This window comes from Hibiscus syriacus, unplaced genomic scaffold (assembly GCF_006381635.1).
Source record: "Hibiscus syriacus cultivar Baekdansim isolate YM2019G1 unplaced genomic scaffold, ASM638163v2 tig00111193_pilon, whole genome shotgun sequence".
NCBI lineage: Eukaryota > Viridiplantae > Streptophyta > Magnoliopsida > Malvales > Malvaceae > Hibiscus > Hibiscus syriacus.
In genome coordinates this window covers 208,340-279,846 of record NW_024063012.1, presented here as the reverse complement: position 1 = coordinate 279,846, position 71,507 = coordinate 208,340, and the positions used below count along the sequence as shown (strand labels likewise).

At 33.2% G+C, this 71,507-nt stretch overlaps 4 protein-coding genes, 1 long non-coding RNA gene and 2 pseudogenes across 5 annotated transcripts; 3 read left to right on the top strand and 4 right to left on the bottom strand.

The window, feature by feature from the left end:
- Positions 1-17,593: 17,593 nt before the first annotated feature.
- On the bottom strand, positions 17,594-19,065 carry LOC120155524 (annotated as a pseudogene).
- Positions 19,066-19,073: 8 nt separating this feature from the next.
- LOC120155522 (60S ribosomal protein L3-1) lies at positions 19,074-20,809 on the bottom strand (the record flags this gene model as incomplete). The annotated part of the gene is made up of 5 exons (XM_039167059.1): positions 20,702-20,809; positions 20,309-20,403; positions 20,064-20,174; positions 19,580-19,884; positions 19,074-19,439 (listed from the first exon to the last, which is right to left on the bottom strand). Coding segments are annotated over exons 2-5 (867 nt in total), but the record flags the coding sequence as incomplete, so codon positions are not given.
- A 5,389-nt stretch (positions 20,810-26,198) lies between these two features.
- On the top strand, positions 26,199-28,138 carry LOC120155516 (calmodulin-7). Its single transcript, XM_039167056.1, has 2 exons — positions 26,199-26,348; positions 27,527-28,138. The coding sequence occupies exons 1-2, from the start codon at positions 26,273-26,275 to the stop codon at positions 27,898-27,900; spliced, it is 450 nt and encodes a 149-aa protein (XP_039022987.1). The 5' UTR covers positions 26,199-26,272; the 3' UTR covers positions 27,901-28,138.
- Positions 26,240-45,902, bottom strand: LOC120155517. Its single transcript, XR_005518976.1, has 3 exons — positions 45,889-45,902; positions 37,440-37,444; positions 26,240-26,380 (listed from the first exon to the last, which is right to left on the bottom strand). It is a non-coding gene; the product is annotated as an uncharacterized LOC120155517 (long non-coding RNA).
- On the top strand, positions 32,762-38,572 carry LOC120155515 (ERAD-associated E3 ubiquitin-protein ligase HRD1B-like). Its single transcript, XM_039167055.1, has 8 exons — positions 32,762-32,925; positions 33,630-34,172; positions 34,601-34,777; positions 35,652-35,801; positions 35,894-36,102; positions 36,760-36,910; positions 37,524-37,800; positions 38,239-38,572. Exons 2-8 carry the CDS (start codon positions 33,640-33,642, stop codon positions 38,362-38,364), a joined length of 1,623 nt encoding a protein of 540 aa, XP_039022986.1. The 5' UTR covers positions 32,762-32,925; positions 33,630-33,639; the 3' UTR covers positions 38,365-38,572.
- A 12,902-nt stretch (positions 45,903-58,804) lies between the features above and the next one.
- Positions 58,805-61,511, top strand: LOC120155540 (NADH--cytochrome b5 reductase 1-like). The gene is made up of 9 exons (XM_039167075.1): positions 58,805-58,944; positions 59,403-59,544; positions 59,687-59,777; positions 59,879-59,956; positions 60,599-60,679; positions 60,790-60,879; positions 61,010-61,075; positions 61,173-61,259; positions 61,354-61,511. The coding sequence occupies exons 1-9, from the start codon at positions 58,833-58,835 to the stop codon at positions 61,444-61,446; spliced, it is 840 nt and encodes a 279-aa protein (XP_039023006.1). The 5' UTR covers positions 58,805-58,832; the 3' UTR covers positions 61,447-61,511.
- Positions 61,512-66,273: 4,762 nt separating this feature from the next.
- LOC120155501 lies at positions 66,274-69,146 on the bottom strand (annotated as a pseudogene).
- Between the last annotated feature and the right edge of the window lie 2,361 nt (positions 69,147-71,507).

Here is a 71,507-nt window from a genome sequence, read left to right as displayed (position 1 = left end):
AATATGCATGTGGCCTTAATAATTGGGTGTTACATAACACCCTTACTAATAGAGTTTAGATACGCAGGCATATGGATGCCGAGTAGTCCGTTCGGGCTAATCACTGTATTGTTCGCATTTATGCCCTTTGTTGTACCTCCATCTCCTAAATACTGCTTAGCACATGCTGCCACCTTGTTCCTAGAAAAAAGAATTAATTGATTAGGAAATTCTTACTCTCAAATTCAAAATTTAAATTAATTACTTCATGCCTAATTCTGAAATGAACATTAAGAGAAGTTATAAATCAACATAACTATTTTAGCAAGTTATAAATCAATTTCTAACCGATCTAATCAAACATTTCAAATTGATACTTTAGAATTCCACTAAGTTTCCATGTGCATCAGGAAAACGTTCAGGAACCTTTATACATAGTAATTCTAAATTCAAATTTACTGCGAGTGATTCCATTACCCAAACAATCAGGGGTATTCAGGAATATACTTTGAATTCATAGGATTTCAGCCCAATTGAACCAAATGAGGTATTCAGAATCTTTTCCTTTTGCGTTACTTGCGTTTTCAAACATGACCAAAGTGATTTTAGATGAAAATATTGAATCGAAGATTCAAGTCATTTACAATCTATGACTATTGATCGTATTATCAAACAACTCGAGTTACACAACTCCCAAACTGATACATGTCAACAAGTCAATTCATTATCCTTCCAGTGTATTCACTCTTAAATACCATAATGTAGATCCATAGATCATCCCCATAATCATCGCTGAATAGATCTTCCAACGGTCTTTATTTCATTTCCAAGCTTCCACGATATCATGAAATACTGACTTGCTTGATTTGTAGTTCATTTTCCATAAGGACAGTACATCTTATAAACTCGTCATAATTTTCAAACTTATCCAATTCACTTACTTAATCCTCAGTCATTGAGGTTACTTAGCTTATTTAGCAGTCAAGTCCATTCTAATTATTTTGGGGTTTTCTAGAATAATTCAGACGTTTTTGAATTTCGGATACATATTGTACTTTCGTTCACTTCAATTCGGTCTTCGTGGTTGATTTGTCGACCAAATATCCAATTCTTAGTGTTGAATGCGATCTAGAGTTGAGCTGAGCTGAATACTTCAAAAATTATCATCAAGCCAAATTTGAGTAGACAAACATGCATTCAAGTAATATTTATGCCGTTCAGGTACTGACATACCATTAAGGTTGATCGGCTCACTTAAGCTGTGTTCCATAACTTTTAAAGGTAGTCAAACACCTATGCTTATTTGGATTCCTTAATCAATCCAAGACATTTACTTAATATAGGCCATAATGGTATTTTGGTAATTTTGGTGTTCAATTTTATTCCATTCATTTCAGAGCTCGAGGATATCTAATCATTTCTGAGCTTGGTGATATTCTTGAGTCATTTCCATTACAGTGGTATTTTGGCCATTTTACATATTCAGTGTATTTTAATCATTTCCTTCCGTCCGATCTTACTATTAAATTCAATCTTATCATTTATTCCAATCATTTCGAATAATTCTGATAGCAGAATACCCCCGATAAATTATTCTTCAGGTATTTACTCATTACTCGGATATTTTCGGGTCAAGTGCCTTCTCAGATTTTACAAACGGAATATCATGAATATTTTTGTACAAAGACAACATCTTAACAATTAAATTCGTACTTAATCGAGTTAAGTACAAATACTCAAAGTATTTTCTCATTCAGGGTCAACTCAAACTATTTTACCTCTCAAGGGCATTTTCATAATTTCTTAACCAGATAATTTCGATATTAGTTCTTAACGAAAATAATTATAATTTAAAGATCCTATGGTCAATTGCTTTCCCGAACATTCTCTGATCTTGAATTATTCCTTAACAATCTTTTAGCATCTTGCGCAAACCTTTTTTTTTTCATTAAAAACCAATTTTCCAAATTTTCCAAACAAAACTATTATTTCTTATGGACATCTGTAATTATATCAAATCAATATGTCTTTTCAGAGTTATTAACCAACTTCCAGGGATAATTCTTGTCGTCCTACAACATAAGGGTATTTTCGTAATTTTACCATATCGGAGTATTCTCATAATTTCTCATCCAAGTACCTTTACCATTTAACCTTTGATAAAATCACGACCTTGGTTCCGTTCGCGATTTTCCCGATGGCGAAAGCTCCGAATCCATATATGTGGAACATGGGAACGGTGCAAATATGGGTTTCCTCTGGAGTAATTAATATTTTAACTTGGCCGGCAGCTTCAATCGTCACTGGCTCATCGTCAAAAAGTACGACGGGAATACTCGATCCAGCCAGCTTCGGGACGAGTTGACCGGTGGTTATAACCGCTCCAAGATTTATCATGGAGAGGCATACGATGGATAAGAAGATGTAATTCAGTGTGATGATTAGAACGACGTCGCCTCTCCTTATACCCAAACCCGATAAACACGTGGAAACAAAATTAACCACTCGTTAAACTTCCAAAAAAATGAGATTTGGCGGTCGAAAGTGGCTTCGACGAAGGCGATTTTGCCATGGTGAGGATAAGATGAAAGAAACGTAATGATGTCGAATGAGCGGTTGAATGGAAGTAAAAATGGAGTGTGTTTGCTATAGAAAGTAGAATTTGAAGAACAAAACCCACTTCTGGGATCGATTGATAAGCTGTTAAATTCAACCATAATAATTGCTATGGCCTTAGGTGTCTCAAAATTACATTTGGCCTAACACACCTAACTAATTATCACTTAACTAATTATCACTACCATCCAATATACATGTGGCCTTAATAATTGGGGTGTTACACAACACCCTTACTAATAGAGTTTAGATACGCAGGCATATGGATGCCGAGTAGTCCGTTCGGGCTAATCACTGTATTGTTCGCATTTATGCCCTTTGTTGTACCTCCATCTCCCAAATAATGCTTAGCACAGGCTGCCACCTTGTTCCTAGAAAAAAGAATTAATTGATTGGGAAATTCTTACTCTCAAATTCAAAATTTAAATTAATTACTTCATGCCTAATTCTGAAATGAACATTAAGAGAAGTTATAAATGAACATAACTATTTTAACAAGATACTTTTCTTTCCAACAGTGGACTTCAGCACCTATCCATGTCCGTATTACCATTCATGCACCCTCTAAACACATGAAAAACATAGAAATATCTGACCTAACCTTATCTGACATTCATATCCAAATACAAGTGAAATAGTAGCTAACAACTTTGCAAGCGGCAGAGCAGATAATGGAGCCTCGTCTACCTAACAAGGTATGGTATAGAAAAGATTTTCTGGACCTAGTACTTTGCTTCATTATTCAAGTCATGTCTTATAATTAGAGGACTAAATGCCCCACAATGAAACCCTACCACATGATTACACCTAAAGATGTCTACAAGATCTACGAAAAACTTGGGGAACTTTTACTTTTGGAAATTGGCATTATAAGTTGTATTAGGAACACTAGACTTGTTAGATGGTTGGCTTAAAATAGAGACTTGCTTTCCAGCTACAAAGGGAACACCCTTTTTAGAATTGGCAGGGAGGTCTCCTTTTTAGAATTGGCATTATATTTGTATTTTTGTCTCCTCTATTTTCTTCATGCGGAATTCAAACTTGGAAGATAATTCAAATTATATGTAATTGAAGATAGGAACTAAACTTCTTTAAAATTTTGCGATTAGATACTTAATTTTTTACGTATTAGATATTACTTCTTATTTTTCAGTATTATTAAGTGTTTAAGTTTTTATTTTAATGTTTAACTTGAATCTCTAAAGTATTATTTAACAATAAAGTTAAAAATTATAAATATGTATAATTTAAAAACCCTTAGATATATATATATATATATATATATATTGCATTAAACAGTTAGCTATCATAATATATATAAATATCAAAAATTATATTTATTCAGGTAAACATTAAAAACTAAAGTCACATGATAATTGTAACTTTCCAAAATCATGCTAGTGACTAAAATGTACATTTTGGAAACTTTGTGCTCAATTTTGAAATAAGTCAAAAGTACAGGGATTTAATTGGAAAGTATGTGAGTAGTATTGATTAGTAAATATGGAAAGAAAGAAGGGATAAAATAGTCATTTGACAAGAAAGAATTTTATCTTTCTTTTATTGGCTATAAAAACATGGGAAAAGAAGAGATTTCTCCAGAAACTTTCTTCTTCTTCTTCAGCCGTGGACTTCAAGAGCAATAGGTGAGCTTCTTGGTTAGTTAATTCCTTGCTAAAGTTAAGGTTAGTTTATGATCATTAGATGATAATTAAGCTTAAGGAAAGCTTAATTTGTCTTAAAATCATAAGATGAAGGAGTTAGGAGAGATTAAAGCTTAAGAGTTTTTGAATGAAAACTTAGAATAAAGTTTATAAGTGGAATTTGAAACTAAATTTGACTTGTCAATGGTTGAATTAAGAGGTATGAAGTGTTAGAATTGAATTTTGAACATGTTGGAAATTTAGTATGATTTTTGAATTTCATGTGGTGGATAGGATTTTGAAGTTTAAGATGAGATAAATGGATATTAATGAGTTTAAGCATATATATGTGAGTTAAGAATATGATAGGGGATGATATATGAACTGTTTAAGGGAAATTGGAGTGATTTTCGTGCATAAATTGTAATTATGGCTAGTGTGTATCGGTACACATTCAACATGTACCGATACATCAAGGGTAAATTTCCAGAAATTATTCAGTGTGTATCGATGCACAGGAAGTGTGTATCGATGCACCCCTTAAGATGAAAACATCGAATGTAATTTGTGTACCGATGCATAGGTAGTGCATCGTTGCACACGATAAGGGATGCATCGATACACTGTAGAGTGTACCGATACATTCCAATGGGAAATGGAATAAATCTTTCCTTCAGTATAAGAAATAAAAGATTAGAGTATATCAAGTGGAATACTGATATGTATCAATGTATAACTATGTAGATATCGAGCACAAACAAGTTCCGGGACGACCATCAAGTTAAGATTCAATCGAAAGAAAGGAAATCATGAAAGGGGATTGGAACTTAGTGAGGCCAAGATGAGTGCATATTAGATAGTGTATTATGTTTAATGGAAATGAGACTTGCGACAAGTCTATTTCCTATAGTAGAATACATGATTATATGATACATGTTAAGTGTTCATGATATATGTACACATGACAATATGATATAAGTTAAATTATGTAATAGGATACATAACTATGAGATAAGTGAATGAATGTCTATATAATAGAGATTATGTATGAGATTTATGAGAAGAGGTGGATGTGATTAGGTGAAAAAGAATACAACCATATATTAAGCCATGTTATATATGATAAATGAATGATATGAAAAGTGACATGAACTATGTGAAAAGAAGCTATATGATTACATGTACATGTGAAAGAAGTTATGAGCTTATATGAACATGTGCTATGAATGTGTATATGTGATCCAAGTTATGCGACATAAGCTACGTGATATGTGAAAGTGAACTACGTGTTTATATGTACATGTGAAATGGTAAATAATAATGCTCATGTTATATATCATGAGGGCTACAGGTATAGTTGGCATGCCAATAGTCGAGGGTTCTACGTGGTCTTTCGGGATATAATGGTCCTTCGGATCATTTCATAGTGGTCCTTCGGGACAAATTCATATGCCCCTAGTGGGACCCCATACGAGCTGTGGTGACAGTATAGTTCACAACCTCAATAGACTCGCATATATATAGTTCTCAGAAGTGTACATGGGCCAACAGAAAAGATATAATATGAGAAAAATGCTATGTGATGTTATATGTTTGTTTGGTAATATGATGTATATATATGTGAAAGTATGATAATAAGATGATAAAGTTATGAATGTAATTGATGATAGGTGTGCATATGAGTAATGGTTTCATAAAAGAATATATAAGTTGGTATGAAATGGTTATGTATGTATTTAGGTTTTGATGAATAATTTGTTAGATAATTTAGAATGAATATATGAAACGTGCATATTAAGAATTAGTATGGAAATGATATATATATATATATATGTGTGTGTGTGTGTGTGTGTGTTATGTTTGTATATAATATGTTAGTAGAATTGGTTCATGCATGATTATGAGTTAGAGTTCTATTATATGTTTTATGCCTCACTAAGTCAACAATTTAGCGTGTGATTGTTTCACACGTAGGTTCCGGAAAGCAAGAAGAAAAGCTAAGAGGTGCAAGACATGTCAGATTCTACTTTCAACAGTTTAGATCAGGAATATGTTTAAATTATATGTATTTTGTTGTTTGAACTATAGTTGGCATGTAAAATAAAAGATTTGTATTGGACATGCTCTGATAAGTTGTAAAACAATATGTTTTTATATAATAGAAGTTATTTGGTTCATTTGAAATGTCAAACTGAATTTTTATTAGATTTTGTTAAATAAATGTTTTGAAAAGTCAATGTGACACTTCGGACTCGGATCCGGGTTGGTGGTGTTACAATAATATTAAAATTTAAATCAGAACTAATTAAATTTCCAACCCATATAAACAAATGTGCATCTGCATATAATAATGTTTTATTATAAATATATGTGTAATTAGAGTGAATTACGATTTTAAACTTCTTTATAAAGTAGCTAAACAAATAATAATAAAATTTGAAACATCAAGAAAAAAACTATTTTTCTGCCCTAATTATTTTGTCATTTTTTCACTATGAGTGTACTCTTAAAAAGATAAAACGATATATCATGTCATATAAAAGGTTAAAATAATAAAAATACTCTTTAAAGGTAATTTATCTTATAAAAATATGAATATTACTATTTATTGATTTTTTAATAAGATATTTTAAATAAAATAATATATTAAAATATTTTTGTTGTTATAAATCATTCCAAGTCAAAGTGAGACACAAAATTTCTATGTGAATAATAGTATATTAAAATAAAATTTTGATTTGTTTTCTAAAGAACGAAACATTTGCAACTTTGCAAGTATTGTGTAAATGTAGACATAATCACAAATAATATAATTATAATCAAATTTGGAGTATGCCTTGAATTATGTAACATAAGATCCATAACGACACTCATTTAAATGTTTCAGAACTTGTGTCAAAAATATTTTAGAACTTAATTTTGATATTTTTATAAAAGTAATTATAATTTTTAAATAAATATATTAAAAATTAATGAATTATATTAGAATAATCTTTTCCATCAATAATTTTTAAAATGATTTAGGATTATTAGAAGGTAATATTGGTGATAATATTTATTCATCATTGACAACATACAAACATTTTGTAGACATTAGACACAATTGCTCAAATTCAGGACATTAAAATAGAATAATACTCTAAAAAAATTATTAAGATCATTTAATGAGTTTCGATCAATAAATTTTTAAATGTAATAAATTTAAATTGGTTTGTATGAAAAAACCGTTGTTAATATATAAACTTAAGTATAGAATAAATGAGATAATGAGAGAGAATATCTTCTAGTAAATATAAAGTAATATATGTTTAAAGATAATTCTTAATTTTAGTTATTTAATTCGAATCGAAAGTTATTACATGTATTTAAAAGTTTCAACGATAAAACATCCTGAAATCATGTTTAAAAATTATTATACATATAATTTCATTACGTCAACAATTTTTAAAATATATAATTAAAAAAATTATTAACATCTTTCATTTTTCTTAAATTGTGAATTTTTTATTTATTGGAATAAATTTTTATCACTCTTCTAGATAGGAATTATTTAATTTTTTGTAATTTTATATAATCTCATACATATAATATTGGGTCCATAAGAATATTGATATATTTTTAGATTTACTGACGACAGGGAAATTCTAGACTACGGTACCTTAATATAAGGTTAAAATAAAACGTTATCGGTTTTATTATTATTTAAATAACAAAACGATAAAAAAATATCTAAAATATTATTATTTTTATCTAAAACATCAATTTCTTTAACATCTCTAGTGAAAGTGTCCAATAATAACAAAACCGGTAAAAAAAATAATAAAATCAGTAATGTTTTATCAAATTCGGTAAAGCACCTAATAATAACAAAACCGATAGAAATAATTATATTTTTGGTAAATTTTTTCCGATTTTGTTATTTAAATAATAACAAAATCAATAATATCTTTTTTTAACCGTATATTAAGGCTGCCGCATATGAACAATTTCCCGACTATGAGACTTGTCAAGGTTTAAAGTTTTGCAGGGGACTGAACAAGGAAGTGCCTGTGTAGTGATAACATCTCCCAAATGTCATTCATTTTCTTAATCTTGGTACAAAACAAAGTTGGTAATCAACGAATATCTTAACAACGTAAATCCATGGAGTGTAATGAATTGTCTTATGTACATTGTTTTGGAGCTCCGATCTCATCTTGGATTGGGATACCCATGTTTTCCTACTGAACGAGGCAACTGTCGAACAGTACCCGAAACCATGTTCTGTTCGAAGAGCATATCAATCATATCGGGATAGACGGTGATAATGTCGTGGATGCTCGATCTTTTCCTCTCATTTCCCCCCGAATTCTGCCGCTGAAAATACTTCTGAGCGTGGCTAGCCACCTGACTCGATGCCCGAGTCACCACCACATTTCTTGATATGCTCCGCCAGTCTCCCTTTCCATATCTACTCAACCCAAGTAAAAATAACCTGTTTTCCATTCAAATGGATCACAAGACAATAAATCATGCAGTTTAGGGCATCGAAACTTCAAATTTCACAGTCAATCATTCGAATTCGAATTCTAACATTGTTTAGTAATTTCAAATCAACTAATAAAGTGAAATTTGACCTACTTGTGTTCCTCTTCTGTCCATGGAGTTCCCACATCCGTACTGTATACATTCTAATTGGGGCAGGGAGGGGTATAATTTTAGTAGGTAGTGGGCGGGTGATGGGTTTAAGACCTTACCCGTCCCTCCTCCGCCCGCCCCACATCCGTACGCCTACTAAATACTCATTAAATTTTAGACCATTATAAATTTAGATATAATTTTAGGGTTTGTCATTTATGTGTGTCAAATAACAAAAATATTATGTGTTTGTCATTTATGTTTATAGGCTTTAATTATGTCTTTTATTATGATGTTTTATGTACTTTAAGATCTATGTTAACACTTAACTCAGATAATCTTTAGTTTATTTTATTATATTTTTTAATAGATGTGTTTGTTTTATGTTTGTTGCTTATATATAACTTAAAGTTGTTGTCATGCAGGTATAGCCGGGTACGTCTCTAGTTGGATAGTGGGTGTGGGGATGGATTTGAGAATGTACCCGTGTGGACGAGTGTGAATTTGAAAAATATTACCCAACATGAATGGTGAACTAGTGGTGAATTTAAAAATATTGGGTGGATATAAGAATAAAGGAGAGAGTATCCGCACTTGACCAGCCCCTATGCTGTTCTTGGTATTAAATAAGGTTTTCTTTTGAGGTTTTCAAGTTTGTATCAAAGGCGGTGAATTCTTGAATTTGTTTGGATAAACATGAAAAGAAAGAGAAGAAGATAAATTTGTAGGTTTCTGATGATTTTTAGTTGAGTTTGAGTCTTGAGTTCTTTTTGTCAGTATTTGAATAATTAAAAATGAAACCTACACAAAAAATTAAAGGTACGTATTAAATTATGTATTAAATTTTAAGACCTTAAATTTTATCTTCTAAATATCACTTAAAAAATTAAAAAACATTATTTTAACACCTTTTATTGAATATGTATTAAATTATGATAAAGTTGCTAAAAAAATACACAAAACAGACATTTCAAAGGTACGTAAAGGTTCTTTCTCTGAAACTAACTTTTTTCTAAATTTTTCATAAAATATATTTTAAAAATATAATTTAAAAATATAAAAAAATTAAGGAAAAAAATCTAATTCAATATTAATTTCATGAGTTAAAGAGTCTAATAATGTTAAATTTATATAGACAAAATAAAGTATTTAGACTATAATTACTAACAATAAGGAATAAAAGATAAAAAGAGTTATTCTATTTTTTCTCATGTAATCTTTAATTTTTACTTGTTTCTTATTTTTATTATTGAAATATAAATTAGAGTTTATATTAATTAAAATTTAATATTTTTTATATGTAAAATATTTAAATATTTATTTCTTAATTATGAGTTAAATTTTGTTAAGAATATATTGATGAAAATATTTAAATTAAAATTAATTAAATAATTATAGATTTATAATATTTTTTTTTATAAAACATCATCAAATTTAATTTATTGAAGAGAACTGATATAATTCGGAGTTGTTGATGTTTACATCGATTAATGAGCTAAACTCATTTAATTAATAATATTTATTTATTCTATATTTTACTCAAATTGATTTGGTGCACCATAATCCTTTCTCTATTGTTCTGAAGAACTTTGGTAGTAGACCTCGAGATAATAGAAAATGCTTAATTAGAAGAAAAAAAGTGCTTGAACTTTGTCTCGAAAACGTTTTTGTATTTAAAGAAATTTTCATTAAAAATTTACACTTAACGTTTTATTAGTTACACTTTTAGGTATCTACCGTTATATTTTTAAATTTTTAATAATAAAAATATTATTTTTAATTAAAAATTTTAAAAACTAAATAAACTTAATTTATTTATAAAAAAACCTAAAATTTTATTGAAATTATAAAAAAACTAAAATCTCTTATTTCAACTCCGTTACCAACCGTCGCCGACCATCTCCTGCCACCATCGTCGTCGTCGTCGAATGGTCACTCACCCATTGATCAACGATCACCCTTACCGTCACCCAAATCCCCTAAATCTTTAAAATCCCAAATATCCAAATCCCTAAACCTTTAAAATCTTAATCTCCACGATTGAACATCGAATGAACACCGACGGAGCGACAACGAGGATGAGTTTTGAGCAGAATTGCATGGTGGTGGCGGTATGGCTTATAGACATCAGGATCGACCAAAATCGACGACAAACAATGACAATAGCTTAAAAGACGACGAACCTTTAAACTATACGTTCCTTAGAACATATATTATTTCATAAAGAACCTAGGTAATCTGTCCATAGGTCCCGAAGAACCTAGGTAAACTGTCCATATGTTCATTAGAACATAGGTATACTGTCCATATGTCCCAAAAGACATAGATAATTTTGTACATATGTCCCGAAAGACATAGGTAAACCCTTGACTCTTGGCATGCCAACTATACCATTAGCTCTCATATTACATAACATGGCATTATCATTTATAACATTTCATATCACTTGTTTTTTCTCTTCTGTCACATACCACATGTATGTGTAAGCATATATTTCATATTACATGTAATCACGTAGATCATTTCATATGGCGTATATCATTTCTCATTTGTTCATGTATGTATGTCATTTCTTGTTCACATATGTTCATATATACATCACATAACACGTAGAATAACATCTAAACTTATATGTGTACCCATATACATACTTTCATATAGTCCATATATCACTTCCATATAACTTCTCTCACAATTTTACATAATCACTTATATAACATTAAATATATATTATTTTCATGTATTTACTTTCACATAGCTCATCACATAGGCATGCATTCTCATATTTTATTTTCATATATTCACATAACTTGGATCAAATATACATATAGTCACGTAAATCACTTTTGCATAGCTTATATCTTACTCTTATGTCTTCTCATATACATATATTCACATATACATATCATTTCATTATCCTTATTATTATTCTTATCATCACCTTTCCATTTATTTGCATAAGCCACATAGCATTTACAAGAACATATCCACTCATATAATCAAGCATACATACATTTCATGTCATTCATTTGATTCTCTATATCCTTATCACATAACTTATTTAATTTCTCGTGTTCTTATGTAAGCACATATGTCATGTCTTGTTTACTTATGTTCATATATATATATATATATATCACACAACACATAGAACAGCATATCCAACATATCACATATACATGTAATTATGTAAATCATGTCATATACCATAACATTTTAAGAGTTACTTCTTACCATAGTAACTCCATCACTGGCTCATCGCAAGCCAATGTTCGTTCTATAACATAAGCACAAGTTAAATTGCACTCACCTTAGCCTTGTTTGCTTTGATTCAATCCTAACTCTTCGATTGTTCCGTAACTCGTTTAGGCTCGATATCTACATAATATAAATTTCGAGACGATTTTCAGAAGCCTAAACCTTATAACTTGGTATTAATAACTTAGACAGCAAATCTAATAAACCGAAAATTCACTTTTCCTTTAGGAGTGTACTGATGCACTATGGGTGTATCGATACCCAAAATAACTTCGAAATTTCCATGCATCGATGCCTACCTGTGTTCATCGATACATACTGAATAATTTCTGGAAACTCACCCTTGATGCATCGATACATGTTGAATGTGTACCGATGCACACTAGTCCAGAATTCCCATTTATGCACGTAAATTACTTCTTTATAATTTAATTGTGCCATGTTTCAACCCCTGTCATATCCTTAATTCACATACACATGCTTAAACTCATTTATATCCATTTATCTCATATTTAACCTCAAAATTTCCATTTTTCATATGGAAATCAATAATCATACCAAATATTTAAGATGCTCTAAATCCAATTCTATCACTTCATATCCCTTAATTAAGTTGATGACAAGTCAAATTTAGTTTCAAATTCAACTTATCAACTCTTTTCCAAAAATTCACTTAAAAACTCATTTTCTTTAATCTTTCATAACGTCTTCATCTTTTGATTTTAAGACAAATTAAGCTTTCCTTAAGCTTAGTTATCATCTAATAATCAAAACCCAACCATAAAATCAACAAATAATTAACTAACAAAGAAACTCACATTTGTCTTTGGGGTTCACGGTGAAGAAGAAAGAAAGAATATGAAGAGAAGTTTTGGAGAAAATATCTCCTTCATCTTATCCTTATATCCTTATCAATCTCATTTTTAATTAATTTCTAAGTCAAATGACCGTTTTGCCCTTCACTTCATTTAATAATTGCTAATAACTTTCAGGAAATATCTCCACATAAATCATTGAACTATTCAACTATTTTATTTTAATCACCAAATTCTAAAATTTTACAATTTGGTCACTAACCCGGTATTGAGGATGTTACACTTTTGCTTTGTATTTTGTGGTAAAATCCTCATACAACAATTAATATATAAAATTTCATAATTCACAAGTAAAATAAGCACTAAAAATATTTTCATAAACTTAAAGTAGTATAGTTACAAAATTGATCAAAGCATTTCAATTTAAAATTTTATGATACATGCCAATAAAATTACAAAATGATAAGAAACCTACCATTTAAATTGTTCTGATCTATTATTCTTCTAGTGTATATTGTCCTTTCTTAGCTTTATTCCTCGGATCTCTTTGAACCTACGTGTGAAACAGTCACACGCTAAGTCGTCAACTTAGTGAGGTAATAATGAGTATAACAAAACATTTAAAACATTTGCTTATCCAATCTATATAAAACATTTCATACTGAAATCAAGATACATTTTATGAAAATAACATCTATTGTTACTCATTATTCAATTTATATCACTTTATTATTTTAGCCTAACACATATTACTTAGAACTCAAGGTATCTGAGTACATTGAGGTTGTGCACTAAATGCAGTCACCATTGCTCATATAATTTGCACCGAAGTTCCACGTAGAATATGCACCTAAGTGTCACATATATATGTCCCGAAGGACCGCTTAGAATTTGTCCCGAAGGACCACGTAGAGTTGTCCCAAAGGACCGCATAGAACCCTCGACTCTTGGTATACCAACTATACCTCTAATTCTTATACATATACTTTGGACTTTAACCATATAATTATTTTTCATTTCATTATTCAAAGTGTATTTTATCCATGTAGTGTACATTCACATAAGGTATTTTCACGTAGAACGTTTTCACTTAGCACATTTTCAAATAGAACATTTTCATATAAAACATATTCACATATAACATTTTCACATACCAATAAAATCAAAACATTACTTTGAAAATACACTTTATATAAAGCATCATAAAATAATTCATAAAATAAATAAATTGCTTTCGATCGAAAACCTTCGAGGTTGGCTTATCGCAAGTCGTCCTCATATCTACTATAAAATAAATAACTTGCACTCACATTTGCCTCACGAAAGTCCTAAACGAAATCATTTTTCTTTCGTATCTCGTACTATGTCGATTCTTTCGATATGTTTATGATCCAAATCTACATATCAATATGTCCAAGATAAATATCGAATCTCAAAGAACAACTAACAAATTAGCATTTACCTAATCGAAATGAAACACTAAATTAAACAATTTTCAAAATGAAAAGTATCGGTACTCTTCCTGCAGTATTGATATTTCTCTTCTATGGTACTGATACCCACTTTGGTATTGATACCATTTTGGCATTCTGGAATTCCATCCCTACTTTCAGTATCAATACCTTATCTTTGGTATCGATACCCTACATCAGTATCGATACTACTTTAATCAATATTGATATTGTTCATCCGATTCATTCATTTTTCCTTCAATTTACCCTTATAGTATCGATATTGTTCTTATATTATCGATACCCTTACCAAAATTTCACTTATTTCATTTCGATTTTTTCCCACAATTCACCTAAATCTCATACTTTAAGCTCCAATCAAACCTTTAAACTTACTAACATTGATCATTACTAACTTATATCCATTAATTACCTTTTACCAACCAAATTGGAATTTTCAGCCACATTGGTATCTTTTGCAGTCGAAAAAACTGGAAAACTTCGCTGTCTCTTGGCATTTTCAACCCTAGCCAAGGGATTTTCCTCATCGATATGCCACCATATTTTCATCAAGATCATCCTTCCAACCATTATCATTACCCATCGGATAAATTTTTTTTTGAACCCAAGACCTCGTCAGACTTTTCTGATCCACTGTACCAGAGAGCATCGAAGTCACGGTTCTTCCTTCATCGTTTACATCTCTCAGCCACGGACTCGTCATGACCTGTCTACGGCGTTGCGAAGCTTTTAGTGATTTATCCCATTAAAGAACCAGTTCCTTTTTATCCTGAAAAACTCGTAATGGGCAAAATTTTTCACCATGACCCAATTTGCCACATAAGAAACAAAACAAATGGAGTTTTTCGTATTGGAACAATGCATAAACGAATGTTCCATTAGGTAACAAGATCTTCTTCTTCCGTTTGAGCGGCTTTCAAACATTCAACTTTACCCGTACTCTAATACATCCCTTATAACCCAGCGATATAGTCATAGCATCGTACTCCAGGAATACACCAATAAAGTTGCATAACTATTTTGCTATCGGCTCTGATATGTATCCTGTTGGAAGATCTTTAATAATGATCTAGAAATTAATCCAGTTAAGATCAACCGTCATCAGGTCCTCCTCCGGGTTCAAACGATGCAAAATTAGAAGGTGAACGCTAAAATCCGTAATGCATTCCACTTCCACATCGTGAAATAAACAAAATAAAAACTGTTCTCTCCAAGGTATGTAATAGTGATGCATCCAATTGGGCACTATACATTCGCCAAAGTCACCCTCATGGCTTGAAATTTTATCCTGCTGGCTGAAAGGAATCGCCCCACAAAATAATGCTCAAAAGAAATCTATGAAGATGTTTCGGATGGAATCAGAACTAAATCTCATCCTCTTTTTCCCTAATATACAAACCCCCCAAATTATTCTCTATGTCGCCCATAATTTACTAGCACCCGAGCGCACAACCAACCATCAAAACCAAACTAGTAAAAACTAGAAACCAAGAAAATTCAGAATCTGTCACACAACAGAGAGACGACACTACAGGAAAATAGAGTTTTAGCGGCGTTTTTTTAGTCCTATAGCGGCGTTTTTAAACGCCGCTAAAAGCGCTTGCGGCGATTGGAAAAACGCCGCAAGAAGCGCCGCAAAAAACAGCGCCGCAAAAGTTAGCGGCGTTTGAGAACCAAAAACGTCGCTATAGTTCAAGATCTATAGCGGCGTTTTTGGAACAAACGTCGCAAAAGGTCGATATATACAGCGGCGTTTTTAGAACAAACGCCGCAAAAGGTCAAGATCTCTAGCGGCGTTTATGGAACAAATGCCGCAAAAGGTCGAGATCTATAGCGGCGTTTTTGTAACAAACGTCGCAAAAGGTTAGATATTTAGCGGCGTTTTTGGATACAAATGCCGCAAAAGGTCAAGATCTATAGCGGCGTTTTTGTAACAAACGTCGCAAAAGGTTAGATATTTAGCGGCGTTTTTGGATACAAATGCTGCAAAAGGACAGATCTATAGTGGCGTTTTTGGACACAAACGCCGCAAAAGGTTAGATATTTAGCGGCGTTTTTATATACAAACGCTGCAAAAGTACGGATCTATAGCGGCGTTTTTGGACACAAACGCCGCAAAAGGTCAGATCTATAGCGGCGTTTTTGGACACAAACGCCGCAAAAGGTCAGATCTATAGCGACGTTTTTGGACACAAACGCCGCAAAAAGTCAGATCTATAATTACCATTCTTTAGCTAAGATTAATTGATATTTAATATTCTATATCATTATCTAATAATAATAAACTTAAAATTTAATTACGACACAAATTATATGCAAAAATAAATCAAATTTTATAAAATTAAATTAAAATGTAACATAGTTCAAGATTGTTCACTACAATTTATTCTAGGTTCTTTCTCTTTCAATAGAATAAAAACATTGTTCACTAGAATAAAAAACAATCTTCTAGTGGCAATTTTCCTTTTGGCATGCAACTTCAATTGATTCTCTTCATCAGAAATGTACCTTCAATTCAAACAACAATGAAAACAATGGATTCAGATACAATATATTACAAGAAGATAAACTAGAAGAAAAAGCATGATTCTAAACAATATTACCTCCAAATTTCTTGCCTTCAAACATAAGTTCAAGCTAATGAGAAAAAATGTTAAACATTATCTTCTTTCTAAATAACTATAATACATGGCATATATCCACATATGCAAGCTAGCCAATGCATTCTGGAAGACCCCCATAATCAGATGGCATATGGAAAAAGGAGGAGAAATATAGATTTAACTAACATACATAACACTGTCAACCCTTAATGGGTACAATGCTTCAAACATTCCTAAGCAAAAAATGTTTGTGACACAGGTGTGATGCTTCTGATTTGGCATAGAAATGCTCGTGATAGTTCTATTGCATTTCAAGAATAACACCTAAAATTCAGAACTATGAACAGAGTATGGTTGGCAAGAAGCTGATAGCAAAACAATAGATAATTCAAACAATTAAAAGAAAAAAGACAATAGCTAATAGACCAAAACTTCATAAAGAAAAAAGCTTCTAAAATAATTAATGATTAAAATCACAAAATGCAGGGAATGATTAAAATCACAAAATGCAGGGAAACAAGATACATTAATATAGTACATGAAAGACAAACATGTTGATTATAAACAATATTGATCATAACCATCAGCAATTATTGCAAATACAACAAGAAATAAGATAAAGAGGCCACTTTCCCAGCTGTTAGCAGTAACCTGAAAAAGCCTGATGATTTTGAATGATAAATCTAAAACTCTGAAAAAGCTTTAAAATAGTAGTAGTAACAGTTCAAAACCAATTTATTTTGACTCACCTGCAACACCTTTAAAGTCTGATGATTTTGACTCGCGCTGAACATAGACACAACCAAGACATTTGCTGTAAGAAACAAGCCAAATATCATTCATCACGCCAGTTCAAAACCAATTTATTTCTACTACACAGGAAATATAGAACTGGTAGGAAAGATACAAAACAAAAGAAACATATAACTACCAAGAACTAATTGATGCACACAATACTCTTTCCAAAACTGAAGATTCTTATTCTAATGTAAATGGTTCGCTTGCTAGAAATTGTTACAACATAAGATGTGAAGCTTGTAGATTAGGAGAATGAGTGACATAAAAGAAAACTATTGACATAAGTCCCATAACTATATCAAGCTTTAAAAGGCAAAAAAATCAATTATGGAAACCAAACTGCAGACTGTTTTGCACCAAATCACGGGAGAAATTTACGAGGATAAAATTAACTCTCACCCGATAAGACCAATTAAGGGAAGTTTACTCACTGATCTCTTCAGCAATAAAATCCAAGCATTTCAAAGGAAAAAACCAAACAAGAGATATGTCAGTTAAAACATCAAAAGCTTACATTTTATACCATAATCAACTACTAAAATGAGAAGAGTGGAAAAAACCAGGCCTTTCTTGCTGTTCTGATTGTTTAGTACTCTGTAGAAAAATCATACACAGAAATAGAAATTCAGGAAAATGTTGATCAAGCAATTACTTCTTGTGTTTAACTAAAGTCTGTCAGTTATCATAACTAAATGCATATGAATCATCTTAAAAGATGCCAAATTGGAATACTAAAAATGCTGAAGAAGTAAAATTCTACCTCGGTTTTTGAACTTTCTTGGGTATTTGCTGAATCCTTATGAGTTTCATTAATCCAATAAAATCCTACCGTAAAAAGCAGCAACCTAGAAAGAAACCGACCCGACTGGACTATCACGGCTCGCCTACACCCAGCCAAATGTGCAAAATCTTCCTGCTCATCCTCCAGATTCGGGGTCGAGAATAGCGTAAAAATTCTACAAATCAAGTAATACACGACCAAAATAGTCATTACCAAAACGAGACGTATAGGGAGAAGCGTGACGAGGGCGATGCCCAGCAGGAGTTTCTCTTTCAATGGCAGCTTTCCACATCCCATTGAATCGTACACATCATTGCGCATGAAGGCTGCGAATTTCTTCTCGAGCTCCTGGATACCTTCAGCGGCGGATTCAAGGAGAGGGAGGTCGTCTTTGGAAGAGACATCGTCGTCGTTGGGGTTGGATTCTCATGTATTGGCCGGTTTTGAAGTAATGCCATTGAGTTTGGCATTGGGGCTGCGAAAGAGATGATTTCAACCCTGTAGACCTTCTTGTTCATCTCCGTACGATGGTGGTATCCATTCTGACCTGCCCTGGCAACTGTAAAGGAGACTCTAGCAGGATGCCAGGCACCAATACAAGCAACCTTACGCAGACCTCTGTGGGTCTTGCGGGGAAGACGTGTGACACCCCAACGAGTGACAACGCCTTCGTAACCTTTACCCTTTGTGACACCAATGATATCAATCATTTCATCCTTCTGGAAAACAACATCAATGGGGACTTGCTTCTCAAAGAACTTGTAGGCAAAATCAACCTTGTCGGCAATAGTTCCACCATTGACTTGGATCTCCATTAGGTGTGCCTTCTTCTGCTTCAATCCCTTCATTTTCCTAATCTGCAATGTACTTGGTCAGAAAATTGTCCACCTTGAAACATGTTCAATAAAGAATTGCAATATGAAAACCATGAACAAGAAATGAACAATTGAAAAGTGCAGATATAAGAAAACAATATTAAGTCGGAAATTGTTATAACCTGAGTGTGGGCCAAGACCCTAATAACAGTTGCATATTTCTTCATCTTTTCCAACTGAGCCTGGATGCTCTTCTTCCCATCTTCACTTTCATATTGCTTTGAGTACTTGACAAAAGCCTTCTTCTTGGACTTGCACCAGTGTTTGTAGAACCGACGTTTGACTTCCTCGCTCAGATGCTGAGCCCAGACGGTGTTCAAGGATCGGAGGCCCCGTGGTGTCTTTACATATCCAACAACCCCAACAATCACCATAGGAGGGGTTTCAATGATAGTAACAGCCTCACATGTCTCCTTCTTGTGGAGCTCTATACGGAAATAAAAGATACAAAATCAACTAAAATTCCGATAAAATTGAAAGATGAATAGACCATTATATAAATGTAATTCAATCAAAGAATCCCAATGCACTTCCAGGTAAAAGAAAACTGCATTTCAAGCAAACAATAAAAATAATTGTGGAGTTACTTGATGAAAACAAACTTACTAGATCCAGGTTTTTCGACCTCTCTGACAATGTGAGTCATACCAGCCTTGTACCCCAAAAAGGCAGTGAGCTTGCAAGGTTTGCTGGGGTCATCCTTTGGGAATGCCTTCACTGCACCAGAAGAAAACAACAACATCAGATAAGAACACAATAGGTACATATCAGTTTCAAAACTATAATTTCTACAGCTACATCATCATCATACTATTATTGTCAGATAAACAAAAAAAAATGAAAGCGAATACCTTTTCCTCTCTGGCGAGAAGCTCGCTTCCTTGGAAGGAATCCAAGGGAACCATGCCTTGGGTGCTCAAATTTCCTGTGAGACATTCTTCCTCTCCTTCACCCCAAAATAAAAACATAACCAAAAATAAATATAAATGTATAAACAAACCAATGTTCTTCTTATAGATCTATACTCTATATTAAAAAGAGAGAGGGAGAGAGGGAGAGAGAGAGAGAGAGAGAGACAACAGGAAGTGTTGATTACCTACAACTCAATCAAAGAATTTACAATGTGATACAAATTCAAGAAAAAATGAGAAGATAGTTTATTTATCTTTCATTTCACACATTTTCTATCGATAAGAAACTAAAAAAGAGAATGAAAGAGAGAGAAGAAGTGAGTTGGGAGTCACCTGTGGTTGCTACTCTTGCTTGCTGGATGCGGCAGCTCTCAATCCCAAGTTGCTGAATCAATAAAACCCTAGTTTCTGTTTCTTATAACATAGGTTAATACCCGCTTTGTTGGGCTTTTCTTCAGTAATTAATTAATTTAAAATTATAATTATCTCAAAATTAATAATAATACACTTTTTAATTATTTATACTCTATATAATTTATAATATATGTATATGTATATATTGTTATTGTTATAAAAATAGTTAACTATTTAAAAATATTCAATATATAATATTTTTATATATAAGGAATTATATTACATAAATTTTAAATTCAAAATAATCACTTGATTCAGAAGTATTAACATAAAAAAATTAATTATTACATACGATTTAAAAGTGTTGTTATAAAAAAATTTAAAAAAATAGTTGTTATAATATAAAACATTAATACAAATTTAAACTTGAAATTAGAAATATAGGTACAAATTCAAGTAAAAGTTATTATACTAATATGTAGATATATCAAGATATTCTCAAATACAACTTGTTATTATAAAATTAAAAAACGACATAAATAGGTTACAACCGAAAATCTTATTAAAATCATAATATTTTAACTTGCACACGGTGACATTTTAAATTAAAACAAAATATATTATCTTCTTCTTAACATTTTCGGTTGTAACTGAAAGGATTTTGGCCTCTGGTTCATTTTCTATTAAGGATAAAAAGAATAAGAGTGAGAGAGATGTAAGTGGCAGAAAGTTAGAAGGGTAAACATAACAAGGTTTTAGGGTTTCTTTAAAAAAATTAATGGGATTCAAGTGCGTACGTGTTTTGGGGGGTTTAGCCGCAGAAACGCCACTAAAGTACGGGTCTTTGGCGGCGTTTGCATAAAAACGCCACTAAAGTACGGGTCTTTGGCGGCGTTTGTATAAAAACGCCACTAAAGTACAGGTCTTTGGCGGCGTTTGTATAAAAACGTCGCTAAAGTACGAGTCTTTGGCGGCGTTTGTACAAAAACGCCACTAAAGTACGAGCATTTAGCGGCGTTTGTGCTTAAAACGTCACTATAGTACATTATTTAGCGGCGTTTATATAGAAACGCCACTAAAGTACGAGCATTTAGCGGCGTTTGTGCTTAAAACGCCACTATTGTACATTATTTAGCGGCGTTTATACGAAAACGCCACTAAAGTACAGTAGGTAGCGGCGTTTATATACAAACGCCACTAAAACACAAGTATTTACCGACGTTTGTTCAAAAAACGCCGCTAAAAGTGCCGCTAAAAACCCATTTTGCTGTAGTGCGACTACCAAGAAAGTAGAGGAAACCCTAGCACAAATGATACAAACCTCTGCTCTTTAATACAAAGTCAAAGAAGCTATAATGATTTTCTTTCAAGGGATTTTTTTAATTACTCTAAGGTGATTATATGTGATAGTATTTGTTTTAAAGACTCTCAATCATATGACAATAAATGTTCAAATATCATACAGCCGTTGGTGTTTGGACTAAAAACCTTTAAGGATAACAACTATTCATTTAACCAGTAAAATCATTTGATTTGTGCTTCAATGACTTATTTAAGTAAGTTATAATGATTTTATTTGTTTGTCAAAAAAATATTTTATTTTTAAGCTTATTTTTTAATTATGAAAATAATTTTTCATTAATAAAAGTAATATTATAGGATTTAAATTAAATTGGATTCGAGTTAAAGTTTTAATATCTTAAAACGATATGCTTTAAATAATTAAATTATATTTAATTATTATAATTTTAAAATCTATACTCATATTTTTATGGTTAAATACTTAAATAAGCATGATTTTCAGAACCGGACCGGTTAGCGAACCGGCCATGCTACCGGTTCACTGGTTCAACCGATCGAACTGGTCCGACCGGTCGAAAGAACCGGACGAAGTCATAATTATTTAAAAAATTAAATAAAAAAAACCAAAAATATTTAATAAAAAATAATTTTTTATATCACAAGTCATATTCAAAGCAAGTCATAACATATATAAATTAAAAACCATAAAATCAAGTGAAACAAAATGATTCAAATTAACTACAACATAATATTTAAGGTAAAACATATTAAATAATAAATATAATTATATAACTATAATTAAAAAATAAATTTGGGGCTAAAAAATCATAACAAAATGATATTATTTGGTTTAATTTTTTTTAAAAAAACAATCCCACATAGCTAAGAAACATAGAAGAGCATCCCAAAAGTCAAGTGAAACAAAATGATTCAAATTAACTACAACATAATATTTAAGGTAAAACATATTAAATAATAAATATAATTATATAACTATAATTAAAAAATAAATTTGGGGCTAAAAAAATCATAACAAAATGATATTGTTTGGTTTAATTTTTTTTTTAAAAAAACAATCCCACATAGCTAAGAAACATAGAAGAGCATCCCAAAAGTCTAAAGAGTAAAAATATAAGAACAAAACAATCCCACATTGCTAAGAAACATAGAAGAGCATCACAACTAACTTCTATAAATAATAGATGTAATTTGGCATTCAAAATCATGAAGCCTTTTGGTGAGCATTGAGTGAACTATTCTTTCACTTCAATCAAACTCGAATTTTAGGCTTCAATTGAGCTTCTAAATTTTTTTTTAGTTCAAGCCTTTTTGAGTTCAAGTTCCAATATTATATTTCGAGTTTGAGTTGAACTTGATAATTTTTAACTTGTGAGTTTGAGTGGAGTTGAGCTTACTTTTAAAGTTTTCAAGTTCGAGCCGAGTTCAACAATACTCGAGTTTGACTTGGCTCGTTTAACAAACGACGTTTGGTTTAATTTTTTTTTAAAAAAACAAAATTTTTCGGTTTTCAGCCAGTCCGGTTCGAACGGTTCAGCGGTTCTGATCGATTCACTAGTAGCGGTTCAACCGGTTTAGATTGAACCGGACTAGGCAACGGTTTCCGATTGAACCGGTTGGTCCGATCCGGTTTTTAAAACAATGTAAATAAGGGTCTAATATTTTGTTCATAGGAAGGCATAACCTCCTTTAAAAATGTCAAATAATAAACTCTTCAACGGGAGAGGAAGCGATAAATGTATTCAAAAACTTGCGCTGGCGTTTTTTAAACGAAAAGGGTAAACAACACTGAATACTATTAGACTTTAGGGTTTGCATAGATTTCATCATTGAGTATTCAATTATTACAATAATAACACTGAATTTTGATTTCAACTTTAATTGTACAAATAGTTTTGCTACAATTATTTCGATATCTAAAAATCCTAAAATGATACCATTTTGCTGGAGGAAATTTGAGGATAAATGTCAAACCCATTTTAGAATATTTAAACCAAGAACGTTGGGAAGCAAAGTCTAATATCTTGCCACTATGTTAACTTGTGATCATATTATAATTGTAATAGAAGTAATACATGTTAAAATAAAATAAAATCATTTTTATTTGTTTAATAATATATTTTATATTATTTATGAAATTGTATTATAAATATCATTAAATGAATAAAATTAATCTCAATTGTAATTTAACATATATATTATTTTGTTAGAAGCATATCAAGATCATAAGTTGGCCAATTGTTAGGCGATAGACATTCCTTCTAAAGATCTTTAATTTGAAGCTCTCTAAATGCATTTTGATATTTTCCCTCAATGAAACTATTGAGTAACCTTAGTGATAAAAAAAATCCTATTCTTTCTAAATATTTCGAGTTCGAGGAATTGTATCAGCAAAATATGTGCATTCATTGTCAAACGATTAGAACAATTATAATTATATATTATCTTGTGATAACCTAAAACTAATAAAAAATTATATTTCTCTTCAATTTTATTTTAATAAAATAACATCATTTTAGACATCAAAATAACTACACAAAAAAGGGCGTCATGTTGGTTCAAGTCCATATTAATAACCATCATTCAAGTCATCTTGATGTTATCGAATTAACGATTCAATGATATAATTGAAGTTAAAATCAAGTTTATTGGTATAATTAAAATAATTAAAAGTTTAGTGATAAAATTGAATCAAATTCTAAAGTTTAATAGTATTTAATGTAGTTTATCCAAAAGAAAAATATAATTGGCTAATAATATTTTTTTTAATTTAGAAAAAAGGCTAGCAAAATGCTTGCACCGGATAGGAAATCTGATGCCTTAGGTGGTGTTTATTTTTGCAGAGGTAAAAGGTCTGCAGTCTGCAGACCACATCTGCAGGTATCTACAGCAGAAGAGGTGGACCAAAAGTCTACAGTCTGCAAGAAGAAGACTGTTTGTTTTTTAACGTATGTATACTGCTAAAATAAAATGAAAAATAAATAAATTGATCTTTTAATAAATTTAATAAGTATTTTATAATTTTTTAAACTTTATTGACGAAAATGATCATTTGTATATAACTCAACGATATTTAATATACTTTTTTTGAAAAAATATATTAAATAAATATTATACGAATTTTATTTTTATAAATTATTACATCTACGGACTATTAGATTTTGGTTTTAATATTATATATCATTTTAAAAATTATTATTAAAGCAATCGATAATGAAATCAATTTGATTTTAATTCAATCTGTTTGTTTCGGTTCAAGTAATTGTTAAAAAAATTATATTTTAATTCTCAATTATTATCGATTCACAAATATATCAATACTCGATTTTATAATATCATTTAAATCATCTTAATTTATTTGAGTGGTACAATTCGATTTTAGTAACATCAACAAATATATATAATATATACTCTATATAATATACATCAATTAGTATTTTTCTATTTAGAAAAAAATATAGTATTTGTTTTTTATTTATTTATTCTATATAAAGGGACTTTCGTACTTTATCAGAATTAAATGATAAGAATCAGATTTTTTAATAGTGTGAATATTTTTTATTAAAACATTTATTTTGTCTTTTAATGCTAATAATTGTATGTCCCTGTAATTTTTTAAGTTTTTATATAAAAAAAAGTTTACTAAGTTTATTTGTATAATATTTTTTACTAAGTTTAATATATTTTTTCAAATAAAATATATTAAATATCTTTGAGTTATATATAAATGATCATTTTCGTAAATAAAGTTTAAAAAATTATAAAATACTTATTAAATTTATTAAAAGATTATAAAATTATTATTAAATTTATTTAAATACTATAAAATAATTATTATATTATCGAACTTTTATAATTTATTATAATATTATAGTGACTATTTTGTAATAATTCATTAAATTTAATGACATTTTATAATTTTTAAAAAAATAATAACAAAAATAATTCTTTAAAGATATTAGAAGACGTCTACAGACATAAAGTCACGTCTGTACTACGCAGACGTTAGAAGAACTTTTATCTTTTAAAAAATAAACGATTTACGAAACTTAATATCTACTTATGATTTAAACGACACAACATAAAAATTTTGAATACTTTAAACAGTGAAAACAAACACATCTCCTAGTTGTGCCTATATATAGCTCTGGCATCTTCTTCTATATTTTCAACCCTCTCGTCATTATTCTTTCGATAAGAAAAGAAAAAAAAGCTCAAGAGAATAAGCAAATGGCCGATCAGCTCACTGACGATCAGATCTCTGAATTCAAGGAGGCCTTTAGCCTATTTGACAAGGACGGAGATGGTCCTTCCTCTCATTTTCTCTTTTATTTTCTTCTTAAATTTTTGCTCTAAATATTATTAATGTTTTAATATTTTTCTTCATTCGATTCAGCTCGAATTCGTAGATCTAAGTGTCGTTTCCGATTCTGCTGCTTATTTTTTGCATTATTTATTAATTTTGCGATCGTTTTCTTTTGTAATTTTAGTCATGTGATGGATCTAGGGTTATGATTTATGAATTTTTCAATCGATCTTAATCGTCTATTGTTATTTCATTTCTTGATGTTGATTTGTGGCTCTTGATTTTTATGTTTCTTTTTCATTTTCATTATGTTGACCTTTCTCGGTCTTCTGATTGAATTTATTGCAACTTGTTAGTGGTAGATATTATCGATGCAAACATATCCAGGATGGAACGTCTTTTTATGCGATGTGTTGTTGCGTAATTTATGTTCGAGATTTGCTGATTTGATTTTTTTGTTATTTAATTAAATATTTTATTTCCTTTGTTTAAGTTTTCAATCTGATCAGTGAAGCTTCCTTCACTTTGATTTTAGATGCGTTCCTCTTTGTTTGATCCTGCATTTTTCAACTTTTAATGATATATAGGATCATTATTAGTTTACTTTCTTGTTGCTGGTAAAGCATTGACACGTTGTTTCATCCTTAAAATTAGCTTGTATGTTTGTACCAAATATGCTTGATAGTTATGATTCTAGGATCACAACGTGAATGGGCTCTGGCATGTCATGAGAATTCAAGACCTTCTATGGATGACTCAATCAGTTAATTTTGTGATATGTAACCCCAAACAACAAATTATTCTGCAACTACAGGTTCTGTATTTATTAGCTGATCCATGAGCAAACTTGTTATGTATTGGATTGTTGTAGCACAAGTTAGACAGATCACAGAATACATCTTTTCTTTATTTTTAGCACATAGGAGATATGTTTAATATCCTCCCCAGTTCTTGTATGTTTATCTATGTATCTTGAGAGAACTTTTATGGCATTAGGAAAGCTTGAATTTCATAAACTAACTTTTAAAATTGACTCCTGTGACTTTACTCTCTCTCTTTTAGGTATTACAATAATGCTTTGCTGATTTTTGTTGAATGTATTTAGTCATGTTGATTGTTTGATAACCAATATTATAGTCCGATTTTGTTGTATTTATTTATTTCAATCATTGCTGCAGGTTGCATTACTACCAAGGAGCTGGGGACAGTGATGCGATCACTTGGGCAGAACCCCACTGAGGCGGAACTCCAAGATATGATCAATGAAGTTGACGCAGATGGAAACGGGACCATTGATTTTCCTGAATTCCTTAACCTGATGGCTAGGAAGATGAAAGATACTGACTCAGAGGAGGAGCTTAAAGAGGCATTCAGGGTGTTTGACAAGGATCAGAATGGTTTCATATCTGCTGCCGAGCTTCGTCATGTCATGACCAACCTTGGTGAGAAGCTTACGGACGAGGAAGTTGATGAGATGATCCGTGAAGCAGATGTTGATGGTGACGGACAGATCAACTACGAGGAGTTTGTCAAAGTGATGATGGCCAAGTAAAGGGCCTCTCCAACTATAACCTGGATCGAAAGGGGAAGGGTGGATGGAACAGGGCAGATAAGTTTGCTTAGATTTCTATTTATGAATAGGACATCTATGTTTTTGTTATGCTATTAGCTTTTGTTGGATGGTTCTCTATTTCATGTTTGCATTATTTTGTGGACCAGACCTTACTGTTCTGCTTGTTTGCTCTGTTTTTTGTTCAGTAGTGATGTGTTAGCGTCAATATTTTTATGCTATTTTTATTCGAGATCTTGGTGCCGTGAACCTGGAACAACCTGGAAGATTCAAAATGTATTTTTGCTTTATGGTTGACTGAATTTTGGATGGTTTTAACTGTGAGCATTAGTTTGGCGAAATAATTTTAGTTCTCAAAAGTGTTACCAATTGACCGTACAACGCTGCCTAGTTTGTAGTACAAATTCATATATTAAGGGTGTTCATTCGATTAATTCAATCACCGAAAGAATCAAGTTTTTATTAATCGAACTAAATGATTTTTTCTTTAATCATTAATCGAATTGAATAAAGTTTGAATAATTCAATCAATGACCGAATTAATCAAAATTTTTAATATATTTTTTATTTAGGTTAATTTAAATTTAATATAGAGATTTTTTTTTTTTGGGTTGAAATTTAATTAGATCTTGATAATTTAATGGATCTAGTGCAATTAAAAAATAATTAGATCTTAATTCTTAACATATTTGAGTTTAAAATATATATTTAGTATATATCATATACAATTCGATTAATTCAGTTAATTAACTGATTTCAAATCAAATTAACCGTTAAATATTAAAAAATAATTGTTCCACGATCGAACTGATTTAGTGGCCAGTCATTTTAATCGAACTAATTCAGTTCGACCGATAAATTCGATACAAAAAAAAATAAACATCCCTAATATGTATGTATATTCTATTTTGATTATTATTTTAATAGCTTTGTAATAGTCTTATGTTAGTTTAGCTATATTTTACATTAGTTTATCGAATTTTAATGTTATGCATTAATTATATGATTTTATTTAAATATAATAATTTAAAATTATGACATTGTATTATGAAATTCCTAGCTCCGTAAATGAAACGAGTCATTAAGGATCTAATAAACATAAGTCGAAATTTTTTTATTTGAGAAGCTGAGTTGATGTAACCTCAAGATATTCACACTTGTAAAAGGGAAGACTTTTCAAATGGCGTTCACAATTTTTTTAATAATCTAACAGTGATTTTAAGGTAATATTTGTTCATAATTTTTTTTAAAAATTGATAATGTACATATATTTTACAGACGTAGTAATTCGAATTTAGAATTTTTAGAGATAATAACATTCTCTTTAATAATTAAAGTCAATAAATTTGATGATATTCACAAGTTAGATCATAACCACTCAAACAATAATAATATACTTCTTTCGTCCCACTAAATATGTCTCTTTAAAAATTGACCCATTCAAAATATACTATTAGAAAAATAAACAAACAACATTTATATATTTTTTTACCCTTATATGTCACATTCTTTTACACATATAAAAAAAATTAGTCAATCTATCAATAACTTTTTATGAATGATTTTATTATTTCTATTAATTAAATATATCTCGTAAGATTATGTACATAATTAGTATAGACATGGACGGACGTAAGATTTTATGTTAAAGGGGTGAATTAGAATTTTTAAAATTTTAGGGGTGGACATGAACTTATATAATTTTAAGGGGCGAAGACATTTTTAATAAAAAATATATAAAAAGTAAATATAAAATAATTTTAAATTTTTAAGGAAACAATAAATATATGACATAAATTAAGAGAGAGAGGGAGTATAAGAAACAAGCCATGGGTTGAGTACAAACTTAATGGTATTCAAAACAATAACAATATCATATGATTATTCACAATATACAAATGAACATATTCGTTCTATCAATATTTCATGACAATATGCAACATTTGTCTAAGTTTTACTAATATATATATATATATATATATATATATATATATATATTCACTTTAAAAAGTAGTTTTAAAGCTATCACGGCATCAAACTTGAAAATACAATTATAATAAAAAAGTCTAATTATCATATTATCACAAATGAAAATAAATAGGGTAAAATACACGTTATTTTGATTAAAACATGTTCATGTCATAACGTTGTTAACTATTTAATGGCGGATTAACAAAAAAAATTCAATCTATAAAGTTCAATGAGTAAATTAAAAGAGATTAAAAATACAATAAGTGAAATAGGATAGATAATAAAATTCAGTTACCAAAATGGAATTTACCCAAATAAATAAACACGCTTTTTACTCGTGCATAGAAAAGATGGTTCAAGCTACCCAAATAAATAATTTCCATACATATGATTTAAAATTAATAAAACATTTAGAAGAAATATGCGCTTATATTAGCGTAAAATTAAGGATAAACTATTTTAAATGCCATTCACCTTTAAATTTGGATTCGTTTATATTACTAACGTTTTAATTTTGTTAATTTTAAAATTAACTTTAACTTTTAAATATAATTATACTACTCTCCGTTAATGATCTAACGTTAACATTAATTTTTTTCCACATTTTAATTTTTTTGAGATTAATATTTTATAATTAAAAGAAAATCCATTTATAACAATAAAAAATTAATTTAATTTATACATTTTGATAATTCAACCATTAGAATGTGAGAATATTAATCATACAAAAATTATTAAAATGTGTAAAATAACTCTAATTTTACAATATTTTTAATATATGTTTTTAACATATTAGATTTAGTGGTTAATATTAATTAAAAGAATGGTCGATAAATTTTAATTAGATGAATTTTGTTTTTTTATATTTAATTAACTATCACAAGCAAAATAAAACAGTGATCGACCAATAACAGTCTGGCGAGTAAGAGTATGGATAATTGTGGCAACAATATATAGAGATGGATCACTTCAATGTCCCAAAGCATCATCCAATAGAAGAGGAAAACTTGAAGAACATCCGAAGTGAACGAATAAAAAATGAATCATCATTTAACCACAATCTTGTCTGACATATATATCTAAGAACCAAAATAATATCATATGCAAGCGAACAAATGAACTAGGCATTGAAAAAGCAAGCAAACATGAAATCTCAAAGAATCACATATCAAGAAGAAGACCAGTGGAAGAAACCTGCATCGGGAGTCTAAAAACACTGGTAGCAATGATATCCTTTAAAAAACGAATCACTCAAACGTCCCCGAACACCAACCATAGAGGCAAAAAACCTAGAATAAGACCAATAAAAAAATGCTCTGGAAGTCTAAAAGCACCAATAGCCATGATACATTTTACTAGAAAAAAATCAGGAGAAAAAATATTATAAAAATATCAAAATATAATTAAAAACTAGTAAAATTATATAATAATTAACTGTAAAAGAAAAAGCATTGTTTTAAAAACCGGACATGACCGGTCGGTTCAACCGGTTCAATCGGGAACCGTTGCCTAGTCCGGTTCAATCTAAACCGATTGAACCGCTACTAGTGAATTGACCGAAACCGCTGAACCGTTCAAACCGGACCGGCTGAAAACCGAAAAAAATCGGGCCAATTTTGATTTTTGTTTTTTTAAATTAAACCAAACAACGTCATTTGTTAAACGAGCCAAGTCGAACTCGAGTATTGCTGAGCTCGACTCGAACTTGAAAAATTTAAAAGTAAGCTCAACTCGACTCAAACTCACGAGCTAAAAATTATAAAGTTTAACTCGAACTCAAAATATAATATTGAAAATTAAACTCAAAAATGCTTGAACTCAAAAAAATTTAGAAGCTCGATTGAAGCATAAAATTCGAGCTTGATTGAAGTGAAAGAATAGTTCACTCAATGATCACCAAAAGACTCCATGATTTTAAATGCCAAATTACCTCTATTATTTATAGAAGTTAGTTGGGATGATCTTTTATGTTTCTTAGCCATGTGAGATTGTTTTTTAAAAAAAATTAAACCAAACAATATCATTTTGTTATGATTTTTTTAGCCCCAAATTATTTTTTAATTATAATTATATAATTATATTTATTATTTAATATGTTTTACCTTAAATATTATGTTGTAGTTAATTTAAATCATTTTGTTTCACTTGATTTTATGGTTTTTAACTTATATATGTTATGACTTGCTTTGAATATGAATTTTGATATAAAAAATTATTTTTTATTAAATATTTTTGGTATTTTTATTTAATTTTTTAAATAATTATGACGTCATCCGATTCTTTCGATCGGTCAGACTGACGGTTGAACCAATGAACTGATAGTATGACTGAAAACTTTGAGAAAAAGAAAAAATGACAGGGAGAGCCATGAAAAGCGACAACCAATGCCTGAAAGGTAAAACCTTGTGATAATCGACCAAAAAAAGTAACTCCTACAGAGAAAATAATACGAGTTAAATCATATTTTTAATTTAAGTTAAATATATATAAATGTTAAGATATATTTATTATCATTTTAATAAAAATATTAAAATTAAAAGTATTTTTAAAAATTGTGATTGAATTTAAAAATAGATGAATTTTAAAAATAATTAAAAACTATTTTTCGGTAATAAAAAGAAAAGCTTAGTTTTTTTACCTTAATTATTAAATTAAAAAATTACCACAGTTTATAAATAATTAACAGTAGATAAATAACTGAGGAAGGTGTTGACTCAAGTCTCAACTTTAAATTTTGATACCATATGGACAAGGAACGGCCCAGCACGGTCTACGTGGGTTATCCTGATTGGTTAAGATCACAAGCATTGCGTCAAAGGAATGAGCTAAAAAATGAATGAAAAATACAAAAAGTTACAAAAGATGGGATAAATCCGTTAAACAAACAGAAAAGTCTCAAATTTGGTTGAAGCTCTGATAAAATTGATTACTAATTCATAGTTAAATATCTCCTCCTCGAGAAAGAGGACCGAATCGGGTTTCTCTTCTTTTCTCATTGTTGTTTTCCTTTTCCATCGCCTAGTTTCTCTCGACTCGGTACTGATTCTTCTTCTTTTTCTTATTTTTCTTCGTATGCCTGTTATTAAATAAAAAGTATCGGTTTCGGAAGTTCCTATTTGATTGTTTGGAATGGTTGGAGAGAAAGGAGTTTCGGGGGAAATAATTTGAATTTCCTTTCCTTTGTTTTGTGATTGAAATAGGAATTATTTTTTCAGCATGATGTTATGTCTGAATGAGTGAAGTTCTAATTATTTGGATCAGAGTATATACTTTTTTTTATGATAGTTTTACTCTTTTTTTTTTGTAACAGCTTCACTTGATCTCAGTGCGTGTATACCTTTCATTTTTATTTTTATCACAAATTAGATGTTTTGCTTTCTTTTTATCTCTTATTAAATAGAAATTATTGATTTTGAAAGTTCCTAGATTGGATTTGTTTGATTTCTGAAGGAAGGAATTTTCATGGAAAATAGTTGACTTTTCCCCCTTTCTGTTTTGTACTTTTGTTTTGATTAGAAAATGGATTATTCATTGAGACTGATACTGTGATAGAATTAGTAGAGTTCCACTGGTTAGAGTATATAATTTTTATGGTAATTTTGCTTTTCTTTTTATAATTTCATTTGTTCTCGGTGCTTATGCTTATTTCATAAGAATTAAACTCTATAAAAGAGTAAGAATACTCAATTAGATATAGTTTATTGATTTTCCTTTATTGAATATTGTTGTGTGGTGATCAGGTAGAGCAAAATGATGAGGCTGCGAACATATGCCGGTCTCAGTTTTGTATCGACTCTAGCAGTTATATATCATGCATTCAACAGCAGAGGCCAGTTTTATCCTGCTATGGTTTATTTATCAACCTCTAAGATCAGCTTGGTGTTGCTTCTCAACATGGGCCTTGCAGTTATGTGTGTCTTGTGGCAATTAACCAAACGAGTATTCCTTGGGTCTCTTCGTGAAGCTGAGGTTGAGAGGTTGAACGAGCAGTCATGGAGAGAGGTCATGGAGATCCTTTTCGCAACCACCATCTTTCGGCAGGAATTCTCAGTTTCATTTCTTGCAATGGTTACGGCTTTATTGTTAATCAAGGCTTTGCACTGGTTGGCACAGAAGAGAGTCGAGTACATTGAAACAACTCCTTCCGTTCCGAAGTTAGCTCATGTTCGAATAGTTTCTTTTCTGGGTTTTCTTCTTCTTCTCGATTCTCTGTTTTTATACAGTTCTATCAAATTTCTGATCCAAACTCGACAAGCTTCAGTTTCTATCTTCTTTGGTTTTGAGTAAGTTTTTAATTTAAGAACTTTTCTTCTTTTTAGTGATTATCAGTTAAATTTTTCTAAATTCATTAGTGCTTGTCATGCGTTATGGTTCATCATTCAAAATGATTTTGTGTTTTAGATTATTAAATGGATTGGATGCAATGAGCTCATGGCTTGAAGTCATACTTTAAATATGTCATTTATGTTGGAAGTTAAATGATAAATGAAGTTGACAGTGGAAAAGTCCACTACAAATTGAATTAGTCAGGTTGCTGGAAGAAAAAAGGCTTGTTAAAAATCGAGCTATTCTTGTTTTGCTCCAATTTACATAAATATTTGATCATCTTTACCCTATCCCCTTGTTTCTTTCAAGTGATATGTGTTCATCATCATATTTTCTAGTTGTCTGTTTTTTCCCCCGGATTCATATTTTCTTTTTTGGGTTGTAGGTATATGATATTGGCCACGACAACAGTGACTACCTTTGTAAAATATGTTTTCTATGTAAGTGACATGCTTATGGAAGGACAATGGGAGAAGAAGGCTGTATATACCTTCTACTTGGAGCTCGTCCGAGACTTGCTTCACTTATCTATGTATTTGTGCTTCTTTCTTGTGATTTTCATGTAAGGAAGCTATTTATTTATACTTTCTGTGTGATAACATATACGTTATATTATTCTTGTGCTTAATTTTTGACTGCTGGATTATCTCTAAAATGTTTTGGCTTACTTGGAGTGAAGTCTAAATGCATGTTAAAGCCATTTTATAAGCAGTGCTGCTTTTTTACTTTTTGATAGTATGCAACACTTTGTTTTAGGTGTTATCATGCTTTACATCTGCTTCAGTTATCTTGATCTTATAGTTAGGTTTTGAAGTTGGAAGGTAGCATTAGACATGTGGCTTGTCTATATATAGAGATGAGTTGGGCTGATTTCACAACAAACTAGGCTAAAATCTTGATAGCGAATTACATTTTTTGAGATAGTTTTTACTGATTCTAAACTTGCTTCTGTGCGATGGACAAACAGAGCTATCCTATGACCATCTTCATCCCATTAGATTTTACATGGCTTCCAGAATTGCTTTAGATTTGATATTCGACATTGTATAGGCGAAGTGTTATAGGCTATATCTGGTAGAATATAAGCAATTGGGCTATTTCCATTTGGCATAAATATATCCAGGTATTTGTTCTGCCTTCCATCATGAATTTTCTGATACATGAATGGGGTAGTACCAAAACTTGTTTGGCTTCAATTACATTTGGCTGTCATGACACAAAAAACAGTTTCTGATCCTACCATGTCTAATGTGGTTGTCGTGAGAACCAAGACTGAACTGGTATTGAGAATGGGCATAGAAGGATAAATGTAATAAAAAAGAGGGACAAAACTTAAAAGAGGGATCCTTTTGTCTTCACCAAAGTATCAGATCTCTTTAATTATTTCTCATAGATTAATTCATAGTATGGCTGTTAATATTGATTGATTTCTGCAGGAATTATGGTGTACCTCTGCACTTAATACGGGAGCTTTATGAGACATTCAGAAATTTTAAAATTCGGGTTGGTGATTACTTGCGCTATAGAAAGATCACCTCAAACATGAATGATAGATTCCCAGATGCAACACCTGAAGAACTCACTGCGTGAGTCAGTTTGTTTCATGATTTCTTAAAAATAGAATCTTTCAGTTGCAATGTGATTTTCAATTCATGTGCTTACTGATTTGTATGAACAGAAGTGATGCAACCTGTATTATATGTCGTGAAGAGATGACCTCAGCAAAGAAGTTAATCTGTGGGCATCTTTTCCATGTACACTGCCTTCGATCATGGCTGGAGAGGCAGCAGACCTGTCCTACCTGCAGAGCACTGGTTGTACCGTCCGAAAACGGAACAAGTTCATCTGAAGGACAACATGGAGCTCGGTCAGATGCTCGTCAACAAGGTAATCTCATTGTAAAAGACTAACATCATCTATGATAAGATGAACTCTTTCTTTGAGCATTGTTATGTTCTTGACAAATTTATACTTGTGTATGCCAATGGTTCTGCTATTTGGTTTTGAGGATTAATATCATGCATGAATAAATTGCCCTACTTTCTGAAAGTTTGTTTCTTCTAGGTGTCGATAAAGCTAACTTTGAGGCCTTCAAAAATTTTCATCTCTTATTAGTTTGAAATTCAGTTATTTTAGTTTCTATGACTTATGCTTTGTTGAACTGCATCTAAGCTAGCTTAGGTATGTTCCTCCTGAAATAATGTGTGAAAATGCAGAATGTGCACAGGTGTTACCCATTCACTCTTAGTGTGTTGTATTACTTGAGTAAAATGAAGGCTTTCCCGCCCCAGTCCTATCTTGAATACGTTTCTCTGTTTTATCCCAAACTTTTTCGGGATAACCTGTTCCCTATCCCAGTTACTACATGCCACATATACGATTTATATCACATAAAAGCTTGTAAGGTGATTTTGGCTTGCAAAGAATTTTGGATGTGGAGATTAAGTATTACTTTGGTTGTGGTATTTCTTCTCTAACATTTTTGCAGCTAATGAAACTGACTTCATGGTCTGAAAAGGGGGCTAATTGTTTAAAGTGGAACAGGGTCCAGCACAAGTTCTGCTACACAAAGTACTGGTGTTGACGCGGCCACTGATAATTTGACCCGCCATCAGGCCAGACTTCAGGCTGCTGCTGCTGCTGCGTCAATATATGAAAAATCCTATGTTTATCCCTGTGCAAACACTATGGTTTGGTAAGTAGTTTTATGCTTGTACTTTTTCATATCTGTCAATGGCATTTGCAGTTTCCTTAATTTGCGAGCTTTATAGTCTCTCCTCTTTTTCCATGTGATTTTTTATCATGTGCCAATTACTTTGCGTTAATTATCAATTATTGCAATTTCAAAGAATTTCTTTAAAACCGAGTACCAGAGAAGAGGTGTGTGTGTGATCATTATTGAAGTGGCAACACTTTTCTCCTGTAGTTACATAAATATAAATAAAAGAGGGTAATCATTTGCATTGAGACCTTTTACATGAGTTGAGAAGTGAATTGTCTATTGCCAAGAGAAAGGGAGCACATTAAACACATGCAGCAGATTACAGAACATTTTGAATTTGAGTGCTATGTTTTAGAAGCTTTAAAGTGGTTCATTGGTTTATGGGCCTCTCTAGACCTTCAAGGTCGGTACACCCTCATCTGCTCTGCTTTCTTTTCTTTTTCCATTTGTTTCCAAAATCTGCCATGCTATCTAATTCTTATATTGATGCACATTTGTTTACATTGTCTGGCTTTAAGTGCAACTGCACTGGTTTTCTAATACCAACTGGTGATATGTGTTCCAATTTTGTGCATGGTACATACAGGTCTCCAGGGAACGCTGTACTTCCCTGGGCTTCTTCTCCATTGGCTGATTCCATGAAGTCAGAATCTAGTGGGGAAAGCACATCCATTGGACAACAACAGTTTGCCATTCCTGGTGGACAGGCAAACTTACCCTTTCCGCAGTTCCCGCACTGTGGTTTTTTTCCTATCCAGTTACCTGGTGCCAGTGGAAACTCAGGAGAAGAGTCGGGGAGTAATCAAAATATTTCAGATTCCCAGTTGGTGGCTCAGAAGAAGATTATCCAACAGCAGATTGAGGTATTATTTTTGTAATATACTAGTACTATTCTTGCTTTCTCTATAAAATTGTGTGTGTAACCATTTTAGAAAACATCGTCTTATTTCTTGTGCCCTGCCAACGAATATACACGTATTTTTCTAGCTCGGGACTTCAGTAAACCATGTATGTCCATAAAATTTTGGGATAAAGGTGAGAGACTCGGAGTGCATGGCTTACATGGAATGCAACTCAACATGACATTTTGATATATCCATGTCTAGTTTGTGAATAACCACCGCCTAGTTTTAGTAGGATTGAGAGGTTCCATTTTTTCAATTGTTTCTTTCCGTTGCATTAAGCGTCTTCTTTTCTAGTCAAACTACTTTAACATTAAAACTAAAAATTCTGAATCGACTTGCACTATTCGAATTTATCGCCTTTTGTTGTTCAACATTTTTTTTCTTCTTCCTGAATAGGTGCTGCAACATCAGCTCCAAATACTACAGATGCAAAAGCCAAAAACTGAGGAAAGCTCGGACGTCGGTCTCGTAGCTTCATCAGGCTGTAAAGGAAAGGCCGTTGCATCTTCTTCCGAAGAGTGAAGAGGGTACATAGTTCTTGCACAACTCCAGCTTATTTGAATTAGTGTAGTAGTGATCTTAAAAGCGCCAAGTTACCTCTTTCCTTTTCTAATCTTTCTCTTTATTCATACCTACATAACCTTCCTTTCGACATTGGATAATCATTTTAAGACGACCATTATCATTTATCAAATGATTGTAAAAGAAGGGACTTTTAGATCTGAAAAAATAGATGTTCAGAACCCAAGGAGCCTTCTTAGAGGTAAAGGAAATCTTATGTGACCCGAGTTCTAGCAGCTTTGTCTATATGTCTGTGTGAGATTAGTCAACTTTTGAAATCGGACACAAATACTACCTTATAATCATATCGGAATGATAAAAAATTGATAACGAAGGGAAAATGGTGTAAAAAAGCAGCCGGTTCCACCATTTTAATACTAAGTGGCATTAGCATCTTCTTTGTCTAGGGTTTGATCTCTGCCTTCCTCAATTAAAAATAAAATAAAATTGAATATATTATTCCATTCCCAACAATTTCGAGGGTCTGAGTTCATAAGAACAAATTATTAGTAGAGTTTATTCTCTACCCTTTTTAGTTAACTTGGCAAACAAAGTATAGAGTTTTGCTTTGCAGGCAATTTCTGTAAACTGGCAGCAAAAGGAGGCTTTGATTTGCTGCTCCTTCGATGATTATTGAGTGAGTGTTGAAAACGATTATATTCTTAAAAATCGTAATTTATTGTATAGTTTAATTATTTTTTATTAATAATCTAATTTTAAATCACCTAAAATTTTAATATAAAATTTCAAAAATTCACACGTATCTCCTCCGCTTCTTACCAGGTACATCAATTCCATCTCATTGCCTCTAATATGCTATTCATTGTTTACATAATATTATGAATATGTTGACACAACATTTTTAATTATTATTATATATTAATCATTTACTAAATATTTTATCAAGACTTATATTTAGAGTTTCAAATTTTAAAAGCACGTGCATAAAGAATTTTTGGTTAAAAATAAGTTTAAAATATTTCTAACATTACACCTTTAGGTATTCGGGCATTAACTGTCGTTAAAAATTTATGTTAAGCGACACATATCACGTTTTAATAACTTTGAAAATTTTATTCAAAGTAAAGAATAAAAAATATTAAAAAAAAACTAAAAAAACTTCAAATCTTAAAAACCTAAAACTTTTAAAACCTGAATTTTAATCCCTTTGTCATCGTTGGCCGCAACCAATGTGTCAATTGGCAAAGTGCCCAATGGTGTGTGACCGACCAACCACCTACGACCAAAACTCTCATTCTTTCGCAACCGATCGAACACCTACAAATAGTATAAATGAAATATTTTGTTTTAGGATTTGGAATCCCTAAAAAATTCTTAGATCGATCGTGATGATCGGTCATTTAATTGGATGTGGTGGTCGATCATTCAGTTTGGTCGGTCGTGATAGTCGGCCTTTGACCGTTTGCAGGGGAGAGGAAGTTTTTTTTAATAAAAAGTATAATCATAGACACCTAAAAATATAATGGAGAAAACATTAGACACTTATTTTTAACGAAAAAATCTTTAGACACCAAATTATATTTCGATGTATAGTTTAGCCACTTATTTTTTTATTAAATCTTTCTAAATTTGAAATTCTTAAAGACTTAATATAAAAAAATTCTCTAAACTATACCTCGAAATAAGATTTGGTGCCTAAAGAATTTTCGTTAAAAATAAGTTCCTATCATTTTTAATATTACACTTTTAGGTGTCATGACCGTAACGACTGTTAAATTTGACTATTATCTGATACGTGTCACGCATATAAATTTTAAAATAAATATATTATTTAAAATAAAACCTTTTTTCAAAAAAATCTCAACCGTTTCCACCCATCCCTTTCTCTCTTCCTCTTTCCCCCTTCTACCTCCCACAATCGCTGACCACTCCTATCACCGCCACTGTTATCGACCTCAAGTAAGCCATTATCACTCACCATTGATTTATAAATTATGTATTTTATAATTTGGGAATTAGGGTATATGATTAGGGATTTGGATATTTGAAATTTTAGAAACCTAGGAGATTGGTTGACGGTAAGGGTGATGATTGATCATTGGATGGACGACGACGAGTGGGTGATTGTTCGATGATGACGATGGTGGTCGGAGATAACCGACGGCAGTCAGTAATGGAGTTGAAATGAGAATTTTTAGTTTTTAAGAGTTTTTTTTGTAATTTCAATAAAAATGAGTTTTTTTATTTTGAGATTTTGAATAAATACATTAAGCTTTTTTTTAATAAAAATATCATTTTTATTATTAAAAATCAAAAAATATAATAACAGACACCTATTTTTAGCGAATAATTTTTTAGGTACCAATTGTATTTCTAGGTATAATTTAGACACTTGTTTTTGTATTAAATATTTTTTTAGTATAAACATCAGTATCAGTTCTATTAATCGACTAATCCGGATCAGATACTGCAGAAGCAATGATGACCCTTGTAACCCAATTTACTCCATTCACAATTGCTAGAATTCGAATATCTGACCTTACTTAAGGGATCTAGTATCTCATCCCCTTAAACCAAATGGTCGTTGGTGTGTTAAAATTTTTTAAATATGAAAGTTCATTTTATTTTTATTTTTTATAATCATTATTATGAAATTAAATACTACGTCATCAGGCTAAGAAAAATTGTTGTTATTATTATTATTAGAGAAAATAACATCAGTGACCGAAAATTCCTTATAATATACGATTTTGACCAACTTTTTTTCGATTTGCCAAAATGACCAACAAAATCGCAATGCAATCTCTAAATCGCAACGCGATCTCCAGTATCGCAAATCAGTTTCCAGATTCGCAACGCGATTTTGACTATCGCAATGCGAATATGTAAATCGCAACGCGATTCTGACTATCGCAACGCGATAATACATAATCACAACTCGATAATACATAATCGCAACTTGATTCTGACTATCGCAACGCGATTCTGACTGTCGCAACGCTGAATTTCAAATTCGCAACAGGTTTTAGTTTCGCAACACAAATGTTTTGGGTATATAACTACGCAGCAGCAACAACTCATAACCTAAATCCCTAAATCGTAACTCATTCCATCTTCATCTATCACTCTCTCCGGCGACATCCGTTCCTATATCCAACGACATCCTTCCCCATCAAGCAACAAGTTTTAGTTTCGCAGCTCGTTTGTTTAGTAAATTAATCTACAATAATGAAATCATCTAATGTTGATCATGTTTGGATAGATTTGTGTTTTGGAGGGTCATGGGAGAATGTTCATGGTGTTTTACAATATATGCCTTTACCCATGAATCTTCAACTAAAACTGTCATTAAAAAAGTTAACTTATGAAACTCTAATGTTACGTGTTGTAAATAAATTGAATTTAGAGCCCTTAAGTGGATTTAGGCTATCTTATCAGAGAAAAGGTAAAGTTTATTTATTAACCGACGATGAAGATGTTAAACGATTCATTGCTTACATTAGTGTTTCGCAAGATGATGTTACATTGTATGTTGTTGAACCTAGAAGTAGTGAAGTTGGGTCAGTAGCGGGTAGTAATCAACTAAGTTTTTCAACCCCAGTTTATGGTGCTCAAAATTTAATGGTTCCACCACAATTTCATCACCAAGCAAATTTTGTTTCACCACATTTCCAATACCAAACACAATCTCAAAACCCACAACCTTTCCCTAATCCAAATCCCAATCAACTTTCAGCTCAAAATTCCGGTTTTCGTATTGACCAGTTAGACGATGATGAGCCAACAGAAAAAATTGTGAGTACTAGTCAGTATTCGAAATTTGATCTTGGTCAATACCCGGACTTTGATCTTGGTCAATAATCGGATTTTGATGATGTTTCAGAAGAAGAAATAGACCCTGCGTGTAATGATTTTGATATTGGTCAATACCCGAATTTTGATGATGAAACAGCTGCTGCCGAGGAAGATGTTGTTGATGATAATGAGGAGGAAGTTACAACTGTGAATGAACATGTTGAACATCCATTTTGTAATTCATATAACCTTGAAGAAGAAAAAGAAGAAGAAGAAATCCCCGAAGAAAAGTCCCCAAAAAAAATACCACGGGAGTATAACTGGAATATGCCAGAATTACTTCAGATACCGGAAGAAGAGTTGGTAAAGATAGCAGTTGATTGTTACATAAAAATTATTCGTATCAAGAAAGATGATTGTTTTGATACAAAGGAAGACTTGAAGATAGCTTTGTATATGAAATGTGTGGAAGATGGCTATCAATTAAAAGTTAACAAATCAAGCAAAGATCGTTTCGAAACAAGGTGTATGATTGACAAAAACTGTACGTGGCGTATGATTGCAAAGAGGATAAAAGATTGTGAAATGTTTCAAGTTAGGACTTTTATTGATAAACATACATGTTCAAGAACCCAAGTTTTTCCTCACCATAGATAGGCAAATAAAAAGGTGTTAGGTGGTTTTCTGGCTGAGTTAATGTTTTTGAATGACAGGGTATATCGGGGACATGAAATTATGACTGACATGAATGCTCGGTTCAAGATTAGTATCTCATATTCTCAAGCTTGGAGAGCCAAATATTATGCATTGGAATTGTTGAGGGGGTCGCCAGAAGCATCGTTTGCCCAACTGCCGGCTTATTGTCACAATTTAAAGCTGAAAAATCCTGGGTCGGTAACTCATATCAAAACATATAGAGATGGACGCTTTGATTTGCTGTTTATCGCCATTGGTGTTGCGGTTAGTAAATCAATAAAATTTTGTTGACTCATTTTTGTTAGTTACATGCATTTCACATTTAAATGATTATATTTCTTGTGTATATGATTTTGTAGATTCGTTCGTTTATTACTTGCATGAGCCCAGTTATTATAGTTGACGGAGCACATTTAAAAGGTCGATAGCTTTGAGTAAACTTATTAGCAGTAGCCATGGATGCTAACAATGGGATACTGCCAATAACTTATGGGGTTGGCAAATCTGAAACCTCTGATTCATGGACATGGTTTATGGGGCATCTTAGGGATTACATAGGTCCTATTAGCAATCTAACAATCATATCTGATAGGGCAAACTCAATTGACAACGCTGTTAGAAGATGTTTTCCAGATGCTTTTCATGGACTTTGTGGTGTTCATTTGTATAGAAATCTAAAATCAAGGTATGTTGGTATAAAAAATCACAAATGGACATATTGGAAGGCTGTAAAAGCTTATCGGGAAGTGGATTTTAATAAGCATATAAATTGTTTAAGACGTGTTTTGCCTTAGTGTGCTCAAACACTAGAAGATGTCGGGTTTGAAAGATGGTCAAGAGTACATCAACTTGGAGCAAGATATGGTTTCATGACGTCTAATAGTGCAGAATCAATCAACGCTCGTCATTCCCGGAAATTACCCATTACTATGTTAATGGAGTTTTTTCGAGCATTTATTAAACAGTGGTACTACAAGAAAAGAAACCATGCATGTATTATTTCTTTAAATTCGTAACTTATCATATATTTTACTAAGTATTATTTATTTAAATTTACAGGAACATTGGAACATCGTGTTACACCATGGACTGAAAAAAAGATAATGAAACGTGTTATGAAGTCAACGTCATGGAGAGTTAAACCATGTTCAAACACTTTGTTTGAAGTACTGGATAATAACTTAAATGGGCTTGTCGATCTAAATGCAAAGACATGTAGTTGTATGAAATGGCAAACATCTGGTTATCTGTGTGGCCATGTTATAAAAGTTGCTCTTCATCTAAACCAAGATGATTCAAGCGCATACGCTATAGATTGCTACACTACAGAAGTATATCGAAAGACTTATACCGAGATTATCTACCCTATTCCACATCCTTCTGAGTGGGACATACCAAATGACTTACAAACAGTTTTGCCACCAGCCATGGACAAAAGGCTACCTGGCCGACCAAAAAGTCACGATCGTATACCGTCTAAGGTAGGGGTGTGCATTATCGGATATCAGATATTATCCGATCTAAATTTTCTGATATCCGAAAATTTCAGATACCTAAAGTAATGATCCGTATCCGAACCGAAAAAATCGGATATCCGAAAATTCGGATATCCAAATATCTGGATCCAAATCCGATTTTTTTTTTGCAAAAAAATAGTTTTATTACCATCAGATTCCATTTGATCAAACGACCAGGAATTGATGATTCGTAGTAAACCAAGGACTTTAATCACTCAGTGAACCTAGCTGATATAATAATACTTAATGGTTGAACCTTATTCCCCTGATTTGTGTTTGAATAATCAATTAGAGATAGAGAAAAGTGAAGAAAATGGAAGCGCAGAAGAGAAGCAAAGAGGATCCATTTGTGGGTATAATTCACTTCAACACCTCTTGAGCGAAAATCTCAACCCTCAACTCTACCAGGTTTCTTTCTTTCTCAATCTTTTCTTCTCTTCGTTTATGGGTTTTAATTTATTTGTCTTGACTTTCTTGACCTAATTTGGTTTTTTTTCCAGAATGTTGTTATTGAAAAGTAGATTTAATTATGAAAGACGATGAATTGTGGGTTTGATTGGATCAAATATATGTTTAGCATCAGGAAATCACAATTCGAATTGTCAAGTCTGACTATTTTGTTACTATGGTTTTGCCACCCAAATGATCTTTTTATTGGTCCTTAAAATTTGAAAACATTTTGTCTACTGACCTTATTAAAAATCAAAATCTAGTCATCTTATTGTAGATGAAAGTAACAATATTTGGAATATTGTGTTGAATATATGATTTATTTTCAGGAAGTCAGCTGCTTCTGGGGATGAATTGTGGAAAAGCACTTGAAACCATTGATATACCTGAATTAGCTAAAGCCCTCTCTTCAAAACATGATTTTTCGAGCTAATAGTATAGCCCAAACAACTCTGGGCTAATAATATAGCCCAAATTTTTTCGGATTTTCGGATAATCCGAAATTGGATTTTGATCGATCCGTATCCGATCCGAAAATCCGAAAAAAAGTTCGGATACCCGATCCGAACTATCCGAAAATTGAAAAACGGATCGGATATCTGAATTTTTGGATCGGATCAACGGATCAGCGGATTAGATCGGTCGGATCGGGGTTTTTTGCACACCCTTAGTCTAAGGGTGAAGAGAAGAAGAGATCGACATGTAGTCGGTGCAAGGAAAGTGGTCATACAAGGTTGACATGTGGATCACCAGTGCCATCACAATCATCTTTTCCTCTACCAAAATATGGATCCTCATCAAAATCCAAAGCTCATATGGTGTCAAGAAAAAGGCAATCAAAATTGCAATCAAAATCAAAATCCCAATCACAACCGGCTTCACCTTTTGGGACTATTAACTTAGGTGATTTTTAAATGCAAACGTTGTATTATGTGTATTTTATGTGTAAACTTTTAACATTTTCAGTTAGGCATGTATTAGTAACTTGAGTTTGAACATTGCTATGATCTGTTCAGTTGTTATCACTTATTACATATTCATTTGAATATCGCAACGCGAATTTGACTATTATGTGTATTTTATGTGTAAACTTTTAACATTTTCAGTTAGGCATGCATTAGTAACTTGATTTTGAACATTGCTATGATCTGTTCAGTTGTTATCACTTATTACACATTCATTTGAATATCGCAACGCGAATTTGACTATCGCAACGCGAATTTGACTATCGCAACGCGAATTTGACTATCGCAACGTGAATTTGACTATCGCAACGTGAATTTGATTATCGCAATGGGAAGTTGACTATCGCAACGAGAAAATTGCAAAGCATATTAGACTATCGCAACGCGAATTGACTTTCACGTTGTGATTTTGGCTTTCGCATTGCGATTTTGACTTTCGCATTGCGATTTTGAGTTTAGCGTTGCGAAAGTGTACCTTCAACAGGTCTTTTGCCTTCAATATGATGCAGATCGAAATCAACAAATCAACTTTTACATTTCAATCAATTAAACAAGCACAAATAAGAATTATTTACACATCAATTAAGGAAATCAACTTTTACAAATCAATTAAACAAGCAAAAAATGCTAATAATTCTTATTTTCCTCATCAATTAAACAAATCAGACTTTTAAGAATCAATTAAACAATAAAAAAAGTGTACCCCAGACAGTTGTTTAAGCACCCATACATCAATTTCACGCAGCTCACTTCAGGATTAACCTGCAGAAACCAAACATTTGCTCAAACAACACTTTCTACACATCTAAAACCAACAAACAGCAAATTATTATTGAATTCTAGGTACTTAACAACACTTGCATTTGACTTACAAATTGTTTATGGACACTTTCATAACGCGGATGCAAGTAGGCAGCGTCTCGCATATATCGCTCTAGCCATAAAATGCCGAAACCACAAGCCTATTGCACCTCTATCTCTATCGGTGAGAGGTAGAAACTGTGTACTTCCTGTCGTCAAACGCTCCAAGCACATGCATACGAGAGGACCACAATCTCCTCTGGCTTCCTGCGTTTGTTGTGGCACGGTCTCGTCTCTGATAACTGTAACATTGAACTTCTTTGGCTTCTTGTTTCCAGAATAAGTCCAATAATTAATCGCATCCAAGAATTTAGCCAAATGAGAGCTCCATCCCTTAATAATATCTCTCAAATCAGACAATGATATGTAATTTATCATGATATCATATACTATTATCTTCAGGGATGGGAGCTGAAGCTCGACGAGAAGCCAATGAGTACGTTCCAAAACAGGGATAAACACATGTAATCATAAGTAATAATTCAATTGCGCACTTATTTATGAACACCTTTAAAATATTTAAAAAATAAATACTAACCTTATCGACCTCCCACCATGCAGGATAAAGTTTAGTTTGTCCATTAGCCAACACATATGATTCACGTCGTTGATTCTTCAAGTGAACTACGTGAAAAGACGTCGGCATAATTGTATATCGCGTATTTTTTTATTTTTCCTCATTTTCCTTATCATTAGAAGACGTGACACCCATGCATCAATATATTGTTTTACAAAAAAGACATATATTAGTGAATTACATAAATTTTTAAAAAAATAATCAAAATGAAATATAAGAAAAATATAAGACTTACCCTCCCCATCGAAATAGTCTTTGTCTTCAACCCCTAATAACACACCCCACCAAGACCGATCAATCAACAAATGTATGTCATCGTTGAGTGTGTATATGTCAGCGTAACACCCCTGGCTCCGCTCATGTAGATAAAAATCAACTGCGGTCTTAGCCCAAAGGTTATTATCCAGAATTATTTCCGGTAGTTTTCTCCTATCCACTTCATCTGCCAGAATGGTACTGGCCGATAACTCATACGAAAGCCAACATTCATCCATCATGTCCGGCATGTGAGAGGGTTTCTCAATAATTCGACATATTACGCCGTGTGAATCGGGCTCTTGAATGGTGGGAGGAACCTCTTCAACGATGACAGTGACCTCTTGAACGATGGGAGGGGACTCTTGAGGGATGATAGGGGCCTCTTGAACGATAGGAGAGGCCTCTTGAACGATTACAGGTGAGTCGAGCTTCTTCTTACGGAGTCTTCGCACTATTGGGGTGAACGGAGACGTAATGACACGTGTACGCCGTCTGATGCATGAACCCTTCGTGCAAGAAAAACCCGACGTAAAGCATCCACCTTATCGGGCCGCTAAAAATAAATTAATACATAAATCAGTAAATAAACAGACATGATATTAAACAGTGAAAACAAAGACAAATATGTTTCAAACTTCCACGGTATTCACCCAAGTCATTATTCTATCATAGTTCACAAAATGCATCAGATAACATTCCAGAAGTAAGCACTTATATAAACATTTAAAAGAACAACATATAGGTTTAGTGCATGTTCAAGGACAACATAAAGAGTAGTAGTTTATTCTTGAAACTTAAATTTGCAACACTGTGAAGTTAGTATTTGTCTTTGTCTTTTGGTTGAAGTAATGCAATCCATTCAAGTTTCAATTTTTAGAAGAATAATAGTTTCTAAAACTTAAAATCGCAACACGAAACTTAAAATCGCAACGCGAATTTGACTATCGCAACGCGGAAATGACTATCGCAACGCGAATTTGACTATCGCAACAAGATAATCGCAATGCGAAATAAAAATCGCAACGCGAAACTAAATCCGCGTTGCGATTTTCATTTTCGCATTACGATTTTCACGTTGCGATTTTTATTTCGCATTGCGATTATCTCGTTGCGATAGTCAAATTCGCATTGCGATAGTCATTTCCGCGTTGCGATAGTCATTTTCGCGTTGCGATTTTAAGTTTCGTGTTGCGACTATTCTTCTTATGCAAATTGAAACTTGAATAGATTGCATTACTTCAACCAAAAGACAAAACAAAGACAAATACTAACTTCACAGGGTTATTTTAGAACTGTTTAGCAGTATTGGCAGCAACCGAATGAATTTACTAAGCAATCTAAGTGAAATGGTTAATCTGAGTGAAATTATGAGTAAATCAAGTTAAATATGAAAAATCTTAAACTTACCTCGTTGCGTAGAGTATGAACCTCATTCTGTAACGATTCTACCATCTCACGTAGAGCCGCTACCTCACCACGTAAAGTAGATACCTCATTACGCCATGCACCATTGTCATCGCGTAAAGTATCGACCTCCTCACGCAAGGCATTGACCTCATCACGTAACTCCCCTAACTCATCCCGTGGAGGTAGAGAACAGGGAGATAAATATCATGTCATCTTTGTCGGTCGCCTATCATGAGTTGATGGTGGAGAAGAGGCTCGATGATGTGACGGAATAGGTGATGGCTCTCGTTGTAGAGGTGTATAGTGTGGTCGATCAGGTGATGGCTCTGGGTCAGGTGATGGCTCTCGAAGTGGAGGCTGCTCATCATCCGTGCCATCAAAAAAACGCTTACTAGCTTGCCACCAATCAGTGGCAAGCTCAGCCTCCATGGGTGTCAGCCTCTGTAATGGAGTGTTGGCCTCCTAACAATATAATTGCTCAAACAAAGTTAAACGTATACTAGTAATAAATAGTTTATATATGGTAGTATTTGTGTTAACTTACATCATTTATTGTCGTATACCGTAGTAACTCTTCCCAAATCAACAGCCGCCGTTTCCTCTTCCAGGAAATAGCTCTAGGAATATCATTTGAAGTTTTTAATGTATATGTCTGCATGTCGGGAAAAGCCTCAAATATCCAAATCTACAAACAATATAATACACAAACATTAGTAATTGTTAAATAATTAATTATAATTTTGGAAACATTATATAGAAATTCTTACCTTAAAGGCCCAAGTAAAGCCTGACAAAGTGTATTTGGAACCATCGCCACGTAAACTTTTGCGGTCATCAAAGGCAGACGAAAACTTATTCCAGGTAGCTTTCCATAGATACGAACCCCACGAAAATAGGTTCCATGTATTTAGGTCCTCTACCAATAATATTAGGTCCTTAGGAATAGGTTGTCTGACCTCTCTGCCTAAAAAGTCGGCATGCAAAAGTACTAAAAGGCATACTCGGACAACATCGACGTCATCCATCTGAGTAAAACCATCTTTCTTATTCAATAATCTCGTCAAGTCGTCGACGTGTAAATTCGGCTTCTCCATTGACAGCTCAGGAAAAACCTGGGATAACCATGATGGGCGAGTAATATGACTAGTGTATCGACCTACATCATCGTGTCCGAAGCGTAGACCAGTGAATAAGCAAAACTCCTCCCGCCCAAAACACGTATACGCCGGTGGAAAATGAAATCATATCTCTTCATTACCACGTTTTATACTCTCGGGTAGATCGCTAGTCATGGTCTGAAGCCACAAATGGGTCAACATAGCATCTCCACCCGAATGTTGTACTTTCAGCCATGGCCCGAAGCAAGTATCCTTAAACAATTTTCTTTGTACAGGTGAAAGCTTCGACGCAATTGTAGTGACTAGGCTTATTTTATTCCTTAAGGTCAATTGAGCCGAAAAAAAGTTCTACAAAAACAATAAACATACCAAGTTAGATATACCAAAAACTACACTGTGAATTTCGTATTTGTCTTTGTTTTTCGGTTGAAGTAATGCAATTCATTCAAGTTTCAATTTGCAGAAGAATAATAGTTTCTGAAACTTAAAATCGTAACACGAAAATGAAAATCGCAACACAAAAATGACTATCGCAACGCGAATTTGACTATCGCAACGTGAATTTGACTATCGCAACGTGAATTTGACTATCGCAGCGCGAAATGAAAATCGCAACGACAAAATCGCAATGCAACACTAAAATCGCGTTGCGATTTTGTCGTTGCGATTTTCATTTCGCGTTGCGATCCTTGGTTTCAAATAGTCATTGTCTAAAATTGAAACTTAAATGAATTGCATTACTTCAACCAAAAGACAAAACAAAGACAAATACTAACTTTACAGGGTTAAAGACTAAACATTTTAGCAGTATTGGCAGCAATCGAATGAATTTAATAAGCAATCTAAGTGAAATGGTTAATCTATTATTGAAATTACCAGTAATCTTATCATCAATTTCAATATGAAAAACCTAATAATAATGCAAAAATTTCAAAATAAAAATAATTAAAAAAACTAACCCTCGGTGGTTGATTTGGTTGATTTTCCATTTCTGATCGTGAATGATTGTGAGGGTGGCTCTGAGAGATGGAGATAGACGGATTTTGCCGGAGATGGGGACGGATTTCGTCGGAGATGGGGACGGATGATGCCGTAGAGAGTGAGAGATAGAGATGTGACTGAGTTGTGATTTAGGGTTTTAGGTTAAGAGTTACGATTACGGGATATATTAATATTCGTGTTTGGAATTTGAAAATAAAATACGCGTTGCGATACTAATGGCGCTTTAAAATTGCATTGCGATTATGTATTATCGCGTTGCGATAGACAGAATCGCGTTGCAATAGTCATAATCGCGTTGCGATAGTCAGAATCGCGTTGCGATTTACATATTCGCATTGCGATTTTATAAAATCGCAACGCGAATTTGGAAAATCGCAATCGCATTGCGAATCTGGAAACTGATTTGCGATACTGGAGATCGCGTTTCGATTTAGAGATCGCATTGCGATTTTGTTGGTTATTTTGGCAAATCGAAAAAAAGTTCGTCAAAATCGTATATTATAAGGAATTTTCGATCACTGAGGTTATTTTCTCTTATTATTATTAAGAAAATTTGTTTGCCAACCTTAGGTAGTTAGGTATCAATCTTGAGATAAAAATAAATCGAAATACTAATTTTAAAAAAAAAGATGTTAAGTACTATTAATTTGTATTATAAATAAATTTTCGGCGATTTTCCTCAAAAATCACCGGTGATCGGTATATTTATCGATTTAACATCGATCAGATTATAATTCCTGATCTATCACCCGTAGCAGTAAAGTGCGCCCCCTGAACCGCGTTATATGCTGATTTGGCACCACGTGGAGTATAGCGCCCCCCTGTACCGCGCTATATGCTGACTGGGTTACACGTGGGGTATAGCGCGCCCCCTGCTCTGCGCTATACGCCACGTAAGGGTATAGCGCGGATCAGGGGCTGCGCTATACGCCGTACCAAAATTATATTTAACGCGGTCCCTGATCCGCGCTATATAATACCGTGCCTTATATGTTTATAAATACCGCATCTCTCCTCATATCTCCTGCATCTCTCATCTCTTATAAATTAATACAACAATTCCGTCAACAAGTAATAATTCAGGCAATCTTCTCATATTTGATTTAGAAGTTCGTGCGATTTTTCGTTATAAGGTAATTTTGTTATAATTTTTTAATTATACTTATTGTTTATTATCATTATTTGAAAAAATATTATACTAATTATTTTCAATTAATTTTTATGTTTGTAAAATTGAAAAGCGGGAGCATACGTCGAAATAATTTTGCGGTGCAGGTAATAATATAAAATTATATTATTTAAATTATTTACGTTGATGTGTAAAAAAAATTTCGTGTTATATTTTCGTTTATATATAATTTATTTAATCAGGTTTTTTAAGTTATTTTTTTGCAGATATAATATTGCCGCACTTTTAAACTCAAAGAATGGCGCGACTTTCAGCTATTGTTTATTATGATGGTGAAATTCGAGAAGATGAAACCGGCGTTGTTTTCGTATCAAATGAGCGTGTTAAAATATCATTCAAGAGAAACATAACTCTTGAGGAGCTGATAACGAAGATATCGAGAAAGATTCATGTTGTAAGTAATAGAAGAATGTTGTCGTTGCAGTACAGATTTCCAACATCATTGTTGCCATTAACTTATACAGCGTTCAAACTTTCGAACAATGATGATGTTCAAATGATGGTTGAAGCTCAAAGTAATTATTCAGACACTGCTATTGAGATGAATGCACATTTTGTTCAAGTGTGTGCTGTTTGGGGTCAATCTTTAAGTTCACACTATGGGCTGGCTGAACAAGTTGATCAAGTTGACAGCCCGACTACAGTAATGTGTAATGATTTTAATGCCATAATGGGGAGACATTCATCCGCAACTCCTTACAATATGTACAGAGGTGGGTCCAAGAACAATCCGTATGGCAACACCGCGTTCAGTTCAAGGGGAAGGCATTCATCTGCAAATTTCTTTGACCATATGGAGATGCCATCGACGCAACCATCTATGCAGTTTCCATTTGACACGATGGCTTCAAGCTCTAGGGGGAGGCATTCGACTGCGAGCTTTTTCAATCTCAATGTCGATATGCCTTCCAGTTCAAGGGGAAGGCGTGTAAGTAGTAGGTTCTTCGACCTAAATGTGGAGAGCATGGAGGAACCATCATCTCCACCAGAAGAACCGCTTCGTGAGCCTGGTGCGGACGGTGCTGAGACTGGACTATTCATTCACCCAGAATCACCGCAATTCAACTCTGATGATGATGAAGTTCTAGGAAATGTGGCACAAACTGACCCTCCTGCACACATGTATGAAGCTGATTATGGTGCAATGTACGGGCCAGAATTTGCGAATATGCCTCATCTCGGTGACTATGGATATTACTCATCAATAAATAATGGTGAGTTATCTTTAGCCATGGAGTTTTCAAGCAAAGAAGAAGCGATGATGGTTATAAAAAATTATAATATCCATAATTCTGTTCAGTCCAGAGTCAACCGATCGACAACCAAACAATATGTATGCTACTGTGCCCGACGTGAAAATGGATGCAATTGGATGGTTCGCGTATCGAAAATGAAGAGGAAAAACAACATATGGGAACTAACAGTATACAATGGTCCTCACACATATTATGTTGGAGGGGTCAACCAAGATCATCCCAACTTGGACTCTGAACTGATATGCCAAGCCATCATGCCCATGGTAAAAGCAAGCTCTCATATAGCTGTTGCAGTATTGATTTCAGCTATAAAATCGTAGTATGGGTACACCGTCTCCAATAAAAAAGCTTGGTTGGCAAAATAAAATGCCATTGTCAAACTTCATGGCGAATGAGATGCATCTTACAACGAACTTGCATCTTACAACGAACTTCCAGGTTGGTTTAGGCTGGTGCAGACGTTGAATCCTGGGACAATTATGGACTTCGAAACCTCATATGCATACCATAATGATCGAGTTATTCGTGATAAATGCAAATTCTACCGGATTTTTTGGAGTTACCCACAGTGCGTTAATGCTGCCAAATACTGCAAGCCTGTGGTCCAGATTGACGGGACTTTCTTGTATGGAAAATACAAGCAAGTTTTATTATTGGCAGTTATTCAAGATGGCAATCGCAACATTCTTCCAGTTGCTTTTGCTCTTGTCGAAGGAGAAGATACAGATTATTGGGCTTTTTTCCTCCGAAATTTACGTGCACATGTTATCACAAGGGAAAAAATTTGTGTCATTTCAGATCGCAGAGCTGGGATCAAAGAAACAATGGAGTCTTTGGGTCCAATGTGGCAACCACCCTTTGTCCAACATAGGTATTGTCTCTGACACATTGCTGCGAACTATCATGGAAGGTACAAAAAGAATGATGAGCGTCAATCAATTGTGCGCATGGGTAAGTGAAAGCAAGTTAGTAAGTTATATATTTTTTGATCATTTTAATTTTGCAAAGAAAGCAAGTTAGTAAGTTATATATTTTTTGATCAGGTTACGAACTACTTCCTCGAACGTTTGAATCAATACTTCAAGATTTACAGGCGAAGAACGAGGAAGGATACGATTACATCAGCCTCATCGATAAAGAAATGTGGACGAATGCATATGATGGTGGATATCAATATGGACACATGACGACTAACTTGGCTGAGGCAATCAATTTAACCTTAAAGGGTGCACGTCACTTACTTGTAGCGGCTTTGGTAAAAACTATATATTTTCATTTGGGGGCACTTTTTGCGAAGCTCGGGGGACAAGCTCAAACCTGGATGCAAGGCGGTCATGTCTATCACCCTAGATTAGTTGCAGATCTACAGAAAAAAATTGTTGCATCAAATGGAATGTCTGTAATAAGCTTCTCTAGAAGGCATGAAATGTTTCGTGTCACAGAGTTACCGCGACCTCTTCAAGGGATTGAAGCTGTGTCGTTAAGAGTAAATCTAAGGGACAGAATGTACGACTGCGGGTTTTTTCAAGCTCTGAAGTATCCATGCTCTCATGCGATAGCAGCTTGCTCGCATACACGTCAAGACTATAACCATTTTGTAGATCCCGTATACCTACTATCTGAAGTTTTTAAGGTATACGAATTTGAGTTTCCCCTATAGGTAATGACAAAGACCCTGATGAGGTTCAAGATTGGCTTCCGATTGTACCAAATCCGAGTTTATTGAGGGAGCGTGGTCATCCAAAATCCAATCGAATTTATTGCGATATGGATATTCGAGAAAGATCTAGACAAGACAGAAGATGTGGCCATTGTAGAAACCCAGGACACACTAGAAAAACATGTCAACTTCTGTTGTCATCAAGTAACAATTGATGAGGAAATGATGTATTTGTTTATCAAATAATAATTCTTGTATTTTAATTTGTATTTACTTCAAGTTAATGTCATTCGATAATCGCCAATGAAGATTAAAAAAACGAACACAATCATTAAATTTTATCAAACTAATAACAATTTGGTATTTAAATACAACAAACTTACAATAAGAATTAAATGGTAAATGATAACCAAATTACAATAACTGATATTAAATGGTAATAAACAAAATTAATTGAAATATATTAAAAAAAGTCCAACAAATTTAACAAAATAAAGTAAGTATTAAATGAGAAATAATAAAAAATTACAATTAAACAAAATAATGTAAATACAAATATAATAATAAAAATCTATCGATGCATGCGTCGCGAATGTGTTCCGCAGGGTAGTGGCTGTCGGTCTCGAGGAGGATTTCTTCGTATCACTGGTTCTGACTCCTCGCTGTCATCATCATCGTCGTTGTCGTCGTCACCATCGTCGTCGTCGTCGTCACCATCGTCATCGTCGTCATCGTCATCGTCGTCGTCCTGAGCAGGTACATTAGGTTGATGAGGAGCTGATGACGATAAAGCACCTCCATAGAATAAGGACCCTGGAGGTGTATGACTGACTATCCCACCGGCCTGCGAAAACTGGGAAAACCCAGGCATCGCTGAGTGTGAAAACTGTACAGGAGGTATCTGTGCTGCGGCCATGAGTGATGAGGCTGAACCCGCCAAATATTCAGCATATGAACTCCAAGTCGGATATGCAAACATAGACCCATAATAGCCTCCAGGAGGGGTCATCTGTGACGGTGGCGGTGGCGGGGTCATAAAACCAGGTGAAGACGGCGGCGGCAGCATCTGGTAATTGAAAGGCGATGGCGGCATATGGTAATGGAAAGGCTATGATGGCATCATATATGGCTGCGGCATCATATATGGCTGAGGTGGCTGCTGGGAAGGTACTGCTGGTGCAGCTGAGGATGAACTGGAAGCACCTGCTCTCTGTCCACGAGTCGGGGGACGATGATGCTGTATCGGTGAACGTCTCTATCGACGTCATGGAAAGGTCTGCCCTCGTGCATCCTCGGGAAGTAGAAACGGTTTCCCGTTACTGTTGAACCACTCATAATAATCCTCAGCATACATCAAGAAGTCAGTAAAAATGGGCTCTCTACGTGGAAGGCATCGATGTCGATCCTCCCACAACACGACCCACTCATGATGCCTTACCAGCCAATCTGTATTTGTCTTGTCGCGTCTATCTAAGCTATGCAACTCGTCCATATTGCGAGGTGCTTCCGGAATTGGTTGAAAACAACCAAACTGCCAGAGCACGCGATCAGTGGAGTGCCACTCGATGGTCGCATAACAGATCGGAGGGACCATCGCCATCCAAACATCTGATGGACCCCTTAACTCAGGTGGGATCACCGCCCTCACATCATCAGTAGAATATGACTCCCATTCAAACTAAAACAAATAATATATTATTTTTATCAAAATAATAATCTAATTATATAACTATAATCTAAAATCGATTTTTAAACATTAAAATTCATACCTATGTGCCAGCCTTCTGATCAATTAGCACCCTAATTTTTTATAAATCATCAGGTAGCCCCTGATGATTTTTCCTATCAGTAGACCACCTATTCAAGAAATTTTTTTTATACGCTGTATAAAATTATTAATATACAAAATTAGTTTTATAATTACCTCATAAGTAGTGGAAATACGAATGGGTTCTTCACAACGGGACATAAAAAGGGCAATCGATACCATGCCCAAGACTGCAGCAGCAGGAGACATCCGCCGATAGCATTACGTCTGTAATCAGTGGCTCCACACATCTCCCTGTACAACAAAGCCAAAACTGACGAGCCCCAACTGAATGATCCGGCGAGACAAAAGTCGCTAAGATGTCTCAACCACATGCAGTGACTAGGTTGCGCGATTTGTCCAACATCAACAACCCTCCTATCAGCTGCAGTATGCATGCCCGTGCATACATCTTAACCTCATCCTCAGAGGCTTCTGCGCTCAACTCCCGAAAATTGGCATCTAACCAATTTAACGGTATCCTACCTCCGATAAAATTTTCCGGGACACGTCCTAGACTATCCCGACACAAAGTAGTCCAAGAACCGGAAGCTATCCCCGATATCACATCTCCATCCACTGGAAGCCCCAGGTGCATAGAAACATCCTCAAGCGTGATCGTGCACTCTCCGCACGGAAGATGGAATGTGTGGGTCTCCGGCCTCCACCGCTCTACTAAGGCAGAAATCAGGTATGGCTCTATCTTACAGTGACCCTGATATCTACCTATGTAACCGAATCCAGCCTCTACTAAATACGGCAAGACACAGCTGGGTATCACTAACTTAAGATTCCTAATAAAAGGATCTAATACACGGTCCTTCTCCTAAAAATAAATAATTACAAAAAATTAATTCTTAATCTAATAATCATGCATTAAATAAATCAACTAATTATTACTAATAATTTAAATTAAATTAAAACGTTAAAATGTTACCGTATCAGCAAAGTGTCGAGATATTTAATTCTTAATCTAATAATTATGCATTAAATAAATCAACTAATTATTACTAATAATTTAAATTAAATTAAAACGTTAAAATGTTACTGTATCAGCAAAAAGTCGAGATATTTAATTCTTAATCTAATAATAATGCATTAAATAAATCAACTAAATATTACTAATTTAATTAATTAAAACGTTAAAATGTTACCGTATCAGCAAAGTGTAGAGATATATGATTTCCATCCGAGCAAAGTAGATTGTCTTCCATTATATATATGTAAAAGAATTATATTAGTAAAATATTAAATAAAGTAAATACATAATAGTAAAAATATTATAAAATATACTTTAAAAAGAGTATTTGAGAGAAATTTAGAGAATTTGATGTGATAAAAGTGATTGAGGATGGGGGTATTTATAGGGAGGATTGAGATGTGAGGGGTCGGGTATTTAGGGGTATAACACGCCCCCTGCACCGCGCTATACCCCACGTGTCAGATACGCAGGTATAGAGTGGATTAGGGGCCTGTTATACCCACGTAGTTCCAAATCACCGTATGTCGCGGGGTAGAGGGCGCGCTATATCCACGTGGCGTCAAATTAGGGTATAACGTTGTTCAGGGGATGCGTTTTACTACTACAGGTGTTGGATTAAGAAATATAATCTGACTGATATTAGATCGGTAAATATAACTATCACAGGTTATTTATTGAGAAAATTGCCTAAATTTTCAGAGGCATTGGCATTCTTCCTTTAATAAGGAAATGCCACGTGTCGATTCAGCTGCCAGTCTTGAAACCGGCTACACTTTTGTACACCCGAGACCAGTTAAGGAGCAGCCCTCCCGTTGACCAAACCAAACTTTCAAGAAAGCAGAACAGAATTGAATATGCCTATAAAAAACATTTACGATCTTTGTCTTCTTCTAGTCCCAAAAAAAAAAAAAAAAACAAAAACAAAAAAATGGAACATTTTCAATCTCACAGGGCCCAAGTTGTAACTGTAGCTGTTGCCTTGGCTGCCGTTGGTGCTGCTACTGCTTATTATCTTTATGTTTCGAAGAAACCCAGAAAAGGTACCTTTCTTCTTCTTCTTCGTCGTCATCATTCTTCATTATATGTGTATATATAAGGAAGAAATTGATTTCAATTGTGTTTCTGATGAATTTGTTTCGGGGAATTGTGTTAAACCAAAATTGATGCCTTTCTGTAATATATAGCGAAATGGGATTTCTGTATAAATTGGTTTATGGTTTCATTGCTTGTGCTATCGGGATTGTTTATTCTCTATAATTTCTATATCTCCATACAGATTACAGAAGGCGCTGTTTGTAGTTTAGAAATTCCTAATTCCCGTATATTTTTATCTTGTAAAAGTGGAAGTTTTTCATCTCCTAGCAGCTTTATGTATTTAGTTTCTTCAGTAATGCTTTTGTTATTGGTCATCTTTGGTTAACTTTAGCTCCTTTCTGGTGGTTGAATGCTTTGCAATCGAACAGTAAATCTTTGTTAAGCAAATTTGATGTTTCAATAGCTTGCTTGGGTCCCGAAGAATTCAAGGAATTCAAACTCGTTAAACGCACTCAACTCAGTCACAATGTGGCCAAGTTTAAGTTTGCTTTTCCTTCACCAACATCAGTCTTGGGGCTTCCAATTGGACAACATATGAGTTGCAGGTTTCTCATGACTGACTTTTTATCGTCATCATCGAATGTTGATGCTTTATTTCTGCACCATTATATTTGCACGTTTCCAGTAATCTGTTCGACGATATTTAACCCAAACTGCTGCGCGTATTTAATTTTGTTTCTTGAATAGAGGAAAGGATCAGAATGGTGAAGATGTTATCAAGGCATATACTCCAACAACTTTGGATTCAGATTTAGGGTACTTTGAACTAGTCATAAAGGTTTATATGCAGCATGCAATTGATGCTTTACATTTTTCATGATGTAATTTGTGTTCTTTCTTGCTTACATTAGTACATAATTTAGTTTTCATGCACTGTAGATGTATCCTCAAGGAAGGATGTCCCACCACTTCCGGGAGATGCGTGAAGGAGATTCTTTGTCTGTGAAGGGACCCAAGGTAAGTTTGTTTGCTGCTATGTTACATTATGTTACAAATACTATCCTTTTGTTTCCATGTTTTGGTTTCAAAACCCAGTTGTAGCTCCATTACATATGATACTAATGTCGAAAACAAATTGATGGTATGTAGTCTTAATCTATGAAATCATGATTCTTTAACTTTTAATAGTTTTGGATTCTTCCTTAAAGAGTCATCGATGATCGCAAAAGAAACCGAATTGGTAGTAAACATAGTGATTTTACATATATTTAAGGAAAGCTCAGGTGTAGGACTTACATTATGCCTTACACTATGTCACTTTGTCTATGGTTGTCCTTTTATTGAACTAATCTGGTTTGACCTAATGAGTTTTGCGTATTTAATCTTTTGTGTTAACTCGTAGAAGAGTTCTTGAATTGCGAGTAAATTATGAAATTATAGCAATACATAGGTTTTGGAAAGAAAAAAAATGCACACTGCACCCAGTGTTTTAGTTCCTTTTATGGGTAAAATAAGGTGACCTTTATTGCAATTTTGAAGCATGTCCTAATGTGTCGTATACATTTGTCTCCTAGGAGAGACATCGAAGGAATCGTATTCCACAATAAATATATGTTCGACTAACGGCTCATAATTTATATGCCTATGTGATGCTTTCAGGGACGCTTCAAGTATCAACCTGGCCAAGTTAAAGCATTTGGCATGCTGGCTGGGGGCACTGGCATCACTCCGATGTTCCAGGTCGGTTATTTTAGATAAAGGAGCTCGGCTATATCGAATGACTTTCCTTTTCTTCTCCTTGAATAAGACATTCTAGTTGATTTTTAGTTTAATAATTCTCAGTTGTTCAGGTTGCTAGAGCCATATTAGAAAACCCAAATGACAAGACTAACATTCATCTTATTTATGCCAATGTTGCTTACGAGGACATCCTGTTAAAGGTTGGTTCCATTTCTCGATTAATAAAGATTTGCAGATCTGAAATTCTCAGACTTTGGGGCAACAAAGGGATGCCTGGGACTAAACTGTTTTCTGATAGGAGCAATCTAATTCAAACTCATTGTTTTTCAGGAAGAGCTCGATGAGCTCACCAGTAGATTTCCCTATCGTATCTCCGTCTACTATGTTCTGAATCAGGTATACAAGTCAACAGTTCTTTTTTTTTTTTTACTTTCTCGACATCCACATTATTGATGAGCTCATTTTTTTTGCACGTTTAAACGTCATGGTTCAGCCACCTGAAGGATGGGATGGCGGTGTAGGGTTCATATCCAAGGAAATGATTCAAGCCCATTGCCCTGCCCCTGCTGAAGATATTAAGGTAAATCTTTCATCCATCCCCACCTTCTTTGTCCGACTTATCATTTTATGTAATGCTCGATGCAGTGATTCGATTTCCCACTCCATTGATACAGATTTTGAGGTGCGGACCGCCTCCAATGAACAAGGCAATGGCCGCCAATCTTGAAGCTCTCGGATACTCTCCCGAAATGCAATTCCAGTTTTAAGTCTCCATTCTTATGTCTTAGCCTGCAATTTTTTTAAAATGAATCACCGAAGGAAATTTCAGTCCATATAACATCGTATGATTTTTTAGCTATGGCTTTACTCCCAATTAATCGAATCACGATGCTGTCGTACCTGTAATAATCAGTACTCACGTCATTACCAAATTAGTCATCAGAGAGTAGAAAAACATCAGATAAGAGAATAGTGACTGTGCTTGTACACATTGGGCACATAAAAAATGACATGTGATAGCATTGTAGTTCCAATTACATGCAAAATAGTATTGTTGTCCTGTGACATATTGACTAATACTCCAACTAAAGAGTTTATTTTGAAGTTATTCAGCTCGAGCGCAAAAACCATGATTGGCTTGACCGAGCAACAATCACTGCGATAGCTTAAAATTTGTTGTACTGTATCATACAATAAACAACTACTACTGTTTTACTTTATGGTCCTATACGATAAGAATGCAAATGAGAGGCGTGTGCTCATGTAGCGTTCTGGCCGGGAAAAGAAGTTGAATTCTGCTCCAGCCATTGTAGAGTTGAGCTCAAGCTATTGGGCGAGTTGAATTTGGGTATTTTAATACTTTACTCAAATAGTTTGTCAACCTAGTACTTTTTTATTTTTATTTTTTTAATTGATATTGGAAAATCTCAATTTGAACTTGAAAGTAAATAATCAAATTTGAAGCAAGTATGGCTTATCTTTTACTAGATAAAAGTTTTTTTTTTTTTAAAAAAGAGGAGAATTTTATTACTAGCCAACACAAGAGACCACATTGCAAAGAGCCACGTTAGAAAACATCCCTACTCCTAAATGGAGGAAAAAGAGTACATCTGAGCAATGACACAATAGAATACAATGACAAAAAACATAAAACACGGTGTAAACATGTAACACCCATAGCCCATATATATATCGATATAAAAGCCACAGATGTCACATTAACATGATGAACATTTACTGAGCATAAAGACTTAAAACCTCATTTTAAGTTTAAACCTTCTCTGCTTCAATTTAAAAACCTTAACCTTATTTGTATAAAACCGTAAAATAAATTTAATAACCGAAAACAAGTCCAATTTCAGTCAGTAAGTAGACAGTTCAGAGCTGGCCATAACTATATATATATATATATATATATCATTGCATAAATACTTCTTAGTTTAAAAACCATTTAAAACCAGTCATAATAATATTCATTCATAAATATGATTATAACTAAAATTAATGAAAAATCAAAACAAGTTCTAAATTAATATTACATATTTTTTTAATGTAAATCTGATAAAAAAACCCAACGAATATAATGTACATGCCACTAATAAGTCAACGTTAGGATGTCTTACTGATACTGTTGGTAAGTTGGATTTTCATAAGATGCTAGCAAACTCCTCACTTCACATCCTCTACTTTATTTGAACCTACGCATGAAAATCATCATGCACTAAATAAAACTTATTGAGGCAGAAATATAACTAAAACATAAAATCCATAAAATATAAGCAATAAACTGTAATGTAAATAAAAACATTAAAACTTCAAACCGGACTTTCCAAGCCCTATTTTTCCTCATCAGAAACATGAAAATCATGCTCTCATAATTTTATCAAAAGCACAATAATCAACATCAGCAATAGTATACTTTGCATAGAATTTTCATTCAGATACATTTCAGAATTTTCATATTTTTCATTTTTATATTCTTTTTCCTTTTAGTCACTTCATAACTTTACTTAATGTTTATTTCATTTTCATAGCCCAATATATTTATGATAATGCAAGATATATAAGTCAGACGAGTGAGTGTAATAATTATTTAAGTGCTATCATCATAATCAGAATATATAAGCACACACACTGTTATCATATCAGAATCGTAATGTGTACACAAAGTGCAATCAGATCAGAATATATATACTAGTGCACTCACCAGTACACCACAATATATCTCGATCATGTTCCAGGCTCTAGCTCAGTGTGAGTACACGTTAACAAAGATGGCGTTGAGTAGAGAAGCAATTGATGATACTGCCCTTGCAGGAAAGGTGAGTCTTGATTTGAGCATAGAATGTACAATGACATGAGAACTTATTTAAGCTTTGTAGCCTGAAGCTGTATGTTCCAAAGGAAGGGCATTATGTGCTTTGGTTGTCTATGCATTGCATATAGGAGGTAGGCAGTAACTGCATTATCTAGTTCGGTTCAGGTGGCTTACTTGGTCATTCAAAATTGATCAAATATATTTAGGGTAAACTATGTATTTAGTCATCCAACTGTCCTTGTTGTTTCGTTTTGGTCACTTAACTATTTTTTTCAAAATCATCACTAAACTTACATATTTGTTCCATTTTAGTTATCCACCATTAAAAAATGAACATATCTATTGATGAGGTATTTTTATTTTTCCAATGATGATGTGATATTACTGTATGGTGACACGTCAACATCACCATTAATATTTTACTGGCGGGTGACCAAAACGGAACAAGACATAAGCTTAGTGATGATTTTGAAAAAAAAAATAGTAGAGGACAAAACAGAACCGCGTGATAGTTGGGTGACTAAATATGTAGTTTACCCTATTTTTATTCTCTATTGTGGATGTAGTGAAGAATTGAATTCAGATTACATGATTGCCTTTTGGAATTCAGATTACTTTCTAATTTTAACTGTTTTCGAGAAACTAAAAGATACGGGAGCTGTTGCAAGTTCCACGGCTACAAAGATATATGGACTGAACATTCTTGCTGAAGATATTTAGGTTTACGTCAATAAGATTTGTTCATATTTGTCTTGGATCATCTTGTCTGGGGATCGTGTCTTCACTATTGCTGCGCATATCTCCATCTTTTCTTCTATCATGGTCCTTCACTGATCATTTTCTCCTGCTAGATAGAAGCTAGTCGGTTGTGTTATCTATACCTGTACTCTCAGGGGGTGTTTGGTTCAAGGAATGTGGGATGGGAATCCCACATTCCCATGTTTGGTTGGCTGGGAATCTCATTCCCGGTAATATTTTATTACCAATAATAGATTTTTTTGGGTATATTATCGGGAATGTCATTACCTCCCTTCCCTTAGGTATTGTAACATTACGGCGTTTTGGACTAAAATGCACTTAAATTTTTATTTTTTTTCAAAAATATCCTTCTTCTGTCATTGAATAATAAAAATTCTACGAAGGTTAAATTACAAATTTATCCTTAAATTATTTTAGATTTACAAAAAAAGTCTATAATTAAAATTTTATATGAAGTTTAGGGGTTAAATTTTTTTTACCCTTTCATTAAACATTTTTTATATTTTTAATTTTGTAAAAAAATCATATAAATATTATGAATTTAATTTTTTAAAGAAAATATATAAATATTTTACAATTTGTAATATTATACAAATATATAATAAGGACAATTTGGTAAAATATACATTCCAATAATCTTTTATTCCTTTGACCAAACACGGTAATCTTACATTCCTGCTAAACCAACCAAACACAAAATACAACATTCCCAGTAATCCTATTCCCTGGTAATCTTTTATTCGCACTGGTAATCTTACATTCCGTGAACCAAACGCACTCTCAGGTCCCTTATTGTTTGTTATTGTCTTGTTGCCTTTCTTTTATTTACGAAACTTAAGTATGTTGTTTTTATTTCTTTGCCTAATAAAACACAGCCGACGTTTAATAAAAAAAAAGTATTTAACATGTGATAGAATGATTACTTCGTTTCCTATTTTTTTTCTTGATAAAACTGTTTTACGACAATTGACAAAACACCGGACAATGACAGTGACATTTGATAAAATAAATTATTTAATTTTTAATGTTTATCGAATGAGTCGATCGCAAATTAGATAGAGTTCGACTAGTGCTCATTAAAAAAAATTGATATTTGACTCTTCTTGTTGCTCGTTAAACTCGTTAAAATTTTGTTCGACTTGTACTCGTTAATTTTTTTTTTGTTGCTAGACTCTTTACTCAGCCTGGTACTTGTTAAATTAATCAAAATTTTATCCTATTTTTTAACTATAAGTAAAATCTATTAATACTATATAAAACTTAACATAAATATAAATTAATTAATTTAATCAAAAAATATATGAAACAATTTTAAAATTTAAACTCCAAAATAACAATCCACAAATACATTAAATAGTGATTAACATTTGATTTTTAGACGTAGTAAAATAATAATTGTTAATTAATATTTAATATTTTTTGCTATTTATTATAAAATTAATAATTTAGTAATTTATCACATTTTTTATTATCTATACGTAAATTAGTAATTTTTTAAACGGAATAATATTTTAAGATAACTACTGAAAAGTTATAAAAAAATTAACGACCTGATTACAAACTTATCAAGTCGAACTGAACTTTACTCGTCTCAATTCATTAAGATCTCAAATCGAGTTAATTCAAGTGGAGCTTTTACTGAATTTTGACCGAACTAAATTTGTGCTGCTCTTCTACACCATACCTTACTATAAATCATCACCTCATTCCATGGAAGGTGAATACAAGGTAATACCAAACGACGATTCATGTTAGCATTTAGCAGGTGATAAAGGGATGGTCATACTTAATGGAATCCAAATCCATTACATTGCGAAAATATTAAATGTCTGATCCTGTGAGCACAAGTTGAGGCCATGGCCCTCTCATTTTACATATCCACATAAAAGGAAAAGAAAGAGAAACATGATGTCGCCGGCGTTCAGACATTATCGTAACTACAAACATTCGCGAACATCGCAGCAAAAAGAAGGTTTGAGTACCTGAAATCTGTCCAAAAGCGAGAAAACTCAGATAGAGATATTAAAATAAGAAAACATGGCATCAATGCAATTTTGATAAAAAGGTATTATTGGCATGCCTCATGGTTGCCTATTTCTGTGGCTTCTTCCACAACACTCCAATCTTCTTCAGCATGTTCCCGTTTTTCTTCTTCAGCAACTCGTCATCTGAATCTTCAGTGTAAGGTGAGCTAAACTTTCCCTTAACCGGATTATAATTGCTATCCAGTGAACCAGTTCTCTCCACGAGCCTCCCATTATTACCTGCTGAAAACATTGCAGCAGCTGCTTCCGCAGCCTTGCGCCACTGGTCAGATTGCACCTTTAACCTTCTCAACTCTGCTTCCATCTCGGAATTGGCAATCTGAGCAGCCTCGAGCTGTTCAGCCACCCTGGCAGCTCTCCTATTATTCTTATCAGACTCCTCCATTGCAAGCCCAAACTTCATAATTGCTTCTTGCTTGGCAACCCTTGCCTCACCTAGTTCAGTAGACACTTCATCATTTGTTTTTCCTTTGTCCATGTCCCTTTTACTGATGTCCAACCTGAGCATCTCATTCTCCTCTGATATATTTTGAAGTTCAGTCTCCTTATCCATCATATTTGCCTTCAGATCAACAATAGCTTCATTCAATAACTTCACCTGGTTTTCAATTTCTGATTCTCGTTGGCATGACAGGTTTTTATCAAGTTTCATGCGAAGCTCGTCGTTTTCCTCTGAGATACACTGCAACTCAGTTTCCTTATCCATCATATTTGCCTTCAAGTCAGCAATGCCATTGTTTGCTTTCTCTAGTTCAGCTAACAGCTCAGCCTCTTTCGAGCCTGCTTCAGATTTTATCTGCTCAACCAGTTCATGAGCACTTTTTATCTTTACGGTGCTTTGGGTTTCTTCTGCATGGCATTTAGTCTCGGCAGTTTCAAGAGCAGATGTTAGACGTGCCACCTCGGACTTCAAAGAAAAAATCTCTGCTTCAAGCTGGCTAGTTTCTGCCGGTTTCTCAATTTCTCCAGTTTGATGCTCAGCAGCAATACAGTCAACATCAGACTCGGTAGACAGACTGCCACCAGCATGTCTCATGTCTGCATTCAGTTTGTGAACAAGTCCTTCGAGTGAGAAAAAACGTTTCCTCGATTGATCTAATTCAAAAGCAATGGAGCTGTAAGCTTCAACGGACTTCATGCCTTCCGACCTAAGTGCTTCAACAGTCTTTTTCGCAGCTTCTAGTTGTAACAGACTTTCATTTGTGAATGCTTGAGCCCGAGCTTCCGATTCCTGGCTATCCTTCAGCTGTTTTTTCATGTTCTCTACAAGAGAATGAGTTTCGACCAGGTTTTCTTTCAAGCTCTGGAGCTCCGAATGTGCTGATTCTGCTCGCTTGGTCTGTGCAGCCTCAGATTCAGCCACCATTTCAAGCTGATCCTTAAGTCGTTGAATCTCATTCACAGCTGAGACCAAAGCAGCTGAGTCAAGAGACTGCTGCCTCTGTATAGCTTCGAGCTCTGACTGCCATGCTTGATCTCGTTGTTGTGAGACCTTATGGAGCTCATCTACACGAGTTTCCTCGGAACCAGATAGCTCAAGAAGCTGCTTTTGGGACTCATCGAGCTTCGCAGACAAGTCCAACAATTGCTTCTTGGACTCTTCAGCATTTTGTTCAACTTGCTTCCTAGATGTTTCAGATGAACTTAGCTGTTCCTTGGCCTTCTTTAGTTCTTCTTGAAGCTGTGAATTCTGTGCTTCCAATTCGGATATTCTGCTTGGGCGCTTCTTCTGAAGCAAGAACAGATGATAAGATTAGTTAATCCAAAACGGCAATGTTTATTGGGCACTAATGCGCGACTCATCTGCAAGCAATTTGGAAAGAATCACGCTAAGGAATTATAAAATCTCTTTCTTAGCCATCAAAATTAGTTGTCATTCAATCCTAACCATCACCCTAATAGAGGCTTAGAAAACAAACTCAATGCAAGATATCGATGAACAAAGAAAACCATTAGTTTTCTTCAAAATGGATCGGAATTTAATGGTGGAATTGATCAAAACTTCAAAAGTTAGGCTTCATAAGCACTTATCAAAAGCTTTCTAAGGTTCAGCAGTGGCCCAAAAATTTGTACAGTATTCCCTACTTTGCATACCTCGGCGGCCGGGCTTCTAGGTGAACGACGTTCAACAACTTTAGGACTTTTTCTTTTGAAGTTGTACTGGTTGAACTTGAACTCGATACGGCTTCAGTCTCTATTGTGGCTGGTTTGAGTTGACAATCAGCTCGACGAGCACCCCTTTGTGGCACTTCCGAAGATCTGTTTCTGCTTAACAATGGTTATCCCATGATTTGGTGCAGATGAAAAAACACAATAACACTCAAAAGACTTCACTTCTTTAACAGGCCTCCAGTTTAGAGGATACATTTCTTTATGCACTTGTGTTGGAATTTTTATTATTATTCAAATTACACTAATATGTAAATCAATTCAACATTATGTCCGATGTTCTTTCTTTATATCCCTCTGTAATGGCAAAACATGACTGCATATTAGCTATAAAATGGGATACAATAATAGAACGAATCCCTTGGTTCGTCCTTGCGATGTTCAATCAATCTCATTGAATTTATAGTAGTATATCAATGCATCCGGCCACCGGTTATGCTTGATTTTCAAGAAAACCGCACAAATGCATCGCTGAAACTTGCTAACAAGCTTCTAACAAGTGAAGAATGAGCAGACATAAAGACAACTGAATTTAGAAGTTACCTTGCTTTTGGAGTCTGCATAATTTAAAGAATTTTGCCCCTACACAAGTTAAAGGAAAATAAACAAGTGAAGCTTATTTATCCTACACCACTTCAATGACTCCCTGCCCCACGCCTGCAATGAATCGGAAAATTGTCACGAGCCGAGGCAGATGAATTCAATGCAAATGTGGGTGAAAAAGAAGAGAAAATTTAATGAGCTCATATGAAAGGCAAGTGTTCCTTATCATCATATATCAAACCACAATGGCTAAAAAATCCAAGGCAAACAAAAGAATACCTTGAAGTAAAACTGTAAAAGGTTATGGTACCAGACAGTAATAGCTACCCTTCATCTTTAACAACCCCCCCCTCAATGAGAAATTCTATCGTACAATAAACTTAATATACGACTAAGAAAAGACATTACTAGAAATTATTATTTTTTAGTATTTTTGGTAAAAAATTATCTAAAAATTATTATTTTTATCTAAAACATTAATGTATTTTAACATTTTCTGTAAAATGCTCAATATTAATATTTTCGATAAAAAAATAATATTTTAAATAACGTTTTATCAGATATGTTAATAAACCAGATAATCACTCAATAATAATATTTTTGATAGAAATAATAATATTTTAAATAAAATTTTATCAAAAATAATAAAAAAATAATAACATTTCCGAATACGTGTTTCATTAACGGTATATTAGGCCGCACTCGCACTTCCCCCATTCAATGCTTACCCAAAACACTTGCTTTTGTTTATGGTCCATGGGACCCTACAGATAAAGGGGATGGTAACTGTCAAATTTACCTAAAAGTATCCTTTTTCATGATTCTTAACACTAAAAATAGGGTTATTATTGTAATCTATCAAGTCAACTTTCTTCCTCCATTGTTGCCGTGAAATGGGGACATGAAATGCAGAGACAAAGCGTGGGAGTTGAAAATTTAGAACATAGGAGAAAAATTAATTAATTAACTGATCCTTATTCTCATATATAATGAGGTAAGGGAAAAGTATGATAGTAGGTTACCCCAGTACTAGATTGAGAGCAGAGACCTCCGAATTATAAAATGTCTTTCGTGAGATTTAATCACACGACCCAAGATTAAGAACCTTGTGCTCTACCAACTTAACTAGATCATTTCAAACCCCAAGAAAAATATTCCAAACGCCAGTCAAACCTTTTTGAATATCTAGCTCCAAAAACACAATATAATGAGTATTAACTCGTTTGTTTCTCAGGAAAACATTTGTCTGGAAAAATTTCAAACAACCTCAAAATAAGATATGTTGCAGCTTAAGAAACAAAGTAAAGTTCACCCATTTTTTTTAAATGATAAAAGGAAAAAAGAGACTGAAAAGACCGAAAAGGAAAACCTTTCTGAGATTCGATTTCCTTTATACAATCCATCTAAAGAAAAAAGAATAATGTTTGCTGCAAGGCTGCCATTACAAAGCTCCTGAATTGAACACAGAGCTCAGCTAAGTTACTTTCACCCATTTGGTAATTTTATATTCCTGCTAAATTAACTAAACATATAATACAATATTCTCAATAATTCTATTCTTTAATAATCTTTTATTCTCACTGATAATCTTACATTCTGTGAACCAAACGCACCCCTAAGGATTATTTTACAAACCTTCATGTTTTTACTACATAATATCTATTTTTTTGCTAAAAATATATACAAAATGTCACTCTATATAGGCTACTTAAAATAAAGACTTTTTACCCAAATATCATTTATTTTAAAACTTTTTAATATGATAATTATTTTCAATTATTTTATAAATTAATAATTTTATATCATGCACGATAACAATGTATTTTTATGACACATGTTTAGAAAAAAACATTTTTATAGTGTATTTTTTCTAAAAAAATATTTTTTATAAAATATATTTTATTTTTTAGATAAAATTTATATATATTTCTTGATTTAATTTCTTTTTTTTATTTTAGATCAATATGTATATGAATTGTCGCCATATTGACAAAATAACGTATTATACATTGATCATGCTTGCAATTTTTCGTATAGCTTTTTTTTCTCTACTTATGAGTTCAAAGCTAATTTTACGGTTAATTTTGGTCTAATACCATTGGCGGTCTAATTATTTAGTCTAATACAATATCAGATATTTTCTTGAACTTCTTAAACATCTCAATATTCTAACATTCAGCCTATTTCTTGAACTTCTTAAACATCTCGAAATTAAACACCCCTGTTTCTCAAATGAATAAGCAGTCTCTTCTTATGGGCTTCCTCGCCCATTTAGGGCGTTGGGAAAAAATTCCTCATATAGGGTTCTATCCAAATTATTTCTTGAACTAGGGTGTTTGCTAAAATGACCTCATTAGTCGTCAAGTGCTCCATAGGTCGCCAAGTGCTCCTTGCGACAAAACCTCATCTGTTGCATCAACTCTTATCCTTCCCTTACTGTTACAGCTCCATAAGTCGCCAAGTGCTCCATGTTGGTTTTGGAAATTTTGAATCC

Coding starts and splice junctions, on each gene's coding strand:
- LOC120155516 (XM_039167056.1), top strand. CDS start 26,273: ATGGCCGATCAGCTCACTGACGATCAGATCTCTGAATTCAAGGAGGCC. Junction 26,349..27,526: donor ATTTGACAAGGACGGAGATG/GTCCTTCCTCTC, acceptor TCATTGCTGCAG/GTTGCATTACTACCAAGGAG.
- LOC120155515 (XM_039167055.1), top strand. CDS start 33,640: ATGATGAGGCTGCGAACATATGCCGGTCTCAGTTTTGTATCGACTCTA. Junction 36,911..37,523: donor TGTGCAAACACTATGGTTTG/GTAAGTAGTTTT, acceptor TGGTACATACAG/GTCTCCAGGGAACGCTGTAC. Junction 37,801..38,238: donor TTATCCAACAGCAGATTGAG/GTATTATTTTTG, acceptor CTTCCTGAATAG/GTGCTGCAACATCAGCTCCA.
- LOC120155540 (XM_039167075.1), top strand. CDS start 58,833: ATGGAACATTTTCAATCTCACAGGGCCCAAGTTGTAACTGTAGCTGTT. Junction 58,945..59,402: donor TTCGAAGAAACCCAGAAAAG/GTACCTTTCTTC, acceptor ATGTTTCAATAG/CTTGCTTGGGTCCCGAAGAA. Junction 59,957..60,598: donor TGTCTGTGAAGGGACCCAAG/GTAAGTTTGTTT, acceptor TGATGCTTTCAG/GGACGCTTCAAGTATCAACC.